This window comes from Lactuca saligna, chromosome 4 (assembly GCF_052625555.1).
Source record: "Lactuca saligna cultivar CGN05327 chromosome 4, ASM5262555v1, whole genome shotgun sequence".
Taxonomy (NCBI): Eukaryota; Viridiplantae; Streptophyta; class Magnoliopsida; order Asterales; family Asteraceae; genus Lactuca; species Lactuca saligna.
Window position 1 is genome coordinate 29,242,856 of NC_136420.1, and position 72,089 is coordinate 29,314,944.

The 72,089-nt window shown below is 35.6% G+C and overlaps 2 protein-coding genes across 4 annotated transcripts; one reads left to right on the forward strand and one right to left on the reverse strand.

Moving 5' to 3' along the window:
- The first annotated feature begins 30,564 nt into the window (after nucleotides 1-30,564).
- Nucleotides 30,565-30,996, forward strand: LOC145039417 (uncharacterized). Its single transcript, XM_078987478.1, has one exon. It carries the CDS (start codon nucleotides 30,565-30,567, stop codon nucleotides 30,994-30,996), a length of 432 nt encoding a protein of 143 aa, XP_078843604.1.
- Nucleotides 30,997-39,500: 8,504 nt separating this feature from the next.
- LOC145041457 (microtubule-associated protein 70-2-like) lies at nucleotides 39,501-44,927 on the reverse strand. 3 transcript variants are annotated; one of them, XM_078989533.1, is made up of 11 exons: nucleotides 44,775-44,927; nucleotides 44,308-44,611; nucleotides 44,093-44,178; nucleotides 43,154-43,219; nucleotides 42,886-43,056; nucleotides 42,644-42,814; nucleotides 42,418-42,573; nucleotides 41,915-42,133; nucleotides 41,371-41,847; nucleotides 39,973-40,160; nucleotides 39,501-39,877 (listed from the first exon to the last, which is right to left on the reverse strand). In XM_078989533.1, exons 2-11 carry the CDS (start codon nucleotides 44,600-44,602, stop codon nucleotides 39,829-39,831), a joined length of 1,878 nt encoding a protein of 625 aa, XP_078845659.1. In that variant the 5' UTR covers nucleotides 44,603-44,611; nucleotides 44,775-44,927; the 3' UTR covers nucleotides 39,501-39,828. The 3 variants fall into 3 exon arrangements, with proteins under 3 accessions (XP_078845659.1, XP_078845658.1, XP_078845660.1); XM_078989532.1 differs by having other exon boundaries at nucleotides 44,308-44,657; nucleotides 44,775-44,925; XM_078989534.1 differs by having other exon boundaries at nucleotides 39,501-39,885; nucleotides 44,308-44,920.
- Between the last annotated feature and the right edge of the window lie 27,162 nt (nucleotides 44,928-72,089).

Consider the following 72,089-nt stretch of genomic DNA (forward strand, 5'->3'; position numbering starts at 1 on the left):
TGTTGTTATTTAACCTAATTAGCTATTAGAAGTCTTGGATTCAAAGCATGTTTAATTAGAAAGCCTAGATCCAAGCATTAGGGTTTTGCATGCGCACATAGGAAAGTTCTTATGGCTAAAACCCATCAATGGTATCAGAGCCTAGCTTGGTTTTCTTTAAATTGTTGCTTGATTAACTGAAACAAACCTGCAAAATTCGATTTTGGGTTTATGAGTCATGTACTCGGCGAGTTCCAAAGTGGACTCGGCGAGTAGGCCTGTACTCGGCGAGTCCGGGCGTCTGGATTAGGCAAAACCGGGATTTTTCCATGTTTATCTTATGGAAACTTACCTTAATCATATTAGATCAACCCTAATCCAATTTTTTGATATATATGACTATTATCTTGATCTAATTAAAGATATTTATCATCTAATAAAATATTTAATTTCCTTATGTGATAAATGATTAATTATTTTGATAATTATCTTAAAAGAAATCTTGGATAAATCAAATAAAGATAATTAGGATATTAATTGTTAATTGGAATTATTTGTTATTTGATCCTCCATGTTTTAAATGTTTAAAACCTACCCTAAAGTTTTGAAATTTATATTTGTGATTAAAAGTTTTAATTTAGACAACTTAAATTTCAAACCCTAGATTTTAAAAAGTTTTAAAATACAACCCTATACTAATATGATATTACTAGAATAATATATATATGTATAACTAAATGCTAGTCTTACCGTTAGTACGCCTCATTCACGAAGCCGATCTATAAGGTAGGTATAAGGTTGCGGCCTATAAAATGGCGCTTAATGGGTGTACACTCACACCCACCGCTTGCTTGATTGGTGGAGGGTCGTTAGCCGAACGGGTAGGATAGGGCAACCTCATCCTCTCATTAAAAGTATAATAAGAAATACAAAGTAACTACACGTTTTAAAAATTTCCCAATCTTAGTTACTTTAGGAAAAGTGAATTGATACAATCCCATGAAATTACACTTTGCACCTTGCTAAGAAATTAGTGGAGCGTGTGTGGTTTACCGGCACACTAATTGGTTCTAAGCGAAGGTGGCAAAGGGTGATTCATTGTTTATCATAGTTCGATGGAGCGTGTGTGGTTTACCGACACATCGAATAGGTGATCGTTACAATGAAGGCACCATGTGAATTTGCATGGTAATTCACACCCGCTTTGTGATCCTCGGCATCCCAGTCACAAACGAGAGGGGCATATCGAGATTTAAACATGCCATTGAATAGTTTCAATGAATCTCATCTGAACCTAGGAATTCTCAAAAACACTTAGGACTAATAGTTTAAGTTTTGTAATGGAGAATTAGTGAATCGTCATTCACTTACCTACAATTTATTTGCATGATAGATTACGGCATCCCTTTTCTAGTATGTAAATGTTATTGTTGGATCCTAACCCTAATTTTCTTATTGGGTGATAATTAGGGATTATTATTCTAATCTATCTTTGTCCTTTTTCTAATTGAAGATGTCGAACGCAAACAACGCTGCTGCTAGTTCTTTCACGTTGATGAGTCTTTGCCAAAAGGTCACCTTCGATGGAACGAACTTTAGCGAATGGATAAGATACATTCGCACCATTGCTCGCTATGAGGATAAAGAGTATGTCCTCGATGAGAAGCTCGAGAAAATCAACCCCGAAGTTGCTACTCCCGAAGAAATCACCGCCTTTGAAACTCATGAGCGAGATGCAACGAAGGTACATTGCATCATGATCGCCACCATGAACTCCGAATTCCAAAAGTCCTACGAGGACATGTATCCATACAAGATGCATCAAGACTTGTTGGAGAGATACCACCAAAACGCGAGACAAGAGCGTTACGAGATTTTCACTAACATGATCTCCGATAAGATGGGTCATGGAGAATCTCTTACCGTGCACCTGCAAAAGATGCAAAGGTATGTCGACCGCCTTCGCAAGTTAAATGTTGACTTCGGTGAAGACTTGGCGATCGACATGGTGCTTCACTCTTTGCCTCCAATGTACAACCAATTTAGGATGACCTACCACATGAACAAAGAAGAGGTCACCCTAAGCAAACTCCAAGGTCTCTTGAGGGTCGCTGAGAGCAACTTCAAGGACAAGTCTGTTGCACCAATTCCCAATCCATCCGCTGCTCCTGTCTTGGCTATTGGTCAAGGGAAGGGAAAGAAGAGGAAAGCTTCATCGAATAAATATCGCAAGGTGAAAGCCCGAGATGGTGCCTCTTCTAGTGGGACCAAAGTTGATCCCTCTAAGCCCTACTCCAACCCAAAGGAGGCAGAGTGCCACCACTACCACAAGATAGGACATTGGAAGAGAAGCTGCCCGGATTACCTGCAAGCGATCAAAGAAGGAAAGATCAAGCCATCTTTCACAGGTATATACACAATCAAATCTAACGATTCTAATCATGCTATTTCTTGGGTTCTTGATACCGGTTGTGGTTATCACATTTGTTCTAATGTGCAGGGACTAAGAAGAAGTAGGGATGTAGAGCAAGGAAGGATCAATCTAATCATGGGGAACAGAAGATCGTTGCCTGTGACCAAGATTGGAGTGTATTCTTTAGTGCTTAGGAATAGTTTGGTTTTAGATTTGAACAATTGTTGCTATTCGCCAGAAATGGCTAGAAACATCATTTCATTTCATGGTTTATATAGACAAGGATTTAGATTTTCTTTTAATAATGAGAATGGTTCTATTTTGGCTTATCTAAATGGTGTCTTTTACCTTGAAGCTATACCATGTAATGGAATACATGAAACTGTTATGATTGTTGATAACTTAGGAAATGATGTTTTGAATATTGATTCTTCCACTAGTATGGATAAAGCATCCTTGTGGCATTGTCGTCTTGGACATGTCAACAAGAAACGCATAGCACAACTCCAAAAGGATGGAGTGTTGGAGTCATTCGACCTTAGGGAAGATGACACATGCGAGTCTTGTTTACTTGGAAAGATGACTAAGTCACCCTTCACGAGTACTTGTGAAAGGGGTGAGGGGCTATTGGACCTAATACATACCGATGTATGTGGACCCTTTATATCAACCACGAAGGATGGGAACCGCTTCTATGTGACTTTTACCGATGACTATAGTAGATATGGGTATATCTACTTAATCAAGCAAAAGTCAGACACCTTTGAAAAGTTCAAAGAGTTCAAGAATGAAGTGGAGAATCAATTGGGCAGGAAAATCAAGATGCTTCGATCCGATCGAAGAGGAGAGTACCTAAGTCTTGAATTCCACGATTATCTCAAGGAGTGTGGAATAGTTTCGCAATTGACGCCTCCTAGGACACCGTAGTTGAATGGTGTGGCAGAAAGGCGTAATCGAACCTTATTGGATATGGTTCGCTCTATGATGAGTCGTGCTTCACTACCTATCTTCTTTTGGGGGTATGCCTTAGAGACTGCCGCCCATATCCTTAACCGACTCCCTACTAAGAAGGTTGCCAAAACACCTCACGAGATGTGGACAGGGAAAGCTCCCTCGTTGGCACATATCAAGGTTTGGGGTTGCGAGGCTTTCGTAAGACGAGATACTCACGACAAGCTTGAACCTCGAAGTGAGCGATGTATTTTCATCGGCTACCCGCAAACATCCTTTGGATATCTCTTCTATAGACCGAAAGACAATGTTGTCTTTGTTGCGAGGAGAGGAGTTTTCCGAGAGCGAGAACTCATAGGCCAAGGAGACAGTGGGAGGCAAATCGAACTTGAAGAGATTCAAGAGTCGATAGATGAAGGAACCTCTACCGCTGGCATTCAACCCGAGGAGGAAACTCCGGTTGAACCAATTGATGAATCCTTACCTCTCAGACGTTCCGATAGAGTTAGAGTTCAACCCCAGTTTTATGGTTTTCATATTACTACCGAAGGGGACACGTATATTAGTGATGGTACACTAGTAAATCTTGATGAACCTAATAGCTATAAGGAAGCCATGGCAGGCCCGGAGTCTGTGAAATGGAAAGAGGCAATGGATAGCAAGATCCAATCCATGTACGATAACCAAGTTTGGAATTTGGTTGATTATGTGCCCGAACGTAAGACTGTTGGGTGCAAATGGATCTTCAAAAAGAAGACCGACGTGGATGGGAACGTACACACATATAAGGCGCGATTGGTCGCGAAAGGCTTTACTCAAACTCCCGGAGTTGACTATGATGAGACCTTCTCACCAGTTGCGAAGATTAAATCTATTAGAGTGATGCTAGCAATTGCCGCATTTCATGATTATGAGATTTGGCAAATGGATGTCAAGACAGCTTTCCTTAACGGAAAGTTGGCTGAGGATGTTTACATGGCTCAGCCAGAGGGATTTGTAGATCCGAAGCATCCGAATAGAGTGTGTAAGCTTGAGAAGTCCATTTATGGACTTAAGCAAGCGTCTCGTAGATGGAATCTTTGCTTCGATGAGAAAGTCAAAGAGTTTGGATTTGTACGAAGCGAAGACGAATCTTGTGTATATGTCAAAGCTAGTGGGAGTATAGTAAGCTTTCTCGTTCTATATGTCGATGACATATTACTCATAGGGAACGACATCCCGACTCTGCAGGAGGTTAAGTCCTGGCTCGGGAAGTGTTTCGCTATGAAGGACCTCGGAGAGGCTTCTTACATTTTGGGAATAAGGATAGTAAGAGAAAGAAGTAAGAGACTAATTGGACTTAGTCAGAATACTTACTTAGAGAAGGTACTAAAACGTTTTAGTATGGAAAACTCAAAGAAGGTAGAATTACCGATACAAGGAAATGCCAAGTTGAGTAAGACTCAAAGTCCGAGTACCGAAGCTGAGATAGCATAAATGAGCCGAGTACCATACACTTCCGCAGTTGGCTCAATCATGTACGCTATGACTTGTACTCGCCCTGATGTAGCCTTCGCTTTGAGCATGGTTAGCAGATATCAAGGGAACCCTGGCAAAGCACATTGGATTGCGGTGAAGAACATCCTTAAGTACCTTCGGAGGACGAAGGAATGGTTCTTAGTCCTCGGAGGGAGTGATGACTTGAAGGTGCAAGGGTATAGTGACGCCAACTTTCAGACCGACAGGGACAACTACCGTTCGCAGTCGGGCTGGGTCTTTACCCTAAATGGAGGAGCAGTGACATGGAAGAGTTCCAAGCAGGAAACCGTAGCTGATTCAACGTGCGAATCAGAGTACATTGCAGCAAGCGAAGCGTCGAAGGAGGAAATATGGCTAAAGAACTTCATAGGTGATCTTGGGGTTGTGCCGGCCATAAAGGAGCCCATGGAGATTTTCTGTGATAATGAAGGTGCAGTTGCCTTGACCAAGGAACCGAGGGATCATGGTAGATCTCGACATATCGACAGAAAATATCACTTCATTAGACATCGTGTAGAAGAAGGACAACTCGTAGTGAAGAGGATATCATCAGAAGATAACCCAGCAGATCCGCTTACGAAGGGACTGAGTAGGGTTAAGAACTTGCAGCATGCTAGGAGTATTGGGCTGAAGGATGATATTAGTATAGATTAGATAGTATTAGAAACGTATAATAGATAAATGTAATTAACATTTGATGATTAAATAAAGGAGTTTTATTTATGAGTAAAGTTACTGTCACGTGTTAATTGTTTAACTATTGTTTCACTTTGCATGTTTTGACTTCCAGAATAATTGAGTTTATTAGGAATAATCGAATTATTCAAATGGTCCACAATCGTTCATATGTTGGGAGTAGATATGAATGAAGATTGTCATGAATTGGTGTGTAGAATGTCTAAATGGTGTTAGACATAGCAAGGGTTGCTGCAACGTTCATGAGTGCTTATGAACTGGTTTTGAGCATTGGAATAAACCCGCACTTGCTGGAATCACCTTATGGAATACGATATAAAAGGTGATCGCAAGACGATAATATCATATAGTCTTAAAACCTAGATATATTGTTTATTATTTGTTAATTGATTGTACATTGATAATGCGAAAACGCATCAGTAACTCGGTGTTATAAAACGCATTGTTGTGTATAGTTGGTTAATGGATAAGTAAATGCATATAAGTCAAAGTTTATCTGTAACTTTTATCTAAGAAGGTAAAAGCGATATCTCGGCCACTCGATGATTTGATTTGACTTATGTGCCGGGCCCGGTCAGAACTGAATTGATGTGTTTGATTAGGTTCTATGTCAAATAAATCGGAGATCGAGAAATCAAATGCTTGACTAACCATTCCATCGGATTGTCGGCATGATATCTAACAGAGGACTGTACGATCCCTTATCTAAAGGACAAGATTGATTAGATCAGAGTTGACAGCGTCTTTGAGAGCTACGATTGCAAACCGAATTGTACTTGTATAGTTACTAGACTTATCCAAGTGGGAGACTGTTGGAATAGTGTCTAAGGCTGCAACTATATTAGGCAAGTATTTGATCCGGTTGTGCATGGTCCTTTTGGGTTGCCTTCACCATAGCAACTTGATGGATGATTTGTTAAGAGAGAGTAAATATTATAAGGAATAATATATGGTTATTTGATTAATATAAGTCATAAATTAATTGGAATTAATTTGGTGACTTAAAGAGATTAATTAAATAAAGAGGTATAAACTGTCAATTGTTTGATAGTTAAACTTTAGACTATAAATCCATTGGGATATGCTTTGGACGAATTCTATGAGATATATGATAGCTAAAATCGTCCAAAGGCTTATCTATGGAATGGATTTGGATAGCCTTAAGAGAAGATTATCCAATTAGGGTTTAGGTTGTAACCCTTAAGGAGTCTACAAGTATAAATAGACCCTAGGGTGAGGGAATTCGACACACCATCTAAAGTAGAGATACTCTGGCCGAATTCCTCCCCTCTCCTCTCTCCTAAATCATCTTGCTTGCTATTGGTGTTTGTAAGCCATTAGAGGAGTGACATTTGTGACTCTAGAAGCTCCAAGACAACAAGATCAACAAGGAATCCAAAGGTATGATTCTAGATCTATTTCAATGTTGTTATTTAACCTAATTAGCTATTAGAAGTCTTGGATTCAAAGCATGTTTAATTAGAAAGCCTAGATCCAAGCATTAGGGTTTTTCATGCTCACATAGGAAAGTTCTTATGGCTAAAACCCGTCACTATCATAGAACATTCAACCCACATATCGCAACTCACGCTATCCACATCCATCCATCCTCACTGTCGGCTACCTTATGCATGCAAATTATACACATAACAGGATCTAATAGACTGTCGAATAATCACTATACCCTAGGACCACAACCAGACAAGGAACAGGAAATAAGGCCAAATAAATTATTCTAAGGCTATAAGATCGTAACTGTATACAATTTTAAAAGCATACAATTAGTAGTTACTAATATCAAAAATCATTCTCATTCTAGCATGGCATACAATATCTCCAAGGCTACAAGCATCACACATCAAGCCAAACTAGTGATGGCTACTCCGCACTAGCATGCAAGTCTACCAGCTCATACTACATATAAAGGCATCTCTCCTAGCCCTAACTTGCATGCGATTCTCAGATTCATAAATCAAATCATAACAGATGGCATATATGGGCTTTCTGGGAAAACTAACTTGAGCTCATTTGATTGCATGCACCACACCCTATCTTGTCTTTCAAAACTCTTTTCTCAAAAACATTTTTTGAGTTCTGACACACACGAAAGTATGTCCAAATCCCTCAAACCAAGGCTCTGATACCAACATGTAACGACCCAAAAATCAAGGGTAAAAATTTCATTTTTAATATAGTCAAAACATAGATATCATTATTTTTAAACATCCAAAGCATTATTAATTAAAACATTTATCAAAGTCCATCCCAAAATCATTCGATGCGGAAAACTAGGGTGTGTGCACTGCAATAAATCCGGGTCCTTCTTTTCCAAACCGATGATACCTGAAACAATAAACAAAACTATAAGCACGAAGTTTTGTGAGTTCCCTAGAGCATACCCCACATAATCCACATAACTACACAATCCATATCAGGTATAATAGTTACATAAACAAGATCAATCACCTATCCATATCAATCGCATAGCCTTGAATATAAACATATATGGATGTCGTGGGCTTGTCCAAAGGGTATTACTCCAGGATGCCATGGGATCCCCACATGGTCTTACATCTAAGTGCTATGGGATCTCCCATGGTCTTTAATAGGAAAGCCATGGGCTCTCCACATGGTCTTACATCCAGGTGCCATGAGCTCTCTCATGATCTTCCATCCAAATATCACAAAGACAGTTAGCATACCACATGATCACTAGCACAGTAGTTTCGGACACGGGGCAGCATGCGAGGATCCGGGTGATGTGGCTGAAGTCTCACCATGAAAAATTTCTCGGATTTGGGATTTTTCTCGAATTTTGTGCCCCGAATTTCAAAAATCCATAACTTTTGCATACAAGCTCCATTTTTGACGTTCTTTATATGCACGTGTAGGTGAAATTATGATCTACAACTTTCATTTAGACTTTGTCGGCTAATTTTGACTTTATTTTTAATATTATTATTTTTAACAGACTGGGATAGGAAAATCCGTTAAAAATTCATAACTTCTTCATCTGACGTCCGTTTTCATCTGTCATTTTACCATTGTACTACTACTGACGAATCCTTCGATTCTCGTTTAGGTTATATCGGATAAAAATCACTAGATCCAAAATTCGAGTTTTTAGTTGTCTACTGCTAAACTGAAACTTAAAAAAATCACAACTTCCTCATACGAAGTCAGATTTGGGCATTCTTTTTATGCACGCTCTCAGTTTAACGAATACTACGACTTTCATTTAGATCGATAAGGCTAAAAATCAATTTATCGTAAATTCACTTTTTACGTCACACCACATCATGTTGGTTTTGTCGCAAAACTTCGACAGTTCATAACTTCTTCGTTATAACTCGGATTTTGGTATTCTTTATATCTCCGAAATCCTTGTTTCGACCACTACAACTTTATCCTTAGATATCGGCTTTATTTAATATTTATTTTCGACGCTTATTTTTATCATTAATTCTTGAATCATAATAATTAAGCAAATAAGCACATAATTCCTCTTTATTACTTCAAAATGAGTTACAAAGGTTGACCTAGACTATTACACCATTATTAATGCTTTAGTCTAGAAACACGGGCATTACAATTTATGTTTTATCTTTTTCAGAAAAATCAAAAATCACAAAAATATTTTCTGTTTTATCTCTTTCAAAAACTCAAAATCACATTAATATTTTCATTATTTATGTTTTATCTTTTACCAAAATCAAAAATTACAAAAACATTTTTCTCTTTTTGTGTGTTATTTTCATAATACATTTTTTCTTCGGGTACAAATTATTGTTACCTCAATTCAGAACAATGGGGCAGGTATTTAATTCTTAATCTTTGTAGTAGCTAAGTGTTCCTAGAAGCATGTTGTTGCATACTGACCCAAGCCTCTGAGACTCTATGTTTGAAGCCTTAATGAAACTTTCACTCTGATCCTTTCTTCCCAATCAAACTGATATTCACATAAGTCATTGAACTAACTTACTCTTCTCATATTGAGTTACTAGTTGATTGCTTGGTCATTCTTTTATAGCAGAGGTATACTTTTCTCTTCGGAACCAATCTCATAGTTCTCCATCAACCTCACTTTCATAACATGTAACCCTTGAGACTCTCAGCATTTACCACTGAGGTTTATGGTTACACAACATCTATGTTCATGATCTTTAAATCGTTATCACCACAATTTAAGTGAAACCCATAATTTGAATCCTATTTATGAATTGACATTGAACAATTAATATGTTCTAAATTTTTCACTAAGGAGTTGACACATATAACCTTTTTGGTTGGTACCTGCAAAGTTTAAAATATCATATTTTTATTTTTGAGTGATCTTTATGAAAATCTCTCAACCCAAGACTTTTCTTCCCAAAAGATCCAATTTTATTTTTTTGAGATTCTAAGAAATATCATGTCACTTCAAATAAATCCAAAGCTTACTTGTTATTATGGCTACACTGGTCAAACAAGTACTTTTCTTCCACCCTTGAAGCCTACTCAAAAAGAAGCCTTTTACTATTTCTAAATAAATAGATGAACACAATTCAACGGGAAGCCACACAAGCACTTCCAAATCTCTCTTGATTCAGAAGGAAGAGATCTTTGCCCGGGATCCATCTGAATTTCATGTCACTTTTAGTTGACATCCCTAAATCCTAGAAATCCACTTTGCTTTATTTTCTTTTTCTTTGGCACACTTTTGCACAATAATATTTATGATTTTTCCAAGTCTTGTACTAATTCATGTGGATTACTGTTATTCCGAGAACAGAATATGGTGTATTGGCTTTCACTCCAAATGATAGAAACTAAAACGACGGTTTTCTTGGGTGATAAGGATTCAAACTAAGGTCCATCCTTTTTCCATGCCTAACATCACGCGTGTTAATTTTACTGCCACCTAACACATACAGTTGTCGTATATTTCTAGGCTACTTTACAAGGACATGGGAACATCAAACGGCAAATTTTTCTCTCTCCACTTATCACAGACATATAAAAAGGGCTTTGACGGTTTGGTTTCTCTCACCGCTCATGAAGTATTTGAACTCTCACAGCAAATAACCCTTTTCCTCTCTACTGTTCATCGTCTTCTTCAACGATTCCATGGAAGGATCATCTGACACTACTTCTTTTGTTGATCAATCAACCTCTGTTCTCTTGTTGAACGTGAAGTCGGGTCAAAATTTGATTCTCGATCTCACTGCCTCACGCTACAATGAAGCCTTAAAACCTATGATTGAATGTATGCGTTTCTCGCCACTGGCTCAAGCTTTGACCATGGTAGAATCTATTCCTCTCCTCCATCTTTCGAAGGCGTATACCTTTGTATCTTATCTTTTAGCAAATGGTGTGATTAACTTTGAATTTGATTCTCGAAAGACCTCTATCTCTAAGTCTCAATTCAGCAGAATTCTAGGGTTTGATTCGACTGAAGGGCTTGTTGATCCTGACTTGATTTCTTCCACAGATCTCATTCACATGTTCTATCATATGGGTTACCTTGAGGATATCACATTGTTATCTAAGTTTAGGAAGCCAAATCTTCCTACTATGTGGAATGGTTAATTTATGTTGTTGTTCAAGAGCCTTTCGAAACATGTTGCCAGCTCTGATAGTACAAGTAAGCTCTTTTATACCATCATCTTTGGTCTTTTTCACGGTGTCAAGTTGGATTATGGATCGATTCTCTAGACTCAACTCATTTAGAGCACATCGTCATCGACTCATAACACTGGAATTTCTTGCACTCATTTTTTGGTCGTTAATCGTCCATAGAGCCTTAATACACTTCAAGATTCCTTTTCAGGATGATGTTGTGGTTGCTGTGATTCATATTCTACAGACATCATCATTCATGATGTCGGATCCAACCAAGTTTACTTTTGTTGGATCAATTCTAGAGGTGATGCTTGCAAAGGTGCATCTGTAACATCCCGACTCTAAGGTATAAATTTAAATTGTTTTATATTCATATTGGTAGGGCAACTCGACGAGTTGGATGCTCCAATTCGTCGAGTAGAGACTGAGATTGGCCGTTTGACTTTAGAACAACTTGACGAGTTGGTGGACTCAAATCGACGAGTTGGTCGACTCAAATCAACGAGTTGGAGTTGAGTGTGAAAACCCTAAATTTTTAGGTGTGCACCCTATTTAAAGGACCTTAAGTCCTTTACGATGCCTCCCTGAACACCTTATCACCCAGAGATAAACCCTAATCGAGTCACCTTCCATTTTGAGAGTGTGTGTAACACTAATCAAAATAGGTCAACAGCAATCACATGTGATTATACCAATCATGTAATGTGATTTTGTTAAACTAGTAATGTAGTGAACTCACTATGTATTTCATGATAATTCTAATATAAATATTAAATTTCATGCATACTTTATGGTATAAATAAAAGTATACGTCCATACGATTCCAAAAATATAGAGAACATCTAAATCTGACTTTGCATGAAGAAGTTATGATAAACCGAACACTATAAAATCTCTATAACATAAGGAATTTAAAATAGGCTAAGTACTAGCTATTTGAGTCTAAAAGAGAGTTTTAGTGCCCGAAAATACCTACGCGTCGATATAAAGAACGTCAAAAACAGAGTTCATATGCAAAAGTTACGACTTTCCGAAGTTATAGTTGTCTGAGTGTACTACACATGTCAGAAACCCTAATCTGACTGGACTCACGACGTGAGCCTAAAAACTCATGACGTGAGGAGTCAGCTAGAAGTCCACGAAACGATAACCCAAAAGCTCACGATGTGATCTAGGTTTTCTCACAACGTGAGGACGCCGTAGGACACTATTCGAGGCTAGAAAACATGCATTAAAGCTACGGGATGACTCTTGCCATAACTCACGACGTGAACCTATCATTTTGTAGGGTTTTGAGCATTCTAACACTCCTAAGTGTACATGCAACCCTAAATACCTTGGATCTATGTTTTCTCTATTATAGATGCAAATATGAACTTTCCAAGGTATTCATCCTAACTAGCAAAATAACATTGATTCATATGGATATCTCAAGTTAGAATTACATACCTTTTTAATGTTGAATGTCTTCATGAAGCTTGAGTGCCTAATGCCCCAATTGTGACACCTAAAATTGTTCACACAACACCAAATGCACATGGAATGACTTGAGAGAAATGGAACACTCCTTGAAATTGTCTAGCCCTTATATTCACACACTAGTGCACGGTTTCTTGAGCCATGGGATTCTTTTATGTGGTGGCAATTAGGGTTAAACCATGTAACTCATAACTTTACCCATTCCTTATGCTCCATGGATTTTAACCTCCATGGAGTATCCATGGGTCACCCAATGGACTTAGTCCAACATAAGGAATCTTTGATCACAAGCCCACATATATAAGAATGAATGATTTACACAATCAACCCATATATTTAATTAGTCTCCTTTTGATCACTTAATTAATTCCAAATTAATTCTTGATCAATACTAATTAAATAACCTTATTAATATATTATAACTTTCAATATATTAACCATCCTTAAGTGTTATTTCACTTATTATAGTCTATCCAAATGCATGATGTCATGCAACCCAAATGGACCATGCCGGGTCGGGTCAAGTCTTACCAATTATAGTTATGGACTTAGACATTAATCCAACAGTCTCCCACTTGGATAAGTCTAAAACTATTATTGCGTATGACTTCAAGAACCGACTGGAAATCGTAGCTCTCAAAAGCTTCTATCGAACTCTGACCTTGTCGATGAACTCTGACCTTTGTTAATGACTTGTCCATTAGATAAGGGATCATATATTCCTCCATTCTAGATATCATATGGACTGAGACATGGATTACAAATCATTCTCTCTGTCCATTTGTTGTTTCCTGATTTTCGATTCATGATGACTGACTGATTGAACAAATCAAATCAGTCCTGGCTTGGCCAAGCACTCACATGTATGATCATTAAATCATCAAGGGGCCCACAGATATCACTTTTATCCCAAAGGTAAAAGGAATGGATAAACTTCGACTCATATGGCTTGTTCTACTACTTGTTGAATCATACACAAAGGCACGTTTTATAACATCAAGTTACCCAATGCGTTTTCGTGCAATCAATGTACAACCAACTCATAGTAACAACTCATATCTCTAGGTTTGAAGAATATAAGATATTATCGTTTCATGATCACTCGTGATAAAATCCATGAAGTGATTCCAATGAGCGCGAGTTGAATCCAATACTCATAACTTATGAGCACTCATGAGTGTTGTAGCACAACTTTGTCCACCAACTTGGACCTCTACAAGCCAACCCATGACGGTCTTGATTCATATCTACTTCCAACATATGACCGACTGTGGATGGTTTGAATAATTTTATCATTCTGGAAGAATAACCTAGTTTATTCTGGAAGTCAAAACATGCAAAATGAAACACAAGAATAATTGGATCTAATATGGTATCAAAACCTAAGAACATAAATAAAACACCTTTTATTTATCACTATATGATTACACGTTATTCATTGCATACTGTTTCAGTTATCAACTTTATTCTTGAATTAAAACAATAGTTGTCCCATGCTCCGAGCATGTACACCATGTTTTTCTAAATAATAGCTTTGCCATACACCAAGTATGCATTCTATGTTTGTCTAAGATCCTTACTTTGTGAAATAAACCAATTGACCAAACTTTCAATGATTCTAATTTCACACTCCCGAATTCTTATGGCAATGCAGGAATTCCAAATTCATGCCATTTTACCGAAATCTGTTAGATTCTAAACTTATATGCAATGATTATGTTGTAATGATTATGCACAAAGTCACAAAGACTTGACAACAAACATTACAGAGCATTCCAAAGGAGATCAACTCCTTGGAAACATCCTTCTTGCATTAAGTTTCCTAATCTTACACATATTTATTGAACAACTTCCACCAATGGGATCATTTCCACATTCCCCTTTTGACTATCACTTCTGAACAAGAGTTTCCTTTTTTCAAAATATGTCAATATGGTCCTTCCAACAATTATCATTATACTTCCAACTATCCCTGAGCAACCAATCTTTAGTAACCCTTAGATTATCCTCGACAATTGTTTAATCGTTTTAGTCACATCTAGTTCTAGACCTTTTCCATTCTTAATGCACCAGGCATTTGGAAAATTTTAGAAAGGATGAATATAGCACATGTAATCGATCCTATATCTGAAGCATATGGGACACGATTCATGATGTGTCACATAAAGACTAAACCAGTCTTTTGCTATAATATTTCCATATCTATTTGCCAAGTTCTCATAATTCAGATTATGAAAAGAGATTTTGTAATCATAATCAAATTTTAGAATGCAAATAATGAACCAATATATAGAATTTCCTTATGAAATTCATATATATTCCTGACTAAATTTGATTAAAATCTCAATCTAAGTTTTTAGAATTGAAATGAAGTAAAATTTCCTCTTCCTTAATTATAGCAAAACAACGCTTTACCAATTGAAACCTTTTGTTTTCTATAATTAACATTGCTAACTTGCAATACTTATCATAATTATCATGCTCCCATTAACATGATGATTATTAGCATAACACTTATGCTCCTACTAGCTTTGACATGTACTCAGAAATCAGCTGGACTTCTAGAAAAACAATACTTTATTGACTTTCTTACCAAAGTTCAGATTTTTGATACTAGATTGCTTTGATAAAACTTTATCAGTATCATACACCTTATCTTAGATAGCTCATAAGTGTGTCTAAACAATTTAAGAACTATGAAAAGGGATGTCATAATCACAATCTCAATTTTTTAGACCGTTGCCACTTCTCACAAGTCCATGTTAGTGTGCCGGTAAACCACACACGCTCCACTAACGACTTTGAGAATGCAAATATCTCAATTGCTATCTAGCTAAAATCTACTTAGTGAAAGTGTTTCCTCACCATCATTTTCCTGAATCGGAGAGAAACCTTGTGAAACTTAGAGTTAATGGTGTATTTGTTCTTATCCATGTAAATTGTCAAAACCATAGTCACAATACAAGGATGATGACAAATCAAAACTCATATGGACTGAACTCAATCTTAATTACTTGCCATCTGGCAGCTCAAGGACCTACCAATGCTTCCAAGTTATTGTGCAACCAATTGAGAGCTCTAAGAACTCATATGCAAAGCCAACTTTAAATGGAATGGGCACATAACATGTCAACACAATAGGTTATAAACCTCAAGTCGTGTGCTAGTGAAGAACTTTAGGTTTTATTCTTAATTAGTTCTTGAGACCTTTAAGACTCCCACTGACCTCATGACATATAAGAATCCCTTGTCAACCATCTAAGAGATAGTGCGGATTCTAATCAAGACAAACACTTCACGCAATTGGCATTAGTTGGTCTTTGTTTTGTCCAAAACATCACAACTTACCAATTTCAAATGTACAAGAGTAAAAAAAAACGTTTACTCTTACATTTGACAAGTGTTTTAAACCTTTCTTTAAGATATTTCACTCAAGTTACAATCTTAGAGTATAACTCAAAGAATTGTTTTTGGAACGAAGTATGAATCATCTTCTTGATTTAACCACTTCAACAATTCATAGCTTCTCTTCTTAGCTATCAGAATGCTTTTAGAGGATGAATTGTGATAAGGTCTCTTAATCATTAAGATGATCATATAACATGATACTAAAGTACTCTCCCATCTTTTTAGATTTGAGAAACTTTTATCCTTCTGCCTAATTTGATTCTTCTCATTCATTCTGCCATACACTAAAATATTTTCAATGCTTCAGAATTATACTTAGGCATGTAAGTATAACCATACTTACTAGACTTAGTAAATCATGACGAATAGTCTTATCCATCTTTTTTGGTGGACTTTGGCCAGTGCACAAGAATGTGTACTTGATCCCTTAGTCCTTCACTTGATGCACATATACATGTGAATAAGGAACTAGTCTTAATTTTCCAAAGATGAAAATTTCTCATTCATCATGCTATACAACTTGCATGATTCCAAGTTTCGGTCCAATTGAAACTTGGGTGATGAGGATCTTTTCTTATTTGGTAAATTTAGACATTACCACAAATGAAAGAATCAATTTCATATTTCCATTATTGCTAGAAGAATACAAACATCAAGTTTCCATAAATGTCAATGCAAGGATATTTTAAAATAAATAAAATCAAAATGTTTTTTTTTTCTTTTATTTTAAAAACTTTGCGGGAAAACTATCCTTACGGTGCAAAAGCACATGAAAACTTTGTTGTTATCTATTCCTAAGAAATAAATCATAACTCCTAAGAAGTAGCTCAAGAATCCAATCTTCAAACTATGCAATAGAAATCCATCTACGCGATCAGATTTAGCATACTCTTTCTGTAAGTTTCTTCACTTTTCTTTGATTCTTACAACATCAACATGTGACCCAGTCACATCATGTTACAAGAATTTCAGAATAGAAACTTAACAGAGTTAGATAGTGGACTTTACCTGAAGTAGAGTCAAAGTTATTGACTTTACAACCTTATGATCATTTAGGTAAATTTGGCAACTTCGCAACCAACGCCCCTAACCATGTACCATTTTCAATGTCCATGGAAGTTTGGGAAGTTGATCTTCTAATCAAATTTGCTTTACCAAAGCTTCAAATCATTGTTGATTCAGCAGTACCAAGCAAATAGATAAGATCATTAAGGGTCATGTCATAGTCTATTTCATAGTAGTCCCAAAGGTAACTCACTATGTGACTTAGAAAGTGAATGAACATCCAACTTTCTTAAGACTTTGACAACCAACTCTCCCGGCTTGTCAATATGTGACTTCATCTCCAAGATGTGAGCACACATAGACCTTTTCTGCCATAAGGGCTTGAGTGACCTTGAACTTGTGTGTTAGGGAGAATAATTGGAGGAGGTGGAGGAAGTGAAGTTCCAAGAGATTTGGGAAGATCATAGATGTCTGAACTAGACATCTTTTGGGAGATATTCAAGATAGTTGATTTAAAGTCCTTAATATAACACCCAATATGAAATATTAAAGCTAGGAGCCAACAAACGATTTTATAACTTGGAAGAGGGATGTCGTAATCCAAGCTATAGAATATTTGAAGGTAGGTGAATGACGATTCACCAATTTCCACCATGAAAAAACGAAATAAATTTATTAGGTTTTTTAATTGGATTTGAAACTCTTAGATCTTTTGAGATTCATTGAACTGTTCAATGGCATGTTTCAATCTCAAGTGTGCCCTTCAGGTTTTGTGACTGGGATGTCGAGGATCACAAAACAAGGTGTGAAGTAACCATGCAAATATACTTGGTACCCTTAATATTTACCCCTTAATCGATGTTCCGCTTAACCACACACGCTCCACCGACACTATGATACATATTAAGTTACCATTTTCCTACCTTGTTAAGTCCAGGTTAGTGTGCCGGTTAACCACACAAGCTCCACTAACGGCTTAAACAAAGTGCAAAGTGTAATTTCATGGCTTAGCACCTTATTCACATTTTTCCTAAGTAACTAAGATTAGGAATCTATAAATGCTTAGTTACTTAGTATTTATCATTAATACTTTTAATGAAAGGAGAATTCTAGTCCTTGTCCTACCCATTCGGCAAATGACCCTCCACCGATCAAGGAAGCGGTGGGTGAGAGTGGACACCCATTAAACTGCCATTTTATAGGCAGTAACCTTATACCCCCTTATAGACCGGCTTCGTGAATGAGGCCTACTAACGGTAAGAGTGACTTTACTCTTATACATATATATAAATATTATTAACTTATAATATTATAAAGTATAAGGGTTGAATTTTAACTTTTAAAATTCTAAGGGCTTAACTTGGAATTAAAGTATTCATAAGTGAAAACTTTTCAAATTCCAAAACTTGAGGGCAAGTTTTGAAACTATTCAAAACTATTCAATTCCATAACTTATGTGTTTAAAGTAGTTTTAATCCAAAAACACTTCAAGTTCCATAACTTGAGGACAAGTTATGGAAGACTTTAAACCATTAAAGAATGTGACTCTTCCTTATTCATAACTTATGGATTTAATTAAGGTTACACATTTTTATTATTATTTAATGAAGAGACTCTTGAACCTCCATAACTTGACGACAAGTTATGAAGTCATAAAACCATTTAATGAGAACAAGACTCCTAATTTTGTAACCTATGACAACTTTTATGAGTTCTAAGAAACTTAAAGGTGACTTTTAATGTAACTTGAGGACAAGTTACAAAAACACATTTTAGAATCAACTCATAGATTAAAATGGATTGAAAACATATTATCACATAATTTTCTATTAATCTAAATCAACTCATAAGATCAAGATAATTAAAAAAAAAAAAAAAAAAAAAAAAAAAAAAAAAAAAAAACTTTTGGATGCCATAACTTATGGAGTTTAATGTACATGCAACCCTAAATACCTTGGATCTATGTTTTCTCTATTATACATGCAAATATGAACTTTCCAAGGTATTCATCCTAACTAGCAAAATAACCTTGATTCATATGGATATCTCAAGTTAGAATTACATACCTCTTCAATGTAGAATGTCTTCATGAAGCTTGAGTGCCTAATGCCCCAAGTGTGACACCTCAAATGGTTCACACAACACCAAATGCACATGGAATTACTTGATAGAAATGGAACACTCCTTGAAATCATCTAGCCCTCATATTCACACACTAGTGCACGATTTCTTGAGCCATGGGATTCTTTTATATGGTGGCGATTAGGGTTAAAGCATGTAACTCATAACTTTACCCATTCCTTATGCTCCATGGATTTTAACCTCCATGGAGTATCCATGGGTCACCCCATGGACTTAGTCCAACATAAGGAATCTTTGATCACAAGCCCACATATATAAGAATGAATGATTTACACAATCAACCCATATATTTTATTAGTCTCCTTTTGATCACTTAATTAATTCCAAATTAAATCTTGATCAATACTAATTAAATAACCTTATTAATATATTAGAACTTATAATATATTAACCATCCTTAAGTGTTATTTCTCGCATTATAGTCTAGCCAAATGCATGATTCCATGCAACCCAAATGGACCATGTCGGGTCAGGTCAAGTCTTACCAATTATAGTTATGGACTTAGACATTAATCCAACACATTTCTCATGTCATGAGGGCCAAAAACCTTCCTATAAATAGCAAGTTCGACCTCAGCCATTCTTGCACCTGGTCTCCTTCCTCCTATCTCCTTTGCTGAAGTCGTTTCGCTTCCCGAGCCTCGACGACTTCCTACCGCTGACTGTTTCAGCTTAGATTACATAAAATCATGCCGCGAAGGTGAGCTTTATGGCCCCACTTTCTAATATTTTGGGGGAAAACGCATGCTAAATATTATATATATGTTATTATTATGTCTATATGATAGTATATATCAGTATCAACGTAGATAGTTATAATGACCAGGATATAGTTATTTCGTATTTGAAAGTATACAATTATCGTAAATTTGTTAGCATGTTATTGTTATAGTAGTATACTAATGTATATCCTGAGTTATACTTAGGATTCTATATATATGTTATGTGCGATATAGTTCTAGAGTTATACTCGGAAGTTAGATATGTTAATTGATAAGTATGTTGTTATTGTTGGTTTTATGTCAAGAAAAAACCAGGTATGTTATATGTTGTTGTTATTGGTTTTATGTCAAGATAAAACCTGGTTTTAATTCTAATTATAGCTGTTGTACTACCTAAGTATTATAAATATTAGGAGTAATGTTAAAAGCATAGTCTAATAACTTAGGGTTTTAGACATGAATATGATTTTACTACTAGAACTAACGGAACTCGAAAAGTCTACATGAGCTATTGTATTCATCAACTAAGATTGGAAATCTTAGGGAAAATACTCTGACCTGTAATCGTTAATTATGTGTGAGCGAGGAAGCCGTGTATGAATAAGATACGGGTTGACAACCCCACTCGTGGTTGCTAGCTACAACAAAACCGTGTGCGAGTGATGAAATGTCCTTTTTTTTGTTTATTGTTTCGACGTTGATGAAGCGTGTGGAACTTATCTCAAGATGCAAAACTTGTAGCATCAAGCAGAGGTTTGAAACTATTCATACAGCCGCGGTTACGGAATCATGGTAGCAAATTGTTACAAGCATTATAGTTTCTCGTTATACAAGTATTAATGTTAAGTATAAGTGTCCCATACACTTATACTGTAGGTACAAGAAACTGGTGTTGGATTAGTGTCTAAGTCCATAACTATTTTGGTATGTACTTGACCCGATGGTGCATGGTCCTTTTGGGTTGCCTTCACCAAAGCAACTTGATAGGATGAATTATGGAGAGAAAGTATTAAATATGATTTATTAATATATTATGAGAATAATATATTAAAGGAGAAATCATATTGTTTAATTAATATTAGTCAATAATTAATTGGTAATTAGTTTTGTGACTAAAAGAGATTAATTAAACTTAGGGGACTGGAACTGTAATTATGAGATAATTGCAATTTGGGCTATGGATTGCCTTATATTAAGGAGTAGACGAATTCTATGGGAAAGCCCATGAGGAAATCGTTCAAGGCCTTAAGGAAAGGAATCTATTGGTTGCTTAGGGCTTAAGCATCCAATTTAGGGTTTCCTTGTTAGATAACCCTAATAGCCTCCTATATATATATATATATATATATATATATATATATATATATATATATATATATATATATATATATATATATATATATATATATATATATATATATATATAGATCCCTTATGACCTAAAAACGTGGCTAAGCATCCTTCTAGGGTTTCACACGTTTTAGGGAAACCTCCATCCACTCTCCTCTTCATCCTCTTACTCTTGGTGTTTGTGAACCATTAGAGGAGTGACATTTGTGACTCTAAGCTTTCTAAAGTTAATACAAGGAGGAATTGGATTGTTATTTCTGCATAACAATCAAGGTAATGTCTTAAACCCATTCTAATGTTAATATGATTACTTGTATGCTATAATTAGGGTTTTTAGTCTTGGATAACTTGCATGTACAATAGAGAAACCTAGATCCAAGCATTAGGGTTTGTATGAGCACATAGGATGATCTTATGAACAAAAACCATCAGTGGTATCAGAGCCATGATTGGTTTCTATTGTATTGATGCTTTGTTTGTTTGTTCAAGCTTTAAAAAAATCGAAATTTTGGGATTCTGAGGGCTGAACTTGCCGAGTCCATGCTGACTCGATGAGTCCATGCCTGACTCGACAAGTCAGTTGGTTAGAAAGAGGGAAAAACGGGATTTCTTGTTGTTTTTACTTGAGGATACTTGCCTTATCATATTAGATCAATATAAATCCGTTTTTTGGATATATTTGAGTATATTATTGATCTAATTGAAGATATTTATCAATTAATAAAATATTTGTTTCCTTATGTGATAATTGATTAATTATTTTGATTAAATTGGTAAATTGTTTTGCAAGAAATCATTAAATAAATCAAATATGGATAATTATGTGATTAAATGTTAATTTAGATTATTTGTTATTTGACCCTTGTTGTTATGAAAAGTTTCATATTTTCCCCTTTAGGTTTTATAGTTTAAATTTGAACCCAAAAGTTTTGTTGTTTTGAAATTTAAATAGTTGAAACCCTAATGTTTTGAAAAATGTTTCAAAACTTGCCCTCAAGTTTTGGAATTTAAAACTTGATTAAAAGTTTAATTAGGAATGTTAAATTCTAAGACCCTAGTATTGTTTTGAAAAAGTTCAAATCACACCCTTATGGTTTTATTAATTAATTAAGGAGTATAATTAAAAGAGGTTTAATAAATCCATAATAGTTTTGGTTTACAATTTAATTGACCACCTAGTGTTTTCAAAGTGTAAAATACACCCTATACTATATATAACATTAAAAGTCTAACATTATATATATATATATATATATATATATATATATGTATGAGTAAAAGTCAGTCTTACCATTAGTAGGCCTCATTCACGAAGCTGGTCTATAAGGGGTGTTTAAGAAAATTGCCTATAAAATGGCGATTGAATGGGTATCCACTCTTACCCACCGCACTCTTGACTAGTGGAGGGTCGTTAGCCGAACGGGTATTATAGGACGAAACCTTCCATTATAAGTATAATGAAATACAAAAGTAACTAAATGTTTTACAAATCCCCAATCTTAGTGACTTAGGTAAAGTGAATTGATGCAATTCCATGAAATTACACTTTGTGCCCTTGCGAAGACATTAGTGGAGCGTGTGTGGTTTACCGACACACTAAATGGTTCTAAGCAAAGGTAGCAAAGGGTGACTCAATGTTTGTCATAGTTCGGTGGAGCGTGTGTGGTTTACCGGCACATCGAATAGGTGACTGTAACATGTGAGGGCACCATGTAAATTTGCATGGTTATTCACAACCGCTTTGTGATCCTTGGCATCCCAGTCACAAACTAAAGGGGCATATCAATATTTAAACGTGCCATTGAAAGTTCAATGAATCTCAAAGGATCTAGGATTTTTCATAGATTTAAAACTTAAATTTCTTTTTCGTTTTTCATGATGGAAATTAGTGAATCGTCATTCACTTACCTTCATATGTTCTGCAATTTGGGTTACGGCATCCCTCTCCCGAGTTGTAGAATATTGTGTTGGGTCCTAGCCTTAGCATCTCATTTGGGTGATTTACTAAGGTATCAATCAACCAACTAACTTGAATTTGTTTCTCCCGGTTTGTAGATGTCTAAGTTCGACAACTATGGTCTTCCCAAATCCCGTGGAACAAGCATTCCACATGAAGATGGTATTCCACGATTCGATCGAGGAACAAGAAATCATGCTTCACTTCCTCCACCTCCTCCAATTCTTCTCCCTAACCCACAAGATCGAATAATTGAAAGGTTCAATATCACTAAAGCCCTATTGGAAATGAAACATGAAGATGGTAAACCTATGTGTGCCCACGTTCCAGGAATGAAATCACACATTGAGAGGTTGATAATGGTGGGTGTGTCATTCCCAGATGAGTTGGCTGTGAATTGGGTTTTGCAGTCACTTCCAGAATCATATAATGAGTTCAAAAGAAAGTATTATATGATGGATCATGATGACAACCTCATTGACCTAACTTACATGCTCATTGTTGCTGAATCAGAAATGATTTGGCGAAGCAATGGAGCGTATTTGTTGGGAAAGTCAACCGACCATGCTTTCGAGGACGTTCTAGGAGAACCAACCTGCGTTTGCTGCCAAAAGAAAGGGCGTTGGATACAAGTCTTCCCAAAGAACCTGAAGAGTCCAGAAGATGGGAGAGTCATAGAGTATGGCTGCACTTTAGGTAAAATCCACTATCTAACTCCGTTAAGTTCCGATTCATTGATTCTTAATACATGATGTGATAAGATTGCATTTGAATGTTTTGCAGGATCGGTGAAAAGAAAGGAAGCTTGGTGAAAGAGCAATATGAATCTAATCACAAGGAATGGATCTTGATCGCATGGACTTGAAGATTAGATTTTGAGCTTAGATAGTTATGATAGAGTTGTTAGAAATTTTCCTTTTGAAATACATAGTTTTCAATAGATTTTGCATTGTAAGGACAAATGTTTTCCGCTGCTTTTATAAATAAAATAAATTTTCGTTTGACTTATTTATTTATTTGTTTATTTCCTTGCAATGAAATCGTTATGAAAATTGGTGTTTGCATATTTCTACAACAAATGGATATGATTCTTATTTATGGTGTTTATGGAAAAGTCGAGAATTTACCAAATAGGGAGAGTTTCTCATCGCCCAAGTTTCAATTGGATAGAAATTTGGAATCATGCAACTTCGTTGCACGAACAATGAGAAATTTTATATTTGAAAATTAGACTAATTCATTGACAAAGTGTCAAGTGAAGGACTAGGAGATCGAGTACACAAAGTCGTGTGTTGGTCAAAGTCCACCATAAGAGTAACAAGATATTCGTCATGGTCTACTAAGAGTTTAGTAAATATGATTATACTTATAAGATTAAGTGTAATTCTGAATTGATTGAAAAAGTTTAAATCAATAGCAAAACGAATAAGAAGAATCAAGTAGGCACAAAGATAAAAGTTTCTTAGAAGAAGGGATAGTACCTTTTATGCTTTATGATAGGTCTTAATGATTAAGAACCGTATCTCAATTGATCCTTTAAGTGAGTCTTAGTACAATTGTATGTCTAAGAAGAGGAATCAAGAATTGAAGAAATGGTTAAATCAAAAAGTCAATCATACTTCGTTCCAATAACAAGTCTTAAAGTTAAGATTGTGGCAATAAGTGACAAGTATTAAGAAGGTTTTTAACATTCATCAAATGTGGAAAGTTGTCATGTCTTGGATAAGACAAAGACCAACTAGGACCATTTTATGAAGTGTTATGTTTTGATAAAAACTACACTAACTCTTGAATATTTGTTTTGTCAAGAAATGGTTATTGACAAGAGAATCTTATATGTCAAGGAGTCAGTGGGAGTCTTAATGGTCTTGAAAGGTTTCAAGAACAAATCAAATAAACCTTATCGATCATCACTACCACACGAGTTGAGGTTTACAACCTATCGTGTTGACACTATTTTGTTTTCTATGCCATTCCAATTGAGTTAATTGTGCATATGAGTTCTCATTTTGAACGCATAAAAGGCAAGGCACCTTGATCAATGAAAGGTATATTGATATTTGATAGGAAAGGTGAGCTGCTTAACTACTTGGAAGACGTGGTGGGCAGCTGTGCTACCATAAGGCAAGAAATCAAGATTAAGAAAGTTCGGTCCATATGAGTTTGAATTTGTCAACTTTGGTTTTAACAAATTCACATGGATAGGAACACATACACTGTTTAAATCTAAGTGTCATAAGTTTTCCTCCTTCATGAAAATGATTGTGAGGAAATGCTTTCACTAAGAAAGATTTTAAAAAAGATAGTGATTGTAAAATTGCATTCTCAAATTTGATTATGGTTACGGTATCCCTTTCCATGATTTGAGTTGTGAGGTTTGGCAATTAGTCTTAATTGTTTAGACACACATATGAACTATCTAAGGCAAAGGTGTATAAGTTCAAGAAGCTTTGATAAAAGATTATCAAAGCACTAAGTATTAGAAACATGGACTTAAGAAATTCAATAGGTATTTTTTTCTGAAAGTTAAGATGTTTATGAATACATGTCGAAGCTAGTGGGAGCATAAGTGTTATGTTTTATAATAATCACCATGATAGTGGGAGCATAAATGTTATGATTGTATGATTATTAAGGAAAGTATTGCAAATTGGCAATATTAATTATAGAAAACAAGAGTCATTCTTTGCAAAGTTGTAAGGATGGAATAGTTGTTTTGCTATAATTAAGGGATAGAATATTATGCTTCATTTCAAATCTAAAGGCTTAGGTTGTGGAATGTTAATAAATTTAGTCAAAAGAACATAGTGTGTTCTTAAAATTTCGATTATGATTACGGCATTCCTCTTCACAATTCGAATTTTGAGAACATAGCAAATAAAACATTATGGCAAAAGATTGATAAAGTATCAAATCTTTATGTAAGACATTTTGCATCGTGTCCCATACGCTTCGGGTACAAGATCGATTGCAAATGCTATAATATTTGACCATTCTAAAATTTTCCAAATGTTTAGTGCATTTAGAGGGAAAAAGGACTAGAATCGGTTTTTGACCAAAATAATTAAACAACTATCAAAGGACAATCCAAAGTTCGCCGAGGATTGATCGCTTGTGAGTAGTTGGAAGTATAGTATTGGAAAATATGGAAATGTTTCCATATTGGATGGACCATATCGACATTATTATGAATAGATAAGATTCTATTAAGAATGAGTTGTCATATGGAAAATATGTAAACGTGTCCATATTGGGAATTGAATATTGAAAATCTATGTCTAGATTAGAAACTTTAATGCAAAAGGATGTTCAAAGGAATGTACTTTGAGTGAGAAACATCACATCTATGGAATTGTCTTGTAACAATCTCCGATAGAGGACTTTGTAATTTCATTGGCAATAGTCTTTGTGACTTTGGTGAAGTGATATTACAAAAGGGATCGTTGAATAAAATGTTAGAATCCAGCATATTCTATAAGTGGCAAGAATTGATATTCTTACATTTATAAAATGGATTAGGGGTTGTGAAATGAGAATGATTGGAAATGTGTTCAATTTGATCTATTTCACAAAGTAAGAACCATAGGTAAACATTGTGTGCATGCTAAGAGCATGGGACAAGTGTAATAATTCAAGTAAGAAGTTGATTACCCGAAATGACAAATAATGAGTAATCGATATGGTGATAAATAAAAGGTGTTTTATTTATGCTCAAAGGGTTGAGGCCATATGGGATTGTTATTATTCTTATGTTTCACTTCGCATGTTTTGACTTCTTGAATAATTTAATTGGTTAAGAACAGTCAAATTATTCGAACGGGCCACAGTCATTCATATGTTGGAAGTAGGTATGAATGAAGAATGTCGTAAATTGGTGTGTGGATTGTCTAAAAGAGTATTAGACATAAGAAAATGTTTGCTGCAACATTCATGAGTGCTTATGAATATGAATTTGAGCATTGGATCGAACCCATGCTCACTTGGATCACTCCATGAATTGTATCACGAGTGATTGGCGAGACGATAATATCATATATTCTTGAAACCGAGATGTGTGAGTTGTATCTTGCAAATCGGTTGCACATTCATAATATGTAAACGCACCAGTAACTTGGTGTTATAAAACATATTGTTTTGTGTGATTCGGTGAGTGAGTGCAAGCGAGCATTGAATCAAAGTTTATCCAAATGCATGATGCCATGCAACCCAAATGGACCATGTCGGGTCGGGTCAAGTCTTACCAATTATAGTTATGGACTTAGACATTAATCCAACACATTTCTCATGTTATGAGGGCCAAAAACCTTCCTATAAATAGCAAGTTCGACATCATCCATTCTTGCGCCTGGTCTCCTTCCTCCTATCTCCTTTTCTGAAGTTGTTTCGCTTCCCGAGCCTAGGCGACCTCGTACTGCTGACCGTTTCTGCTTAGATTACATAAAATCATGCCGCTAAGGTGAGTTTTACGGCCCCACTTTCTAATATTTTCGGGGAAAACGCATGCTAAATATTATATATATGTTATTATTATGTCTATATGATAGTATATATCAATATCAACGTAGATCGTTATAATAACTAGGATATAGTTATTTCGTATTTGAAAGTATACAATCATCGTAAAGTTGTTAGCATGTTATTTTTATAGTAGTATACTAATGTATATCCTGAGTTATACTTAGGATTCTATATATATGTTATGTGTGATATAGTTCTAGAGTTATACTCGGAAGTTTGATATGTTAATTGATAAGTATGTTGTTATTGTTGGTTTTATGTCAAGATAAAACCAGGTATGTTATATGTTGTTGTTATTGGTTTTATGTCAAGATAAAACCTGGTTTTAATTCTAATTATAGCTGTTGTACTACCTAAGTATTATAAATATTAGGAGTAATGTTAAAAGCATAGTCTAATAACTTAGGGTTTTAGACATGAATATGATTTTACTACTAGAACTAACGGATCTCGACAAGTCTACATGAGCTATTGTATTCATCAACTAAGATTGGAAATCTTATGGAAAATACTCTGACCTGTAACCGTTAATTCCGTGTGAGCGAGGAAGCCGTGTATGAATAAGATACGGGTTGACAACCCCACTCGTGGTTGCTAGCTACAACAAAACCATGTGCGAGTGATGAAATGTCCTTTTGTTTGTTTATTGTTCCGACGTTGATGAAGCGTGTGGAACTTATCTCAAGATGCGAAACTTGTAGCATCAAGCAGAGGTTTGAAACTATTCATATAGCCGCGGTTACGAAATCATGGTAGCAAATTGTTAGAAGCATTATAATTTGTCGCTATACAAGTATTAATGTTAAGTATAAGTTTCTCATACACTTATACTGTAGGTACACAAAACTGGTGTTGGATTAGTGTCTAAGTCCATAACTATTTTGGTATGTACTTGACCCGATGGTGCATGGTCCTTTTGGGTTGCTTTCACCAAAGCAACTTGATAGGATGAATTATGGAGAGAAAGGATTAAATATGATTTATTAATATATTATGAGAATAATATATTAAAGGAGAAATCATATTGTTTAATTAATATTAGTCAATAATTAATTGGTAATTAGTTTTGTGACTAAAAGAGATTAATTAAACTTAAGGGACTGGAATTATAATTTTGAGATAATTGCAATTTAGGCTATGAATTGCCTTATATTAAGGAGTAGACGAATTCTATGGGAAAGCCCATGAGGAAATCGTTCAAGGCCTTAAGGAAAGGAATCTATTGGTTGCTTAGGGCTTAAGCATCCAATTTAGGGTTTCCTTGTTAGATAACCCTAATAGCCTCCAATATATATAGATCCCTTATGACCCAAAAACGTGGGTAAGCATCCTTCTAGGGTTTCACATGTTTTAGGGCAGCCTCCATCCTATCTCCTCTTCATCCTCTTGCTCTTGGTGTTTGTAAACCATTAGAGGAGTGACATTTGTGACTCTAAGCTTTCTAAAGTTAATACAAGGAGGAATTGGATTGTTATTGCTGCATAACAATCAAGGTAATGTCTTAAACCCATTCTTATGTTAATATGATTACTTGTATGCTATAATTAGGGTTTTTAGTCTTGGATAACTTGCATGTACAATAGAGAAACCTAGATCCAAGCATTAGGGTTTGTATGAGCACATAGGATGTTCTTATGAACAAAAACCATCAACTGGTAGGTATACTACTTGTATATTAAGTAGATAATTATACCTAACACACATACTCGTATAGAATTAAAATAGATTTATATGTAGCGGTTTTACTCGTATAGAATTGAAATAAGATTTATACATAGCAACTTTCGTTTGTATGGAATTACAAACACTTATATTCATAGTATATGAGACTTATAGGTAAACTACTTATTTGGTAAGTAAACCATTATACCTAGGATATATATACTAAATGTTGGAAACTCAAAATAATACATTCAAAACTATACTTTTAAACTTGGAAAATGTATTATTTTTATATGGAGTCAAAACCTGTGGACTCACCAACTTTATGTTGACATATTTTAAATTGCATGTGTTTTTAGGAAGATGATAACCATGATACGAGAAATGAAGTTACACTGCCTGGTGTTTCCGCCGACGATCGGGGTGTGATAGATTGGTATCAGAGCTATTAACTATAGTGAATTAGTACTTTCTTAGGAAAGCACGACTATAGTTTAGGGCTTACTCTTTTAGCTTTAGGTATATCTCTTAGCATAGAATAAAAAGTATTATTAATTATTCTACTGAAGGACTACTTACGGGAGCGGTGATAGGATAGACATGTCGATTTGGGTTGTTGAATTCCTGAACGGCTATATGCTAAAATGATCCTACCCACCGACTGTCCTGACTGGCCGGTTCCTTATCATCTAGACATGAAGTAACAAACAAATATAGAGTCATATATGAAGACTCATACCCGCGATGAGAATACACCTAAATACCTGGAATGTTTTTTATCTCAAGGATTTAGATCAGATATTCCAACTAAAGTTCATATGTGTATAGATCTTATCACAACTAGGTGTAGGTGTACAACTGTATTTTATTATGATCAGATCATATGAGCTATTTAAATTGGGAGTAATATTTGATAGACTAAACACTTGGTGATCTAAAATGTATAGGAACTAAACAAAATGCCTAGAAGAAGTAGCGCTCGTCTAAACCTAAACCAACGACCAGAACCGCAAAAACAACAACCGCAACCGCCACCACCAAAAACAAACCCTCCAATAAGTTGAACAGAACTTGAAGAAATCATAGCTCAGAGAATCGATGCAACTCTTGCTAATGTCACAAGAGGATGAGTTAGAAACTAATGCAATGTAAGGACCGCCAGAATGTGTACCTACAAGGATTTTATGAATTGCAAACCTAAGAGCTTCCATGGAACGGAAGGGGTCGTTAGCTTGACCCAATGGATTGAAAAGACAGAATCAGTTTTTCAAATAAGCTTCTATCCTGAAGAATGTAAGGTACGATTTGCTGCGTGTACCTTCGCTGATGCAGCACTTACATGGTGGAACGGCCATGTGAATACAATGGGTATTGATGCCGCCAATTCCATGCAATGGGAAGAGCTGAAGAGGATGCTAGAAGAGGAGTATTGTCCTAGGGAGGAAATACATAAGTTGGAACAAGAACTGTGGACCCTAACCATGAAGGGTTCAGAGATAAATGCTTATACCGCTAGATTCAATGATCTTGCAGTGATGTGTCCAGCACTAGTAACCCAAAATACAAGAAGATCGAGTGATATATCTGGGGTCTAGCATCGCAAATCAAAGGAATGGTGATCGCATTGAAGCCTACAACATACGACAGTGCAAATTGTATAGTTCATCAGCTAACCAACACACAAATCCAAGTGGGATTTATAGCTGAGTCTCCCGAATCTGGAACGAACAAGCGCAAATTTAATGGGAAGAATCCCATACAATCATCTGATGAAAGACAAGATGTGGCAACTAATTATGTAGCTACAATAGCAATACCCACACAACCACGATGGTATGAAGGAAAACTTCCAAAATTCACTCGGTGTAGTCGTCACCATCTAGGTAACTGCTTTATATGCACTCACTGCAAGAAAATGGGACACACCGCCAATTTCTACAGGAGCAAAACACTTACAACAAAAAATCAAGGAACAAACATTGGAACAGGCTATGATGGAGGAAGAGTGTGTTTTGAGTGTGGTGAAATTGGACATATCAAGAAGGAATGTCTAAAGTTAAGGAGTCAAGGAAGTTAGGTCGTGGCAGGGCATTCGTAACAGGAAGCAGAGAAGATATCCAGGACCCTATAGTGGAACCTGGTACAAAATAAATTTCAAGATGAAATTTACTTCAACGGGGGGAGAATGTAACACTAGTCAAAATAGGTCAATAACAATCACATGTGATTATGCCAATCATGTGATGTGATTTTGTTAAACTAGTAATGAAGTAAACTCACTATGTATTTCATGATAATTCTAATATAAATATGAACTTTCACACATACTTTATGGTATAAATAAAAGTATACGTCTATACGATTCCAAAAATATAGAGAACATCTAAATCTGACTTTGCATGAAGAAGTTATGATAAACCGAACACTATAAAATCTCTATAACATAAGGAATTTAAAATAGGCTTAGAATTAGCTACTTGAGTCTAAATGAGAGTTGTAGTGCATGTAAATACCTACGCGTGGATATAAAGAATGTCAAAAACAGAGTTCGTATGCAAAAGTTACGACCTTCCGAACTTACAACTTCCTGAGTGCACGACACGTGTCAGAAACCCTAATCTGACTGGACTCACAACGTGAGCCTAAAAACTCACGATGTGAGGAGTATAACCACCTCATTTTGCAACTAGAAGTCTACGAAACGATAACCCAAAAGCTCACGATGTGAGCTAGGTTTTCTCACGACATGAGGACGCTGCAGGACACTATTCGAGGCTAGAAAACACGTGTTAAAGCTACGGGATGACTATTGCCATAACTCACGACGTGAGCCTATCATTTCTCACATCATGAGGGCCAAAAATCTTCCTATAAATAGCAAGTTCGACCTCATACATTCTTGCACCTAATCTCCTTCCTCCTATCTCCTTTGCTGAAGCTGTTTCGCTTCCCGAGCCCCGACGACCTCGTACCGCTGACCGTTTCTGCTTAGATTACATAAAATCATGCTGCTAAGGTGAGTTTTACGGCCCCACTTTCTAATATTTCGGGATAAAACGCATGCTAAATATTATATATATGTTATTATTATGTCTATATGATAGTATATATCAGTATCAACGTAGATTGTTATAATAACTAGGATAAAATTATTTCGTATTTGAAAGTATACAAGTATCATAAAGTTGTTAGCATGTTATTGTTATAGTAGTATACTAATGTAGATCTTGAGTTATACTTAGGATTCTATATATATGTTATGTGTGATACAGTTCTAGAGTTATACTCGAAATTTCTATATGTTAATTGATAAGTATGTTGTTATTGTTGGTTTTATGTCAAGATAAAACCAGGTATGTTATATGTTGTTGTTATTGGTTTTATGTCAAGATAAAACCTGGTTTTAATTCTAATTATAGTTTTTGTACTACCTAAGTATTATAAATATTAGGAGTAATGTTAAAAGCATAGTCTAATAACTTAGGGTTTTAGACATGAATATGATTTTACTACTAGAACTAACAGAAGTCGACAAGTCTACATGAGCTATTGTATTCATCAACTAAGATTGGAAATCTTAGGGAAAATACTTTGACCTGTAACCGTTAATTCCGTGTGAGCGAGGAAGTCGTGTATGAATAAGATACGGGTTGACAACTCCACTCATGGTTGCTAGCTACAACAAAACCGTGTGCGAGTGATGAAATGTCCTTTTGTTTGTTTATTGTTCCGACGGTGATGAAGCGTGTGGAACTTATCTCAAGATGCGAAACTTGTAGCATCAAGCAGAGGTTTGAAACTAGTCATATAGCCGCGGTTACGGTATCATGGTAGCAAATTGTTAGAAGCATTATACTTTGTCATTATACAAGTATTAATGTTAAGTATAAGTTTCCCAAACACTTATACTGTAGGTACAAGAAACTGGTACGTATACTACTTGTATATTAAGTAGATAATTATTCCTAACACACATACTCGTATAGAATTGAAATAGATTTATACGTAGCGGTTTTACTCGTATAGAATTGAAATAAGATTAATACGTAGCAACTTTCGTTTGTATGGAATTACAAACACTTATATTCATAGTATATGAGACTTATAGGTAAACTACTTATTTGGTAAGTAAACCATTATACCTAGGATATATATATACTAAATGTTGGAAACTCAAAATAATACTTTCAAAACTATACTTTTGAACTTGGAAAATGTATTATTTTTATATGGAGTCAAAACCTGTGGACTCACCAACTTTATGTTGATGTATTTTAAATTGCATGTGTTTTCAGGAAGTTGATAACTATGATACGAGAAATGACGTTACACTGTCCGGTGTTTCCGCCGACGGCTAGGGTGTGACAGTTTGAAAGGCTAAGAGTGTGTGTTTTGGTGCATTCCTTGAAAGTGAAGAGCTTGGAAGAAGAAGGAGACAACTCGGCAAGTTGGTGAGATAACTCGACAAGTTTACTCGAATTTTCCTAGTATTCTAAGAACAGAAGGAACTCGACGAGTCGTATAGATGTACTCGACGAGTTGAGTCAACAGGGACTGTTGACTTGAGTGTTGACTTCCATTTACTTTTTAGGGTTTGGTAAAGTTATGGACTTTAGAGACCATGGAGGGGTAAAATGGTCTTTCACCCTTTCTGAGATTTAGTAAAGGAGTTAGCTTAACATCCTTGGAGTTGTTATTATAAATTTTTAATTAGATATGATTATGATATATGTAGGCGGAGTCTAGACCGACAGTTTGAGTGCGAGACATACTTGCTTTACTTACGCAGTGAGTCTTCTCACTATACTTACCTGAGTGGTAATTAATGTGCAACAAGAGGGTCATATTTGTGTTACTGACCGGAGGGTCTTATGTGTTTATACTGAGATGTGATATTTTGCATTCTGTCTTTGTGATTTATGTTATATATTATTCTGTGAATTTATTGGGATAGGATCAGAGGGTCCAACTGAGTCATGAGCCCGGAGGGTTTTTACTAAGATACAGGACTAGAGGGTCCAACCCGAGCCGTGAGACCGGATGGTCTTCACTGAGACACATGACCGGAGGTCCTTATCAAGATATAGTCATGGGAAGCTAATTACTTGTGTGTGGTACTTTGGGGAACTCACTAAGTTTTGTGCTTATAGTGTTGTGTGAAATGTGTTTCAGGTACATCTTAGGATCGCGGGAAGGCGCTGGCATGATTGTACACACCAGCTTGTTGATTTACGTATTCATATTATAATAAACTAGGTTACAACTCGTGGAAACCACGGGGTAAAAAAGAAAATTAATATTGATGATTAAAAATAATACTGAAAAATCAAATATTTATAAAAATTTATTAAAATGGTTTATTAAAAATATAATACGTAAAAAGTTATTTCATAAATAATAATGTATAAATGTATATTAAACTTATAGCAAATAATTAATTAAAACGTTTATATATTGTATATTTAATTTTTAAATATGAATGCAACACTTTCATACGTATCAATTAAAATATATAATTTAATAGAATATGTTGCATAAAGGAAATATTAACATAAGGTATAATACTTCTATAGATGATTTGGAAAACCATTAGTGTTATCACAATACATTGTTGCGAAAATTTTACATTAATTGTAAATTTTTATCTAAATTTTTGTGAAAATTTGTTTCATAGTGACCATTTATCACAATTAAGATATTAAAACACGAACTATATATGTAAATTATATAAATTATTTTATCAATAAAAATGGTTTGTTTTTCAATGATTGAATGTTATATTCGTTTTTAAGGTTACAATAGAAAAAGTATCTATACAACGAAAAAACCTAACAAAATGCTCCATTACTGCAAGATGAAATTCACACCAAATTATTGTATATTTTCTTTTGATTTCAGCATTGGTCTAAGTACTGGGTTTTTCCAATATAGTTTTATCTAAAAAAAATGTTTCCTATTATTAATCCGACACATCATGCTTTTGATTGAAAACACCACCATTTCCTTTCATGTAACATTTCTTGAAATGCAATGGAGTTTCACTTTGTTCCAAACTCCACCATCATAATTTTATTATGAAATTTTAGGAACCTGATGACTATAGCTACTTGGAAAGTATGTTGTAATGCTCTTTTTTAACATACTTTAGGAAGTTAGTTTTACTCCTAGAAGCTAAATGAGCTTACATCAATTAATCAATAGAGGTGTAGATAGAACAAAAAGAATTAACAGCAAAAAATAACAAAAAAAAGTTAAAAACATTTATTTATGAACCCATTTTGCATTGTTAAGCATCAAGACTTACTAAGGCATAACAGAGCCCATGAAAAGTTGCAAAGGAATACATAGCTAACTTACATCAAATCATTAGCTAGTAAAAAGTACAACTTGTTTTGCATCATCATCATAAGAAAAGAATCAACAAATCAAATGATTGCTTCTTTCTTGGCATTCCTTCCACTAATTCTTCCTACAAGAAGAAAATTTAGATTATCTTCTACTATCGGGAAAAAAATGTCAAATAACATTAACTAACGCCATAATATTAAGTTATTAACCAATACTTTTAGAGCGGATAAAAAATAAACTGCTATAAACCAAGTAATTAAAATCTAAGTGTCTGTTGGGGGTATTTTGGATAGTTTCAAGCAAAAAGGAAACAAAATCATTAAAAAAAAAAAAAAAACAACAACAACAACAACAACAATAAATTTAAATCATTATTTAGTTCCATTTTTTATCAACCAATTCTCCATTATCACCATGTCATGTAAGAACATCCTAAAATAAAAAAGAAACAATCTATATGGAATTGTGATAAAAAAAATTACCCATTTGAAGATAATGAAAAATAAATATACCGTGAAATAAATCTTCCCACCTCAACTTCCTAAACCAAGCAACTTTCATAAGAAAAAAAAAACTTTTTTCATCTATTCTTTTCCCTCTAAGGTAAAGTTTCATATTGCCAATGAACATCTCATTGTTATTGAGAAAAGAGCTTGTATTTTTATATGATTCTTATAAAATCCGTGAAAAATGAGCCCAAATTTGTGTAAGAATAAAAATATAGTTGTACAAAAATACTAGAAGTTAATACATACTTACCATCCTTTGGGAATCACTGACCACATCTACATTTGGCAAAGTTGGAAATGTAGCAAAACCATTTGATAAATACCAATTCGGTATAAGTCTTATTCTTGTGTTGGCAATATGGTGTTCTACAAGAAAGAAGGAACATTTTAAATAAAAAGTTTAGATACAATGAAAAATTAAATACTATAACTTTATATAAAAATTTAGATACAATGAAAAGCAATGAATTTATGATAAAAAAAAATAAAAAAAAATAAAAAAAAAAAATTTGCAAACTGATGTAGATATTTTGGTTCAAGCGTTTTGTCAAACAGTTAGTATGTATTTCCCTTTGTCACGCTACCTTATTTTATGAGGCCAACGACTCTGTTTTGCACAACTCTCTAAACACCATTGCTATCATCTTTCAATCACAAACAAATTACAATAAGAAAATAGTGATAGATGAGGTAACGATAATATAAGAGATGATTCACTGACCATATAAAACTCGTTCAGACCTGCCCTCATTGAGGAGGAAGAAGGAATTACTAGTTGAACAAAATCAACATTGAAAAAAATCCACAGGGTTTAATATCAAGAATTTGTCCGAACATGAGACCCTCTTGAGTTGCCATTTCTATTAAATCGTACTCAAAATCAGCAAAATTTCATATTTCTAACACCTAATTGCTTTATAATACTCACTGGTAGCTTCCTACAAGGCTCTAATACTTTGTCGAGATGTTCCATTGTTTTGTATTAGCCCTACAAAAAAATAAAGCCCCGTCATAATCAAAACAGAATAAAAACAGTTGAAATTAATCGAAAAATCAAACAAAGTTATTGTGGTAAAGTTTTTAGAGTCTTATAGATAGAGGAAGAGAGAAAGAAGATTAGATTCATACCTAATAAGGTCGATTTTAATGGAGGGTGAGAGCGTAGATAGAGGAAGGGTGGTGACGGTGGGTATGACGAATCCTAGCAGAACAGTGTGTAACGGAGATACAACTATCATTAGGTCCGACGACAATAACCAAAAACCCTTGAAGCATGAGAATTTTGAGGGTTTGAAGGAGGAAAGCGACAATGTGTGTTAAGAAGGAAGGTGGAGTGAAAGAATGGGAAAGAAGAAGCAGTCATACCTTAAATTAAGGGCTGCAAATCTTGATATATGAATCGATAAAAGGGAATGGACCGATATTTAGGGGATGCGGGTGAAATTGGGGCAAAACAATCAGGTGTATTTTGAATTCCCGATCTTTAGGAAGGAACTGAGAAAAAATCATGGGAAGAAGTTGAAAGAAAAGGACAATACCGTGAAATAAAATAGGGGGAAAATTGGTATTTTACTTTGTATGAAATGAGTGGTTTTGAGTGGACACGTGTGGAGAATGGTTTTGTTTATTAGATAGGGAGATGTTGAAAAGATAGTAATTTATTATATAGTGTTTTCCTTTAATAGATAGTTTGGATAAAATTTTAGTTTAGGGTTAACCTTTTCCTCTTACAAAAAAAAGCGTGTGGTTCGTGATCTGTGTATTGTTTCTTCATTCTTGGCTGATTGGCTCTCACGAATCTATTTGGAAACCCTCACCAAGTGTTCAGCCATATCAGGTAAATCATCTTTGCTAGATCTGGTAACATGACATTGAATACATTCCATCGGTTAGTTGATTTTCTACTTGTGTTGTGTACGTGATTGGAAACCAAAAGGTAGCTAGAATGACATAATGTGTGTGTGTAATTGCAATTTGCAAAACCAATTCTAGTAGGTGCATGTTTCCATTATTTTTGGAGGACAACTTGTTTTGCTTCTACCTTGATACGTTTTGATTATCTTGTCGCTACTGTTATTGTTGTTGTATGTTTTAGGTATTTCAGATCAATATGTCACCCTCAAGTACCCTACCCCTTACGAATCACAACCATATCAAATACATCGGTTGGCATGCGAAGCTGATCGAAACCCTCGTGCCTCTTGCCCACGAGGGGTTCCGAATCGCTTCTTGGACAAGGCATGCCATTTGTCAAAACTTTATCCCCATTGAAATGTTTGTGAAAAAAGTGAAGAATCTCACACGCAAATCAAACCAAAACCCACGTGTATTCAAGAAGCTCATTCAGAAAGGGAAGACAGAAAACTATTGGGAAACAGAAACTACTTGCACCCTGATTCAGATGTTCAACTATTGTACTTGGTTGCAGACGTGTAACGGAAAGGCATTCATCAAAGAGACTCGTCATGTTTGCAAGCGAAAAAGGATGAATGATTTGGTTGATGAACAGTTCAATGAATTGGAATTGGGTTATGGGGAGAAGGCGATGGTGTTACTCAACGAGGATATTCAATTTCAGAAGATGGAAATTGAGACATCGGTTGATTTTCGTTTGGTGTGTGCTTTGAATCATCAGTTGAAGGAATTGGCTTCTAAGAAGAAAGCTATCAAAGACTAAGTGGAGATTCAAGGGGCTGAGTTTTGTAAGTGAACTCATGGCTCTCGAGGCTTCCATGAAACCTGCTGCTGATCATGTTACAGCTAACATTTGCACGGTGGGTAAGGAGTGCATGAGGTTGTATAGTATAGAATGCGAGGAGGAGATGCCTATAAAGATAACTAATGACCTTTTGCGTTATGCCAAAGCTAGATACGAGAAGCATGCAATTTCTTTGCATAAGACAGAGTTCATGAAGGATGAGTGTAGGAGGGAGGCTATTATGGTATGGATTAAAAAGAAGGTAGTTGAGTTGAGGAAAAGCAGGAATCATCGCCTCTTGTCCACATTCTCTTCCTATTTAGCAACAATAAATGGAGGAAAATTTTCTGTTCAAGTTAAAGAGGAGAGCGATGTGGAGCCTGTATTGAAGCGACAGTGTGTGCAAGAGAGCAATTCGTTAACAATTAAATGTGAGCCAGAATCATAAGATTTTGTTAGAGCTAGCGACTGATTTTGAATAATCATACTTTTTAATAGTCTAGTTTGACAGTTTATTGATGCTAGAGATTTATTTATAGAGCAATTCACGAAACATATATGTTGTCATTAAATAATTCGCGATGCAAAAGGTCCGCAAAATTACTTTATGTCAGATTCAGAAAAAAACAATCACACTAACAAAGAAAAACAATACTAAAAAACCAGAGACCTCTTTGTTTTTTTCATCACAATCACACTAACCACAATACAAAGCACCACCTACTACCCTATACACACCCTCAAATAAATTGTCAAAAAAAAAAAAGGTTAGCTCACTTTCAACCCCCCACCCCCACCACACTTATCTCATCTTAACAACCAAACCAAGGCTTCAGTATATGCTTACTTACATGCCACAATCTCAACTAAATTCATTCATCGTTTTTTATTATTGGGAGCTCCGGTTTAACCCCCCTCGTCCTATATTCCTACATGAAAGATCAAACACACTTATTTTATAAAAAATTTAAAAAATAATAATAATAATGCGAAAAATATATGTAAATCAATCATACCTGGATGGAAGTAGCTGAGAGGTGTTGACTGGAGCTTTGGTGTTTCCCATCCGTTTTGCCCTGATATCCTGTTCCTTATCAAGTCGCATAGCCGCCACTTCCTTCTCCATTGCCGCCACCTCCCGCCTCATCTTTTTAGCTTCCACCTCCATAGCCTTTGTTAGTGTATCCACTTTTTTCGCCAACATCTACAAAACATATTATTAAGCAAATGAACATTTTGGTATCAAAATCGCATGATAACTCCAACTTTAATGTTTTTTTTTTTTTTTTTTTTTTGTAGTTTCCACTAGGGATGAAAGTGGGTCCAAACCCGGACCGGATGGACCCGGACCCGGAAAACCCGGAACCAGTTAATGAGATTTTGTAGAACCGGAAACCGGACCGGTATATAGGAACCGGTTCCGGGTACGGTTCCGGGTAAAGTGGGTCTAGAACCGGAAAACCCGGAAACAATAAAGTGGGTAGGATGGAACCAGATAAAGTGGGTTTAGAACCGGAAAAACCGGAAAACCCGAAAAAACCAGAATTTTTTGGTAATTGCTTACTACTTAGCGGATTAAACGTTGAAAATTTTCATATTGATATCCCGACTTTGGGAGACTGTAACTCATTGAATAAGAAACTAAAATTAACAAAATTATAGTCTAAAATCATGTACAAACTCTAAAATACACTCTGGAAAAAACCGCATGTCAATCCGACTTTAAACGAATCAGATATGCATGTGTTAACATTTTCACATAATACAAAGTACAAAAACAAATTGCTGAAAAGTTGAAAATTTTCAGTTTTGATATCCCGAATTTGGAGGACTGTAAATCATTGAATGTTAAACCAAAAATGACAAAATTAAAGTCTAAACTCATGTACAAACTGTAAACTACAAGTTGCAAAAAACCACATATCAATCCGACTTCAAACGAATTAGATATGCATGTTTTAAAACTTTCACCGAATACAAAAAAACAAAAAAACTAAAAACTTCCAGCTTTGATATCTCGACTTTGGGGGACTGTAAGTCAATGAATATTAAACTAAAAATGGCAAATTTATAGTCTAAAAACATGTACAAACTCTAATCTACATGTTGGAAAAAACCGCATGTGAATCGGAGTTGAAACGAATGAGATATGCATCTTTTAAACGTTTCACAAAAACCGGTTCCGGCCCTAAAAGTGGTTCCGGTTCCAAACACCGGTTCCGGTTTTTTGGACCCGTTTTACCCGGACCCGATGGACCCAAACCCGGATTACCCGGAACCCGGATAAAGCCAATTTTTAAACCCGGAACCGGAACCGGTTTTATATATTCCGGTTCTAACGGTTCCGGTTCGGTTTCCGGTTCTAAATCTCATCCCTAGTTTCCACTCAAAAAAAGAATAGAGAAAATACAAACCTCAATTGCATCATCTTTGTCTTTGAGACTCTGATCCTTTTCATAAACAGCCTTCCTCAAACCAATAACTTCCTTTTGCAACAAATCATACAGCAACCCGGGGACACTATCTTCCGTAAAATCACACGGTTTTTCATCAGGGGTATCCCCGTCTTTTGCCTCATCACACGATTGTACAATGTTATTATTAAAAGTAGGACTATTTCCGCCACTATTGACAAGTTTACCCCTGTCAAGCGATCGCGTCCCACCGTCAAATGACTTCGACGTCCCTTTCGCATGTCGCAACACCGAACTCGAACCGGAAGGAAGCGTTGACCTTATTTGGAAAGACGGCGACCTTTTCGGTAAAAAACCATTCGAGGTCAATTTCGTAAAATTGTCAGCTCCACCTAGCGATTGGCGACGTGAAGAACATATAGCATTTGGTGATCTTAATGTATCTTCTAGAACCCTGAGTCGCAGTTGATATTTTTCCTATATAGTTTTTTTATCGAAAGAGTTAATAATTTTATTAAAAAAAAATAATGAAGAAAAATATTACTTTTAATTGTGCTTCGGATTTTGCAGCACGATCGGTTATCGCTAGCTTATCGCGCAATTGTTGCATCTCGCTTTGTAAGAATCTTCTTTCTTCAAGCCATTGTTTGACTGGCATGACTTTGTCATTAGCATCTTTCCATTCGTTGGCGACAACTGTCGCCACTCTATTCGCTGTAACTTTTGCACGAGCCAACTCTCTGTCTAGAGTTTTTCGTTCCTCCTATTAAAAAAAACCACAAAATATATCCTCAGATACAATACAAAACAGGACAAGACAGAACAAGTTGTACAGTATTTGTTATGTCCCACCTTTTTTAGGTAGGACAGAAAGTCGTTACTTTTGTCAGATTGACATTAGTGTCCACAGAGACTGGGACTGATGTCAATGTGACAAAAAGCCTGTCCCACCTTTTTGGGCAGGACAAAAGAAAGTACACAGTGCAACCTGTTGTGTCATGTATAAACTTTAATTAATTAGATAATGGAATTGTGTTATGATTTTACATTCATTTCTTGAACTTTGCGTTGATAGTCTCTGACAGCGTTTGCAGCTGCACCGCCAGCAAGGACAGCCTCTTCGAGCTCGCGGACAGTTTGCGTAAGTTTTTCCACCTCAGCAACTTTTTGGCGATGCATCTTATCCAAAATTTTGTTTTCTTCCTGTTGAATAAATAAATTAGGATTTGTTTGGTATGGAATGGAATAACAAAGAATTGTATGATTGTGATACCTGGCAAATTTCTATTTGTTTCATCAACTCCTGATTCTTATTCTGAAGATCATCAACCATGGATGCTTTTGCCAATGCAATCTGCACTGTTCTCTCAGCTTCAAGTAAAGCAGCCTCTTTTGATTTAGTCAACCGATCTAATGCTTTGTTGTCATCTTGTAGCTTTGCAATCTGAAATCCAAAAGGGCAACAATGTAATTTCAAATCTTTCCTACCCATCTCAAAAGATAGAAATTTTCTACCTCTTGTCTAGCCAACTTGAGCTCAGCTTCCAAAGGTGCAAGAATGGCTTCAATTGGAGGCATATCATCATCTTTTTGGGCTGCATGAACCCTTCGTAAAGTGGCTTCTGCTGCAAATTGAGCTGCCATTGATGCTTTCTTCTCATCGTTGATTTTCTTGATTTCAAGATTCTACAGAACCAAAAAGGGTATTTTAGGTATTTAATGTTGTAATGAAAAGATTACAGATGGGTGATGGTGGAAGTAGTTTAAGACTTTAAGTCGTTACCTTGCTTTCCAGAAGAGATTCAGTCAGCTTTAGCTTCTCATCCACTTTTGACAACTCTTCAGTTAGCTACATTATACAGGTTCAAAAGCAAAAAATTATACATTAGTGATTAGACTAATCTACTAAAAAAGTACATTTCAAATGGGAGGAAACTGATACGTTAGACAAAAGTCAATGACATGACAATAAGAAATTTGTCCCACAAAATTTTTCACAATCAAAACACAATATGGAAACAGAGAAAATAGGAAATAAGAAAATTCACCTCTCATTGTCATGAGCCCAGACAAAGGAAATGACACATAGATTTGGTATGTTTGATGATATATGGATTTATATCTAAATAGAAGAACCACAAAAATAGGGACATGAAAACAGCAAGACCATGTTCTATTTCTAACTCATGAAATAGACTAAGTACCAAATAGTGAGTACCTCAGAAAATGACATTGCATACTTTTTTCTCCATGGACAATATCAGCATATATATATATATATATATATATATATATATATATATATATATATATATATATATATATATATATATATATATATATATATACACCTCACATAAAGAATAAGTTTGAAAAAAAAAAATGAGAAGTATCCGATAATTTTGCAAATTAATAAAAGGAAAATATACTGAAAAAATAAAAGCAAATCAAGCTTGTAACTAGTAATAAATACATCTTTCAATGGAAACAAAGAAACAAATAAAGAAATAAACAAAATACCCATTAACATCATCCTGATTCCTAGTCAATGAAATTGCAGATTGAAGGTACAAAAGTTTAAAAACTATGACATCAACACCGGATATGCATTCAAATTGAAACTGTTGAGGTTAAAAAAGTAAATCAGAACTACATATCTAGTTAATTATACCTAGAAAAGTACGAAATCATTGATGAACACACACAATTCAAAAAATAATACCTCTTCAACAGCTTTTTCTCTCAGGCGTTCGGAGAGCCTGAGCGCTTTGATCTCGGCTTGTGATTCGCTCAATTCACGATCCTTATCTGTAAAAGAAGAAAAGGAAAATCAAGTAAAACCTTATCTAGTTAAACAGTGAAAAAGAAGAGAAAATATCAACATTCAAACAACCAAAAGGATTCAATTAATCAATCAGATCATTTTGCATTAATCACCTCTGACTTCATTTTCCAACCGATTGAGCTCGACCTTCACCGGATCCGAACCGTGGAGCAGATTTATAAACTCATCAGCGTCTAAGCTCGGCCTCACTGTACCTCTCCTACGACTAGAACTACCCGAACCTCTCCCTCCTCCTCCTCCCCAATCCTTAAAAGATCCCGACACCGTCAACGGCGTCGTATCACTAGTCGGAGGCCGTACATTGCCACCGTTGTATTCTCCACGATACAAAACTTCCGGCGAGTCCGTCATTCCAATCACATCACCTTCCACGGATACCTCCTCCATCACTCGGATCTGAACTCAATCAAGCATCAATCGGCTCCAAATCAAATCCGTTATCCTATAGGGTTTCTCAAATCTCAGATACAAACACACCGCAGTAGATGTGTGTAAATATATATATATTTTCACGAATCTAGATGGGTGTAGCGAAGAGAGAGAAGAAAAAGAGCATAACCTGGAGGAAAATGGTTTGAAGTTTTGTCACTCTAGACTACTTGTCTCCATTTAAATCTGCATCGTCTCACTGTCTTAAGATTTTTCTAAAAGTGTTTTCTCTCTCTAAAATTGTGCGTGTGTTTAGCTGTTCGTGTTCCTTGTGATTTGGCGTGAAAAAAACAATTAGAAAATAAATCACATTTTTTCTCTCTAAAGTTTTAAACTAAACATACTTTCAAAATTAATTTTATTATTAATAATATATTATATATATTTATATAATGACAAACTAGTTTTTAACTTCTTCTTTTCATTAAAATAAGATACTTAATTCGCACTTCAATCCAATTTTGATACATTCAATAAATAACATTTCATTTATCACTTGATTTTTACCCGAATAATAATGAAAAATAGAAGTTCGGTGGCAAAAAATGAAAGAGAAAAAAAAAACCCAAGTTTATATATATATATATATATATATATATATATATATATATATATATATATATATATATATATATATATATATATATATATATATATATATAATAAAATTATTAGTTAAATGGTTTTATGTACCTTTGATATCTCTATTTTTATGTTTATAATTATCAAAAAGCTTCTTGTCTCAACAATATCAGGTGATGTTTTTTCTTTTTGAGACCGATAATTCAAGTCTCGTCACGGACATAAATAGAATTGAAGTGTTAGTTTAGGAGTAAATTATATATTTATATTTGCCGTTAAAAAAAATAATCTGACTATTTTTTAATGTGGATTTGGAAGAAAAAAATAACTTAATTTTTTATAAAAAGAACCATTTTATCCAGAATGAGGTATTCTGAACTAAGAAAAAACATTTTTTTTACTAACTTCGGAATGACATTCTGGATTTCGGACTAAAATTTTAGATTTCGGAAAGAAAAGAAAAACTCCGGAATTTCACACAATATGACTATTGGAGAGAAAGGCTGATTTTATTATTTAGAATAATAAATTGGAGCATAAATATGATTTATTAATATATTATAAGAATAATATATTAATTAGAAATCATATTATTAATAAATTTTTAATGAGAAATTATTTTAGAATTATTTTTGGGATTAAATGAACGGACTGAAAGTGCAGGGGTTGTTTTGTCAATATTTGATATGTGGGGTTTTGGGCCATTGGATCACCCTTTTTAGGGAGGGATGAAAATCCCTAGAAGGATCTAGAGATTTTCTTCCAAGCCCTAAGGAAGGGATCCATGGACTTGTTTAGGCCCTAAGCTAAGGAATTAGGGTTTCCACCTTAAAACCCTAGCTAGCTTTAAGTATAAATAGAGCCCTTGGCTCTTGAATTCGGCTACCCCCTCGGGAAACCCAGAAGAGCCGATTTTTGGAGCTATTCACTCTTTCTCCTCTCTCTCGTAATCATCCTCTTGTCCTAGTGTGTTTTTTTGAAAGAGTGCCCTAGTGTGTTTGTGAGCCATTAGATTAGATGTACTACACTTGTGGTACTTGTTCTCAATAGCAAAGGACCTTCAAGAATTGGTTGTTATTACTATATAACAACAAAGGTATGTGATCTAATCTTTTTTGATTTCGATTATTAGATGCATATTAGGGTTTTCTATTTGTTTGTATAAAACCCGTCACTAGCTTTGTGCGGAAATCCAAAATGCGGGTGGACCAAATTTATTGGTGGGATGTCAAGTCCACCAAGAAAATTATGCCCTTTTGCTTGCAAATAAAACATAATATAGTAGTAAAAAGGGGGATCAATCTATGGGGAAATGGTTGTATTTAATCACCAATGCAATCCATTAAAACTAACTAACTACAATTAAACTAAAAGGAGATTTTGGTTTCGTGGTTGTGGTTGTTGGTAATTTGGTTGATTTTGCTAGTAGGGGTAGGTTAGGTTCTCATAATTCCAAGGGGTGGCATGTCTATGAGAGGTAATTGGTGTTGAGGTTGTCTTTGTTGGGGTAGGGTATTGGCATCTTGATTGTGTGGGTTGGGATTATGAGGTGGAGTTTGATTCATGGCTATGTAGTTTTCAAATGGAATGTCTTCAAATAAATGACCAATAATTGGACGACTCAGTTCGGTGTCTGTATCACTTGAAGTATGAACTTGTTCTTCTATGCTCACTTGTTGAGAAGAAAAAGCTTGAATGAGTTTTTGTTTTTTCGCTTGCTTGTCTATCTTTTTTAAGTTGTTTGCTTCTTTTTTAATCTCGGGATTGTAGAGTAGTTCACCCATTCTTGTAGACCTAGTCATAAACAATCAAATAACAATAAACCAATATCCTCGACAACAGCGCCAAAACTTGGTGCAATGTCAAGTCCACCAAGCAAATTACACATTTTTGCTTGCAAATAAAACATAATATAGTTGTAAAAAGGGGGATCGATCCAAGAGGAAATGGTTGTATTCAACCACCCAAATAAAAGACCCAAAAATTTCATTTTAATTTAGTAAAATAATTATTCCAAAAACATCAACAATACAATCCCAATAAAACAAGTGTATTAATCGATCTATAAAATCAGAGTAAATCACAAAATGTGGAACGAGGTGGTGTGTGCCCTGCAATCATCCCGAGCTCCTAATTTTGAAACCAGAAACACTTCAAACATAAACTAAAAAGCATCAGCACAAGGTTTGGTAGGTTCCCCAAGATACCACATACAATACATACATAAATCCATACTAGGCCCCCGCCTTCCATCGGGCATCACCCGGTATCGAGTTCCATTCTGCCTCGGGCCCCATCTGATATTGTGACCCGCCCGATACAAACCTAATAATATAAACTTATAATCTTACTAGCACATGTAATAATCACAAATACCATAGCGTAACATACAGTCATCAAGCGTCGCCCGACATTGGGCCTCGCCCGGTAAGCATAAAGGCACATACTGATAACTAGCATACAATATAGTCATCAGGTCCTACCTGGCATCGGACATTGCTTGGTAAGCATATCATACATAGCACGTGCAAGTGTCACATAGACATCTAGCATACTAACATATCAACCATGGGCCAACATTGGTGCCTTCGACCTGCTAAAACACAGTGAGAAACTCACCTTGCAATGTCGAATCTCACAGAAAGAATCTCTAGCTGCTAGCTAGCAAGAATCCCGTGCTACTAATCACAACTTAATAATCCATCAATAATCCCATACTAAGTGTCCAAACTAGGGTAAAAGATCTTTTTACCCTTTTCATAACTTAGCCCAAATCCAAGACCCAATTCAACAATCCAAAAGCCTAAAATTACAATTAAACACCCAAGGCCCAAATATGGCCCAATTTATTAGGCCCAAATCCCATAGTGTGCTTCCACAAATAAATCTTAGTCCAAAACCCAATGGGCCAATAGGGACCAAAACAAATAAGCCCAAAAGATGGCCTAAACCGAAGCCCAAACACTGAAATCCATCACTGCTGAGTACACGGAGCGTACTCAGCTTGTACACTAAGTGTACTGACTTTTGGGCTTGTACACTGAGCGTACGGGCTTGTATGCCCAACGTACTCCTCCAGTCAGCCCAAACTCATTTTTCTTCCTTAATCCATTAAGACATTGATTCAAAACATAAACCTGTCTTCCTTGAGCTGGATAATCCAATAAAGTTGCTAACTTTACGTTCATGCATGACTAAATGAATCTCTTAAAGCTCTAAAGGACTTATTGGGTGACTTAACACATGCATGTGACCTTAAACCTTATAAAGCTTGCACCTTTATGCATAAGAACCTCATAACAACTCAGATCCAAAAGAATAAGTCCTTCAAACAACTTAACTCTTCAATCAACCCAAAAGGGACCCCAAAAGCATGAAAATCATGACAATAATAGATCTAAGCCTTAACAAGTCAATATTTGAACTTGATACCTCTAAGGGTCTTGCAAGGTGATGATTGATTCTGGATCTCTAAATTCCCCACCAAGCTATGAACCTTCATCCTTCTTCAATCTCTTTAAAATGGGCAAAACAACACCAAATTCACCTCAAGAGGTCAAATGCACATTCATGGAGGCTAAGGGTGGATTTAGTGTTTTAGAAGGCTTGGGGGCTCGTAAAGAGGCTAACCCTAAAGACTTAAGATGCTTAAATAGGGTACACACACTTAAAATTAGGGTTTCCACTATTCCTCGTACGCCCCGTGTAATCCTTGTACGCCCAGCATACGAGGCCTCACACTCCCGATTCATCCTTTGCAGTACGCTAAGTGTACACCAAAGTACGCGTCGTATACTACACTTCGCACCAGTACACCCCGCATACTACTTATTTACGACCCTTGTACTAGGGTTTCCTCTTAAACCCTAAAACACTCTGAAGGGCATAACTTCTTCATTATAAATATGATTCTGATGATCCTTATATCCACGCAAAGGTAACGAGAAGAGCTATGCTTCTATCAACCCATACCTGCCATAGAATTTCCAGAACGAGAACCTAATTCCATAAAACCTGGACTAAAACTTTATTGAAATACCCCTTGGCTCAAAACCACAAACCGAACACCCGAATCATCCAAATTACATCATCTGCCTCCAAATGAGAAACAATTTGGACCAGGGCGTTACAACTCCCCCCCCCCCCCCCCCCAGTTAAATTAGATTTCTTACCATCCCCGATATGCCTTGACAACCTGAGCAACACAACCACAACCCTGAACATACCCCAGCCTTCCCAAAGCAACTGAAACCAACCCTAGCAGGGATCCCCAACTTAAAGATGAACGAGTCCTTTCTCAGCCCAAAACAATCCCTTACAAAATAACCATGCAGAATAATCACATCTACACATCCTGAAATCTAAAATCTCAAATTGGTCTGACTCCCTGACAGACCGCCCATACTAAACCATTAATAGGCTAAATTGTAACAACCTAATTTTCACGATAAAAAATTTCATTATTATAAATTACTTTAATTAGAACATTCGCAGGAAAACATTGTCAAATCATAACATCTCATAAAACTATGTATAATGTCTGAAAATCCAAATCATAAAATAGTGATAATATCAGAGTACAATCCCAAGGAAACTCATAATGCGGAATTTGGGGTGTGGGAGAGATACAAAGGCTTGTTGATGAACTGCCTTCAAAATGACCTAAACGTTCACCAAGAAGTATCCATCTTTTATGATGGAATGAATGTTACAACTAGGCAGTTACTTAACTCCCAAGGAACACTCACATACAAGGCACCCATGGTGATAAAAGAGTTGACTGAAGAGTTCTCTAAACACTCAAGAGAATATTATGACCCGATACACGACTCAACTTGAGGAATAGTGAACTTAGTTTCGGATGATATGGCAGTAATGATGGCCAAGTTGGAGTGTATGGATCATAGGATGAGAAAGATGGACCAAAATATCCACGCCATCTATGTGGGGTGTGAAAATTGTGGCAAGCCTCACCTTACTAAAGATTGTGACTTTGACGAGAACGGGAACCAGAAAGTTCAAGTTTGATATTCAACCGGGGATATGTATGATGAAGATTGGCGGAAACCTAAAAGGGAATGGCTACCAGATGATAAGTATAAGAAGGCTAAGGAGGAAAAATATAGGCCAAAGACATGAGGGTTTTATCAAAGAGAAGAGTCGGTTCAAGAAAGGAAGACGGATTTTAAAGAGATTGTTACACGATTTGCATCAGCATTTGAGAAGAGACATAATGAAACCGATGCGGCAATACGAGAGAAACAAGCAATGATGAAAGAGCAACAAACATTGATGAGAAATCAGCAAGCCTCGATCCTCAACATCGAGAAGCAACTAGGACAACTTGTAAGGAAAATCAATGAGCGGTCACCAGGCGGACTTCCAAGCAACACCAAGCAAAACCTGAGAGTGGCGCATATAAATGCAAATAACAACACAGTTTGGAAATTTTTCACTCCTATGACACCAATTCAGAACGAAGAGCCAAAAATGGTGCAGGAAGTAGAGAAAGAAAATCGTGAATCGCAAACAGACGACTAAGCTCGGTGAGTTGAGGAAAAGAACTTGACCTGTTTTCACCTGAAGAGAAAAATAAACCTCCAATCAAACCGTACAAGCCTCATTTTCCATTCCCAGGTTGAGCTATCCAAGATAGACAAAATGAAGAATACAAGAAGTTTCTAGAGCATATCAAGGCTCTACAAATCAACATTCCATTCATTGAATCCATAACTCAAAAGCCAAAGTATATAAGATTCCTTAAATAACTGGTCACCAATAGAAGGAAGATGGAGGTATCGGAAGTCGTTTTAAACGAAAATTATTCAGCTGCTATGATGAACAAACTACCAAAGAAGATGGAGGACCCAAGGAGCTTAACTTTTCCATGTCAATTCGGGAATTTGGCTGCAAGTTATTCATTAGCTGACTCAGGAGCTAGTGTGAATATTATGCCATATTCATTATTCAAAAAGTTAAACCTTCCAGAACCAAGTCCCATTCATATGTAAATCCATCTAGCTAACAAGACGCTGACATATCCAAGGGGAATGTGCAAGGATCTTCTAGTCAAAGTTGATAAATTAGTGTTCCCTGCTGATTTTATAATACTAGATATAGAAGAGGACCATCAAGTCTCGATTATTCTTGGGAGACCGTTTCTAAACACCGCCTGTGCTATTGTATACGTGCAAGAGTCCAAACTTACCCTCCAGGTGGGAGATGATTGAGTTACCTTTGGAGTCAATCAAGCGGTAAAGCATTCAAGTTTGAGTGATGATGCGATCTCTTCGGTAGACATGATTGATGGAGTGTTAGAAAAGGCACTAGCAAATTGGCAAGAAAATAAATCAAAGGAATTCATGTTCTATTCAAAAGAGGACTTTGATGCTCAAAGAGGCTTACAATAGTTGGAGAAACTAATTGAGGGAAGTGTAGGTAAAGAATATACAAGAAGCTCAGAAGCAGAAACATGTCATGGTGATGATAAAAACACGGCGTGTTCAGAAACATTGTTAAATCTCAAACCTTTAAAGGAAACAAATATTTTAGACGAAAATAAGCAAAAACTAGTAAAGGTTGATTTTGATCTTATCCCAAACATGAAGGAGAGTTTGAAGAAACGAAGAATACCATGGCTTGGAATGACACAAACAATAAGGACACTAACTCTTCCTTTGGTTTGCACACGATTGACCAGGAAATGGAAGAAATTGAGTCAACGAGTCTGGATGAAGAATGGAGAATTTGGAAGAAGTATCGAGAAAGGAAGGTAAAGCGAACCAAGCTTCGCGACTTAGTTTCTACCACTTTTGAAGTTTTCACTTTTTAACCACCCGATTCTCAAGTATATGAAGAAAGTGAGGAAGAAACTTTAATTTCAAGTGACAATGAGGGGTGAATAAAAAGACGATCGAGATAGACAAGATGGAAATGAAAACAGTGGGACAACATAAAGAAAAAGAGAAGACAAAGCTTATTAAAAGACGTAAAGGAAAAAGCATAAATATGAAGAAAATGCCACTAAAAAGAAAAAGGAAGACTCGAAAAAGGCATACAAAAGGAAAGTACAAGCTTACAAAAGAAGATGGAAAGAGCAATGGGTGAAGAGGGAAGTTCCGTTCGAAGCCACCACAACGTAGACCGAGAAGGAGTCTAGCTAAATACTCCTAAAAAAGAAGTGCTTGAGTGAGGCAACCCGTCATTTAAGTTTGCTTTCTTTTTCTTTTTCTTTCTTTTCATTTTCGTCTTTTATTTTCTTACTTTATTTGTGTTTTGTTAAGGATTTTTAGTCTTATTCTTCAATTAATTGAAATGTTGCTTGAGGGCAAGCAAGGGTTAAGTGTGGGGTGTGGTAAATTTTTTTGTGAGAAAACATAAATTTTTTGTTCGGAACTCCCAACTCGACGAGTATGTGCTATGCACTCGTCGTGTTTGATCGATATTTCATGATTTTTGCTCAAACCCCATTTCAACACGGTGTGTTTGGGACTCCCAACTCGGTGTGTTTCCCTTTATTTCCGACAATATAAAGATTTTTAAACTTAGTCAAATAAGGGTTTTAACCCTAAAAGGGCAAAAATTCATCAGTTTTCACCCACCATACCCAAGGCTCGTCGAGTTTCCTCTTAAGTGCAACAATCTTCTACTCCTTACGGTTCTACTCAAATTTCACCAACAAAGGTAAGGTTTTTCACACGTTAACCCATTCAAGTTAAGATTTTTATGAGTTTGGTGCTTGATTTAGTTGAAAAAACTGATTTTTGAACTTGGCATAAACTCTAGGGTTTTGATTTTGGTTAAATTAGGTTGTTTAAACATGTTTTTCTTGTGATTAAATGCATGATTTAGTATCCTAAACAAACCCCTTAAGTGATTTTAAGTTGGTTTGGTCGTATGGATTCAATTAAGAACAGATTTCTTGAAGTGTTCATTGAACACGCCGAGTTGTTCATACGACTCGGCGAGTTCATTGTTCAGAATGCCTAGTTTTACTTAAAATTCTATTTTTGACATCCTGTTGGTATTTGTTTGTGTCCAATGTTATTTGTTGTGTAGAAAAAAAGACGAGGAGAGGTGGAAGTGGTCAGCAAATTCCTAGAGACCAAATGATCTCCCTTGGTACAATTTTCCACAAGTTGTTTCACAAAGAACTTTGGCTGAATGGAGAAGCAATTTAGAAAAGTTGAAAAGGAGAGAGTTCTATATTACAAATGAAGTGAACCGGACATGGCTTGAGGAAGTTGGGTTAGTTAAATCAATGAACCCATACCTAACAAAAATGTTTATGAATTATGGGGTGAGGGTTACGTATACTGCTTGGAGAAGATTGTTTCAAATACAAGAACTGGTTTATAACAAGCTGTGTCTGGAGTTTAATGCCACAATTCAATTTAGGGGTGATGATGATTCTTTTTATACCTTGATCTATTTTTCTTGTGGAGCATTATCACACCCAACACCTTTTGCAACATACCTTACTGCTTGGCAATGTATTTGGCGGAAGGAGGAGTCAAGGATAGGAAGGCATCACGGATTTTTGGGCGCATGTTCGTGACAAAGTTGACAAGGTCATACGGGATTTTTGAAAATGGGGCCGAGAATTTTCTCACAATGATGCATACAAGACCATTTTACATTCTTCTCTACAAGAGGGCTAGAATTATGGAAGATAATGGCAGGGGTAGTTTTCTATCCTCGATGATGATGAAGCTTTGGTTCCGAAGCAACCAGGAAGAAGACTTCGGCCTAGACCCGCAACCATGCATGAGGAGCCACCGGTGCTTCCCGTTGAAGATGAAATGCTAATGGACCCATACAACTTATTCATGAGGTAATTTTAAAACAATTTGGCCCATGGGGTGAATCACACCAATATGACCTTGGAATTTATGATGAGCCAAATGAACATGCAATGCCCCGATTCTCATCCTCCATATACGTATATTCTATGTTGGGAGGACTTGTGGAGAGAAAGACAAGGAGTAAGAGGAAGTAGATCTGGAGGAGAAGAAGATGATGATTGATTATCCTTTTCAATTTATTTGTGTTGGAGTGTTTGAGACAAATTTTTATTTGATTTGTGTGCTTTTATTTGCTATGGTTTGGTTATTTTAAAACTTATAGTAATTAAGATAAATTAGGAACTTTAGATTTAATAGTTGTTTTTACTTTTTATTATGAAGTTTTGTGTTTTTGATCTTATAGAAGTTAGGGTGAGAATTGAACGAATAGCTAAAGCGTGAGGGAATTAAAGTGCGGGGTCAAATCGTTAACGAGGAGATTAGAAGACTTTGAGCGATATTTTGAGTCTGGTGTTTACAATTATTAAAAAGAATCTCGTTACTGAAGATATGAGGAGGTGCATTACATTAATACCCTCTTTGATCAAGAAATCAGAAGTTAAGCAGAAAAAAGAAAATTTCACAATCAGAGCCTTCAACTCATCAAGGTCATAACACAACTCGGTGAGTTCTAGAGGAAATATGTGATTTCTGCCTGAGTTACGATCCAACACGACATGTTTTCCAACTACAAATCGGCGTGTTTCTGCTCAGTTAATTTTTTTCGAGTATCGATTTGATTCGATTTTGAGGCGGGCATTATACACAATTATGAAGTCCATCTCTAGGTGATTCCAAGAACCTTTTTCCTGTATATTTAGAGCTGTACCAAACGAGACGTATTGCAAACAAGGAATGAATGAGTTGTTCCCATGCCTAAATTAGCTGAAGATGGAGATCAAAAGAAGAAATATCAACCTCACCACTTCTATCCTAGGGGAGTATGTTCCAATTCTCTCTTTTTTACTTTTATGTTCTTTAATTGTTTTAACATGCAATGAGGACATTTAATAAATTAAGTATGGGGTAGGGGGTTGATTACATTAGTTACATTAGAATTCTAGGCATAAAATTAATTATTTATTTATTTATTATTATTTTTTTATTTTACATAAAAATTTCTAAGTTAATTAAGAAAATTTTGGTAACGCAATTAAGATTCCATGCTAGTATTGTGTTTGATGATTCTTTAAGGACCTAAATGTTTAGTTGAGCCTATATACATTATAGTGCATTTGTGGTCCCATTTATTCTAGTGAAATCGTGGAACAAAAACACAACCTTGCTTAGTTTGAGGGGCGCAACATGTTTAGCATCGTGTACTTGAAATGTATCCAGGGAAGCTTAAGTAGTCATTACACATGAGACTAATGACTTTAATCAATAAAGGATGAAGTTAAAACACATTGTGTAAGCATATGTTTTTCTAGGTTTTTAGTTTGATTAAAATAAGTCTGGTAAAAGAATAGCGTGCTGAAATGTTTGAAAGAATCTACAAGTATGAAGACATGAAGAAGAGCTACAAAGTATCAACGATTCAAAGAAAAACTTGTATTTTTATTTTTATTGTAATTTTCTTTTCTAGGTTATTTTTCTGTATGTGTGTTTGGCGGTTTAACCAAATATTCCTTGAGGTTAAGAAATTTTTATGCGGATGGATTCGGAGGGAGGCATAAAATGAGTGTTGTTCAGAAAAAATGGGCAAGTGTTTATGAAGATTGTGAGCATTTAGGGTTAGGGGGTATCCCTAGGAAAAAATTAGACATAAATGCATGTGTTGCAGTTTTGGCATAACGACTGGGTTCGGTTGGGATTGTCTTATGTGGTATTAGTGTGTTAAAATTCAGTTTTGATTACGGGGAAGAAAAAGTCAAGTGTGGGGTATTTTGATATGGGCATATTAAGTTATAAAATTCATGCATTATCTTAATAATTTTTGTTGTTTTTGTCTCAAATAATGAACAAAAGGTGCTTAATTAATTTAAAATTTCATTTTTAGCAATAAAGACATGCTCAGAAGGAAAAGGAAGCAAATTTAGAGTTTGGAAGCTTGGAATTTGGATTTTGAAGGAAGAAGGAAAAATTGAAGAAGAAGTCGATGAGTTTATCCTAAAACGCAACGGGTTGAGATGAAGAATATGGACAATATAGTGTCTTGTCGTATGTCACACCCCCAAACCAGAACAGCGGAAACATTCGGGGGCGGAGGACATCATGTACAGTATTACAACAATTGTATAATAGGAATCAAAGCAATAGAACCATTAAATTGATAAGGTAAAGTATTTACATTTGTTTAATACATAGTATGTATGACATCAAAATATATAGCAAAATCATAAAATACGCAACTCTAAAGGCTCCGTCTTCGCAAAAACCTGCGGGTGTACCTGTCTTATCGGTTCCCTGAGAATACAAGTGATTTTGAAAGTGTATCAACATTTAAGGTGGTGAGTTCATAAGCATGTATGTAATTGAAAACTATCAATTTGTTCCTTGAAAATGTAAGTATGTTTTCTCAGAAAATCCTATATTTTCTGTTGTAATTTGTTAAACTTAAAACGTGTAAATGTTATAGTACACTATAATAGTAAAAAGATAGTTTTAATTCACATAAAACTATGAATATATGTTTTCTCTATGCTGGAAAAGTCTTTTGTATTTTTACTTATGTTAAAACCCTTTGGATTCACAAGTGGTACTTGTAAAATGATGTTTTATAGCCTTATTATTTAAATAAAACTATGTGAAGTGGTTACTTATTCATACACTAAACATGTTGTTCGATACCAAATTGTGAGTTCTCATAACCATAATAATACGACGGGTGGCCTGACATGACGTTCTTCAGGCGTCGAAATCGTTCATGACAGTGTCACCACAGGCCTGTCGGCTTAGCTATTGCAAGAAGCTCAGGTGCGGGATTATCAGTCCCGTATAGATCTATACATAAACTCACCCTCTCCCTCCAGGAGACTCTGATTATTAAGTTCAAAACTTTTGTTGACACTTTAATAAGTACTTGAAGACGTTACCTCACAAAGCTATATCGACGATTAGGTGTAGAATAATTGAAAATCCTTTGAAATGAATACATGTTTATGTGTTCCATAAACTATACCGAGTATAGTTTATATGTTCGTTACTGTGGTAAAACTTGTGCTTAGTAAGATAATACCGATGTTCCATAAATTATACCAATTATAGTTTATATGTTCGTTTGCTTTGTATCATTGTATTTTGTAAATAAGTTATCAGGTTCCATAAACTATACTCATTATAGTTTATAAATATGTTCCATTTGAAATGTGATTATTCTGAAGAATTTTCCTTTGCTTAGCATGTTACAAAGGATTTAAAGAATTGTACTCGTATATATATATATATATATATATATATATATATATATATATATATATATATATATATATATGTTACTATAAGAACAATGGTTGCAGCAGATTGGAACAGTGTAAAGTCATTTGAAATTGTTTATAGCTGTTTGAAATCATTTGACTGTTTAAACAAATTTAATTGTGTTGTACTTGTATTACCCCCCCCCCCCCCCTTCTAAAAATATGGAAATATATTGAAAATGTAGGGTATGAACTCACCTTGAATGTGCGTTATCTTGAATTAGCGAGTTATAGAGACGATCCCCAGGTAAGCGTTCGCGCAAAATAACGTTATCCTAAAATATTTGTATTAGATGTCATATTTAAATTAATAATATATTAATTTAAATAATAGGCTAAATAATAATTTAATTATATAAAGAAGACTTACAAATTATTTGGAAATTATTTGGAATGGTTGCAAGGTGTTTACGGTTGGCAAAAATGGGTTTATGGTTGGAATAATGTGTTCACGGTTGGATCTTGAAAATTTATGAAGATTTGAATATCACATGAAGATTTGAAGGTGGGTTTGAATGTTCTTGATGGAAATATGAAGATTTGATGGAATCTGGACGTAAAATCTTGAATATTTAGAGAAAATGGAGTTGTTCACGGATGGAAATTGAGAGGATTTTGGGGTTGTTTACGGATGAAAATGAGTGAAATGAAAGTGTTCTCGCCCAAAATACACACATATATTGGGGGTGTTTACGGTTCAAGTGGCACTGGGCCTTGGTGTTTACGGTCCACTAATGGACTTAGAATGGGGTTTTCGGCCCATTAAGGGGTGTTCACGGTCATGCTTGGTCGTGAACCCCTTGTCTTCACTTTACTTTGGCAAACTCCATTTGGAGTTACTTTCTTTGTCGTGAACCCCTTTGGGGTTGATTTCATTGATTTAAGCTTTAAACTAACCACCTATAATAATTTATAGTATCATAATTCACTTAAGGCTTAAGTCATATTTAGTTAGTAGCTTATTTTGCCCTTGGGATAATAGAGGATGTATTTACACATAAGGATCGAAATGGAATTTTTGACTCTTAGGGAATTGAGAATGACAGGTTGTTACATTATCCCCACATTAGAGGGAATTTCGTCCCGAAATTCTTGATATAGTGAATACATCAAGGACTTGGGAAAAGATGCGGATACTTTTGTTGTATCTGGTCTTCTCGCTTCCAAGTGAATTCAGGTCCCCGCTTAGCATTCCAACGAACCTTCATTATAGGTATGCGACTTTGTTTCATTTGTTTGACCTCCCTATCCGTGATTTCTACTGATTCATTCATGTAGTTAAGACTCTCATTTATCTCGATTTCATCGAGTGGAATCACAATAGTCTCGTCAGATAGACACTTCTTTACATTTGACACATGGAAGACAGTGTGTACCTTGTTAAATTCTTGTGGTAAGCGGAGTTTGTAAGCTACGGGGCCGATTCTAGCTAGAATCTCGAATGGCCCAATGTAACATGGATTTAGCTTCCCACACATTCTGAAGCGTATCATGCCTTCTAGGGTGAGACCTTCAACAGAATGCGGTCACCAAGCTGGAATTCCAAGGGTTTTCGTCTCCTGCGTGCACAACTATTTTGTCTATCTCCTGAGGCTTTCAACCATTCTCATATTTGTACGATCTTTTCTGTGGTTTCTCAAATGATTTCTGGGCCAGTGAGAATGCTATCAGGAACTTGTCCTTTAGCTAGCTATGTGTCACCCACCTCATCCCAGTACAAAGGGGATCTGCACTGAAGACCATAGATGGCTTCAAATGGAGCATCCTTAACGCTAGTGTGATATCTGTTGTTATATGAAAACTTGACAAGTGGAAAATGGGTGTCCCATGCTTTACCAAAGTTGACCACACAGGCTCTCAACATGTCTTATAGCGTTTGAATGGTTCTCTCACTCTTCCCGTCAGTTTGAGGATGGTAAGATGTGCTCATGTCCAACTTAGTTCCAAGAGCCTTCTGAAGTGACTACCAAAATCGCAAGGTGAATTTACTATCTCTATCTGAGATAATACATATTAGCACACAGTGCAGTCGTGCTATCTCTCAAATGTAAGTTCTAGTTAGCTTCTCCATTTTTTTTGTTTCTTTGAATGACAGGAAGTGGGTGAACTTGGTTAATCTGTCGACGATCACCCAGATAGTATCATGACCACCCGAAGTCTTAGGCAACTTGGTAATGAAATCCATTGTGATCCACTCTTTCTTCCACTCATGTATTTCTGGTGATTGAAGTAAGCCTGAGGGATTTTGATATTCTACCTTTACATTGGCACAATTTAGGCACTTTCCCATGTAGGTAGCAATCTCTGCTTTCATGTTTGGCCACCAATAGAGTTTCGTGAGATGTAGATACATCTTATCTAAACCTGGGTGGACGGAGTATCGAGTCTTATGTGATTCATTCATGACGACTTCCCTGTAACCATCAAACTTTGGGGTCTAGGTTCGGTCCATGAAATAACGAATTCCATCTCCCTTGATTTCAAAGTTATTCTCCATTCACCTTAAGGCTTCTTCCGCCACATTTTCTAGTTCTATGGCTTCCAGTTGAGCCTCTTTGATTGGTGTGGATAGATGAGAATGGATTGTCATGGTTAGTGCCTTCACCCTTCGACCTGAGTACTCCTTTCGACTAAAGGCATCAACTACTATATTGGCTTTACCAGGATCATAGCGAATTTCGCATTCGTAATCATTGAGTAGCTCTACCCATCGCCGCTGTCTCATGTTAAGTACCTTCTTATCAAAGATGTGTTGAAGGCTTTTTTGGACGGTGAAGATAGTGCATTTGGTACCATAAAGGTTATGTCTCTAGAATTTTATGGCAAAGAACACTGCTCCCAACTCAAGATCGCGAGTTGTGTAGTTAACTTCATGTGCTTTAAGCTGTCTCGAGGCATAAGCAATAACTTTTCCCCGCTGCATTATCACACCCCCAAACCAAGGATCGCGGAAACGTCCGGGGGTGGTGGACTTCATGTATAGTATCACAACAACGTGTATAATAGTGCTCAAAGTAAATACAACCATCATAAATATAATTGAAAAAGTTACACCAAAGTATAAGTTTACATGTTTCAAATCAATTACATTATGATGACAAAATGAACTGTTTGACGATTTAACGTCCCATCCTCAAAATGCTGTTGGTTTTCCTGTTTCACTGATTTCCTGAGTATACAAGTAGTTTTGAAAAAGTGTCAACAATTAAGTTGGTGAGTTCATAAGAGTTTTGTTTGAAAATGAAACTGTTTTCTTTCTAAAAATGACAAGTATGTTTCCAGAAAATTCGATATTTTCTTTATCAAGTGTGAACTAAATGCTTCTATGTTATGCGATAATGAACTCTAGAAGGACCCGTATGTTCCTTCTATGATCACTCAATGTATATAAGTTATATAAATTAAGTTAGATGAACCGTTGAAGTCTAACAATTCTAGACGAGATGTAATATTAATAGAATATGTTCCAAAGAAAATCCAATATTTTCCTCATAAAAGTTATGTAGTCCTAAATCCCAGGACAGAAAATGAACGAGTATTTTTCCATACTTAAAGATATAAAAGTGATTTTAAATCGGCATAAACCCTTTTTGATATGAAAGCGTACAACTATTTTCCATACTTAAAGTAATTACTAATAGTTAAATTGACATAACTCGCTAATTTAAAAGTAGAACCCGTAAATCTTATGATTTGGTAATACCACATGTGAGCTATTATAACCATACTTGACATGGACGGCCTCGTAATACGACGTTCTTCTGGCGTCGCCGGTAAATGATACTTGTCACCCCAGAACTGCAGGTCTAGCTGTTGCAAGCAGCTCAGGTGTGGGTTTGTCAAACCCAATATAGATCTATACACAACTATCACGTTCTCCCTACAAGAGACTCTGGTTACAATTTACAGGACTTTTTGACTTTGTTACTTTGGAAGTAACCCGAAGCGAATGACTCACAAATTTATTCATTAACAGATTTACATGAACTAAACTGAAAACCTTTGATAAATAAGTTTGAAAATTAAATGATACATAAACTATACCTATTATAGTTTATCCAAAACGTTTGTAATGTATAAGAACTCTTTTATGAAAACACATTTGCGCTATGAATCCATAAACTATGCTTATTATAGCTTAATATATGTGTTCTAAATGAATGAAGAATCTTATCTTGAATGGCGAAATTTCAGTTTATGATGATAAACTAACAAGGAAACACATTCAGTATTAAAAACTCATTGTTATACACTTTGCTCAACATAATACAAAGTGTTATGAAAGTTATAAGTCGTTAACTAGTTTTTAACCTTTCTGCGCTGTTTTAGAAAAATCATATAAAAATCATACGAAGTCCAAAACTGAATCCATAAATTCTGAGAGTTCCTAAAATGTGTCTAGTTTATTCATAATTTTTATCATGATTTTTGGAAGTCTTTAACTTGTGTTAAAATGCTCATATTCACAGACTGGTCCGGATTTGTTCTTGAAATGATAGGCTGTTTTGAAAAAATCACCATAAATCGTAGAAAACCCGTATGGAGATGTGCAAGTAGTCATTTTAAAGGTATAAACCTGACCTATTTTCATATGATACATTTTTGAAAATAAAATGTTTAAGTTGACCAAAACAGTCCGTGAATGGAGTTGAACTTTTCTGATGAAGGCTGTTAAATGAGTTTTATTGTGTTCTTGATGTTTTAACTTGTATTCCCCCGCTTAAAACTTAAGAAAAACATGAAAAGATAGGGGTATGAACTCACCTTATATGATTTCAGTGGGTGAATGTTGAAGAAATGAAGTGTTCAACTCAAGAACACTTGAAGGATCACTTGAAGATTTGAGAATCTAACACAATAATGATGGAGTTTGTGTAAGGAATCAATGATTTGTGTAAAAGGAAATGTAATGACCATAAGGAGGGCTATGATACTTATCAAATGAAGATGGAAAGCTTGAAAAATGACTTGGAAATCTCAAAATTATATGAGAGAATTTGAGAGAAAAGATGTGTTTGATCTTTGGTGGAAATGAAAGAAATGAGTAAGAATGTGGAGAGAGGGTGAATTTTCAGCCTTTGACTAAGATTATGGTTGGTCAAATGGTGGGGAAAGTACCCTTGAATGACCAGGTATGGTGGGGGACAATAGTTGGTCATGGAGTGGGCATGGGAGGGGTTGATTATTTTACACACTAAGGTAAAGTCAACACTCCACCACAATATCTTATTTAATAGATTTTATTCTTAAATAAAGATTTCCGTAAAAATATGTTGAATTTATGAATATATGGGTCCTTATATGCCAAAATATGAATTTTGGTGAAAATCTCGCATTAAAACGATGAAAAATGGGCTTAAAACAGAATCGTGGTCGAAAACCGGGTGAAGAAGATGAAATTCCGAAATTTTGGGCGAGGCTGCTGAAGGGCTTTGCTGTTGATGCGGATTTGAGGAGAAGAGGCTGCGGTGGAAGGCTCGATGTGGTGCGTGGCTGTGGCTCGCTTGCTGCGGTAGGGACTGCAGCTCGCTTGCTGCTGCTCACCTGCTGCTGATCCGATCCAAGAGGGTTCGGCCTCTAAGAGGCTTCGGCCCTAGGGGGAGGTTACGGATCCTTTGGGGTATTTTACCCGTTCTAACCTCGTTTTAAGCGATTTTTGACTCGGTTAAGGGTCGGAATGACCCGGATGACTTCAAAAAGTTACAGGAACTTTTGAGAGAGATTTGGAAGAGATTTCAAATAGAAAGAGATAGAGTGAAAACGATTGAGAGAGGTTTCGTTTGTGCCTTTTTGAGTGTCCGGCTTCACAATGCAAGGTTCGTAAACCCCGTTAAGCCATGTTTTAAGGTCCTACACACTCCCGATGAGTGTGCAGTAGTGTTTTATCGCTTTGGTTCAATGTTTAGCATTTTCACGGCTATGGAAATTCAAACATATGAATTTTCCAATTGATGTTTTCTCATTAAAATAGCGAGTTGTTTAGTAATTACATAACATAAACCCTAGTATACAAGGGTTAACTGAGTTGACCGGTTTGACTTGTGGACTTTGTTTGACTTTGGCTTGACCAGAATTTGACGGTTGTCACATGCATAAGCACGTAACCTCGCCCTTGATTTGATGCATCGCAATATACAACGAAATCCTCTGTCCCTTCTGGAAGAGACAAGATAGGTGCGCTGCACAGGGCTTACTTCAAGGTTTGGAACGCTATGTGTTGTTTTTCTCCCCAACTAAAGATTACACCTTTCTGAGTTAGGGCAGTAAAAGGTTTAGCAATTCTGGAGAAGTTCTGTATGAATTTGCGATAGTAGCTAGCAATACCCCAAGAATTGATAGATTTATGTGGCCGTTCTCGGAGCTGACCAATTCTCGATTGCCTTTATTTTGGAAGGGTCCACGTGTATGCCTTCTTTATTAACCACATGACCCAAGAAAGTTACATTCCTAATCCAAAACTCGCACATAGAGAATTTCGCATATAGCTTCTCTGCCCGTAACGTTTTTAGAACTTGTATCAAGTGTTGACTATGTTCTTCCTTGCTTCGTGAATAGATAAGTATATCATCTATGAATACTACCATGAATTTGTCTAGGAAGGGGTGACACACCCGATTCATTAAGTCCATGAACATAATTGGTGTGTTGGTTAGATCAAAGGGCATCACTACAAACTCGTAGTGACCATATCGGGCTCAGAAAGTTATCTTAGGAACATCCCTCTCTTGGACTTGTAATTGATGGTACCCTGATCTCATGTCTATAGTTGAGAAGTAGCTCGATCCTTGTAGTTACTCAAAGAGGTCGTCTATTCTGGGTAGCGGGTAGCGATTTTTAATAGTGAGTTTGTTTAGCTCGCGATAGTCTATGCATATTCGGAGAGATCTATCCTTCTTCTTCATGAACAAGACTAGTGCTCCCCAGGGTGAGCAGCTTGGTCTATTGAATCCCTTACCGAGCATTTCGTTTAGTTGGCTGGATAATTCCTTCATTTTTGCTGGTGCTAGACGATAAGGGGATTTGGCTACGGGGTAGCTCTGGGAATCAAGTCGATTTGGAACTCGACTTGGCATTCAGGAGGAACTCCTGGAAGATCTTTGAGGAAGATATTAGGAAAGTTGCAGACTTCGGGGATGCTCTCAAGTCTTTAACTTCTTGTTTTTCGTTAACTACATGAGCTAGGAATGCGTGACACTCCTTTCACATGTAATTTTGGGATTTGATACACGAAATGATGCGAAGGTTCGTGCTGAGTTTGTTACCATAGATAACGAGGGCTTCGCCATTTGGCAAATTAAGGCAAATGGATTTTTCATAGCAAAGGATATCAGCACGATTAGGACTTAGCCAATCTATGCCGATGATGACATCGAAGCTTTTTATGGAGACTGACATAATATCGATAGGAAAGGAATAATCGTTTAGAGTGAGGGTACAGCCTATGAATACGTTGTTAGTGCTCTCTTTCTTCTTGATAGCCATCTCAATGGTGAATGTTTCGTTTAGTGGTTGGGGTTTGTTCTTGAGTAAATGTTTTAATTTATGATTGACAAAACTCCTCTACGCACCACTATCAAAGAGAATGCATGCATAAGAGTTGTCGAGGAGGAACGTACTCGTGACCACAGTAGGATCTGCGACTGCCTCCTCCTGGACCATGGCTAGCACTCTACCTATGTTGCCAACATTTGATGCTTTAGGGCAATACCTCTTGTAGTGCCATGTTTTGCCACATTCATAGCAAGCTTAACTTACCCCTACACTAGTGGCCTGGGTGGTTGGTTGCACGGGCATCCTACAAAAAGGGGTGGTGTTCTGTTTTCTGTTGTAGTTCTTGAATAGCATTTCTCTACAAACTCCTGTGGGGCGGTAGTTACATTTGTTACATAACGGGATGTTTTGCAACATATCGGCTGGGAGGTATTGGAGTAGTGGGAACAACAACAGGAATGGTAGCAACATGGACTGCCACTGTTTGCTATTTCTTTGAGGGCTTCAGCGAAGTATGGCCCTTTCCCTTGATCTATAATTTATTTTTACTACCACTCTCCTTGGGTTGTTCTAGAATAACTGCCACGGTGTCTTGGTGATCCCCGTGATCTATCAGTGTCTGTGCTAGACATTTGGAACTGTCAAAGTCAAAGGGATTGACAACTAGGACATTTCCTTGAGTTGGGGGGTCCCCATATATACCTCTCCACCTTCTTTCTCTCAGGGGGACCATCCCGGGACACAGAAGAGCCAGGTCACTGAACCTAGCAGTGTAAGCAGCGACATCAGAGCCTTTCATCTTTAGACTCCAAAGCTCTTCTAGTTTTTGCATTTCACCCCGCGGGCAGTATTCAGCTAACATAAGTTCTTTCAAATCACCCCAACTCATAGCATTGGCTACTGGGAGAGTTAGGGACATGACTTGCCTGTTCCACCATGTGAGATCTCTTTCTATGACGGTGCATGCTGAAAATTTCACTTGGCTTGTCTCAGGGCACTCATAAATCTCTAATATTGATTCGGTCTTCTCGAACCAATGCGTTAATGCAATGAATCCTCTAGTGACATCGAAGGAACGAGGTTTGGCATTTGTGAAGTCCTTGTATGAACACTCCCTCGGGTGTCCATGACTGTCTCCTTGATTGGAAGGGTGGGCACCACTACCAGCTCCACTAGTGCCACTTGCATTTGTTTGTGTCATAACTGTTTCCACTGCAGCGGTTACTGCTGCTTGGAAGACTACAAGGTCGTACTGAGGAGGTGGTGGCGGTGGTGGATTCGTTGGAGGGTTGTTGTTCTTTCTGATGGACTTCTTCGGAGGCATCTTTCTCTATAATAATTTTAGAGAAAAAGGATAATAATTCCTCTATGGTGTTTATGACTTAGGTAATATTGAACATGGTATATCTTATCCTGACTATTACAGTGTTCTATTATGCGATTTACAGTGGAATTCTACTAGTACAAGTAAACAATCGCCATTAATTAATAGCAACACTTGAAATGAAATTGTATGACGTGATTTGTGCCTGATTCCCCCTATAATCACATAGTTACACAAATTATATATAACTATGACCAAATAGACCTTCGATTAAGTGATGCTACTCTAAATCCACAACCAAACAAGGAACAGGAAGTAAAGTTAAATCACCTATTCTAAGTCTATAGTATATTATTTATATATAACTTATATGTCTACACTTAGCAATTATAGATCTATCAGTAAGACTTCTTTGTTTTCATGTGTTTGGGTCTACTATTATTGTGCTATAAAATACTTCTATAGTATTTTAATTGTATGTTCGGTTCTATCGTTCCCTTTGTATGGAGCTTGGTGAGTTATAAACTTGTTGCACACCACGATCACTCCCAAACACATGTTGGTTGTATCTCAAATAGATATAGTTGATCAGGCTATATTTATATCAGATATGATTACAAAACTGTCCAGGTTTAATCGTAGTGTCTAACATCTAAATACTTTTGTTTTGTTCTTCTTGTGATACTATTTCTGGTACGTACGTATACTTGTATACTTTTATAGAATACTTAGATTTTAGAAGTATACTTTTAGTTCAGAGCGCTTCAGCCCCTTAGTGTTTATAGTTGTATATCATGTAAGGTTTCATATACCTAGTTCACTATAAAAAATGTCATGATACCAATCCGTCACACCCCCAAACCGGAACGACGGAAACGTTCGGGGGCGGAGGACATCATGTACAGTATCACAACAATTGTATAATAGGAATCAAAGCAACAAAACCATTACATTGATAAGGTAAAGTATTTACATATGTTCAATACATAGTATGTATGACATCAAAATGTATAGCAAAATTATAAAAGACGCAACTCTAAAAGCTCCGTCTTCTCAAAAACCTGCGCGTGTACCTGTCTTATCGGTTCCCTAAGAATACAAGTGATTTTGAAAGTGTATCAACATTTAAGTTGGTTATTTCATAAGCATGTTTGTAATTGAAAACCATCAATTTGTTCCTTGAAAATTTTAGTATGTTTTCCCAGAAAATCCTATATTTTCTGTTGTAATTTTTGAACTCAAAACGTGTAAATGTTATAGTACTCTATAATAGTAAAAAGATAGTTTTAATTCACATAAAACTATGAATATATGTTTTCTCTATGCCGGAATAGTCTTCTGTATTTGTACTTATGTTAAAACACTCTGGATTCACAATTGGTACTTGTAAAATGATGGTTTATATCCTTATTATTTAAATAAAACTATGTGAAGTGGTTACTTATTCATACACTAATCGTGTTGTTTGATACCAAATTGTGAGTTCTCATAACCATATTAATATGACGGATGGCCTGACATGAAGTTCTTCAGGCATCAGAATCGTTGGCCTAGCTGTTGCAAGCAGCTAAGGTGCGGGATTTTCAGTCTCTTATAGATCTATACACAAACTCATGCTCTCTCCAGGAGACTCTGGTTATTAAGGTCGGGACTTTTTTTGGCATTTTAATAAGTACTTGAAGACGTTACCTCACAAAGCTACATCGACGATTACGTGTAGAATAATTGAAAATCCTTTGAAATGAATAAATGTTTATGTGTTCCATAAACTATACTGAGTATAGTTTATATGTCTGTTACTATGGTAAAACTTATGCTTAGTAAGATAATGCTTATGTTCCATAAACTACCAATTATAGTTTATATGTTCGTTTGTTTTGTATCTATGTACTTTGTAAATACGTTATCGGGTTCCACAAACTATACCTATTATAATTTATAAATATGTTCCATTTGAAATGTAATTATTCTGAAGAATTTCCTTTGCTCAGCATGTTACAAAGGATTTAAAGAATTGTACTCGTATATATATATATATATATATATATATATATATATATATAATATGTTACTGTAAGAACAATTGTTGCAACTGACTGAAACAGTTTAAAGTAATTTGAAATTGTTTATAATCGTTTGAAATCTTTTGAAATTGTTTGAAATCGTTTGACTGTTTACATAAATTTAATTGTGTTGTACTTGTACCCCCCTTAAAAACATGGAAAAATATTGAAAATGTAGGGGTATGAACTCACATTGAATGTGCGTTATCTTGAATTAGTGAGTTGTAGAGATGATCCCCGGGTAAGCGTACGCGCGAAATAACGTTGTCCTAAAATATTTGTTTTCGACGTCGTATTTAAATTAATAATATATTAATTTAAATAATAGGCTAAATAATAATTTAATTATATAAGGAAGACTTATAAAATTATTGGAAATTATTTGGAATGGTTGCAAGGTGTATAAGGTTGGCAAAAATGGGGTTACGGTTGGAATAATGTGTTCACGGTTGGATCTTGAAAAATTATGAAGATTTGAATATCACATGAAGATTTGAAGGTGGGTTTGAATGTTCTTTATGGAAATATTTAAGATTTGAAGGATCTGGACGTATCTTGAAGATTGAGAGAAAATAGGGTTGTTCACAGATGAAAATTGAGAGGATTTTGAGGGTGTTCACGGATGAAAATGAGTGAAATGAAAGTGTTCTCGCCCAAAACACACATATATAGGGGGTGTTTACGGTTCAAGTGGCATTGGGCCTTGGTGTTTACGGTCCACTGATGGACTTAGAATGGGGTTTTCGACCCATTAAGGGGTGTTCACGGTCATGCTTGGTTGTGAACCCCTTGTCTTCACTTTATTTTGGCCGTAAACTCCATTTAGAGTGAATTCTATGCCGTGAACCCCTTTGGGATTGATTTCATTGATTTAATATTTAAATAATTTATAGTATCATAATTCACTTAAGGCTTAAGTCATATTTAGTTAGTAGCTTATAATTACGTCCTTGGGATAATTGAGGAAGTATTTACACATAAGGGTTGAAATGAAAATTTTGACTCTTATGGAATTGAGAATGAAGGGTTGTTACACAGTACACGTAATTTTAATGAAACAATCGGCGAGTTTGGGTCCTCCAACTCGACGTGTTGCATTTGTTTTCAGACTCGATATAAGGATCATTTTCATTTGAATCCCTAACATTGGTTGGAGGCTTTTGGTGATTTTTGGAGGCCAGAGACATTCTCAAGAAGCTTTGGAACTCAGAATTTGATTAGAGGTCAATTTTGAAGAGATCAAAGGCATTTAATTATTTTTCTCTTAATTCTTTGTGTGAATCATGTTTGCAACATTAAATTTCGTTTTTTTGGTTTTATTTGCTAAAGTTATGGGCTAAAACTCCATACTTTCGTTTAGACTAGATGATCTTATGAATATGGTTTGATTAGTGGTTTTCGATTATATTGATTTGGTTATTTATCTTGTTAAGCTTGTTAAAATATCCTTATGTATTAATGATAATTATTTTATATTTATTACTAAGTATATTGAGTTGTATGAACATCTGTTTGATTACTTGAATCTTATGGTTTTGTGAAAACAAGATTGTATGCATAGTGTTGTGAACATGACCTAGGTTTAACTAGAAAATAAGTAAATTAATGTATGAGCATGTATGATGACCAACCATATACGATTTAATTAAACAATCAATTTGATTAACTGTTATTACAAGTCTTACTTCATTCGAATTGAACACTAGGAAACCTGTTAGTTTAATCAATTGATCACTGTTTGAATTAACTTGTTTGCTAAAGGATTAGTGATAGTGAACATGAACCTAATCATATTATAAATCAGTAACTAATGATATATTAATCCATAACACTTGCCACGAAATCAACCATAGGAATAAGTGAATCAAACCTAAACGGAAGTCTCTTTATTCTTATTGAATCTACTTGTCTTTTGTTTCTCCTTTAGTTGTTAATTGATTTTTGCTAAAGTACTCAAGTTATTGCTTAAGTTTCTAGTCTTGCAAAACATGAGAAAAACCCCTTTTAATAAGTGTTTTATTTAGATAATATTAGTAATATTTTAATTGTTTACCATTCCCTGAGTTAGATACCCTACTTGTTGGATAAGTGTCTAAGTCCATAACTATAATTGGTATGTACTTGACCCGATTGGCATGGTCCATTTGGGTTGCATGGCATCATGCATTTGGATAGACTAAAATGAGAGAAATAACGGGTTGATAGTGTAAATATACGGGTTGATAGTGTAAATCATCCATAATTGTATAGTGGGCTAATACTCCATGGTTTATCAAGTTAGGCTAAAACCCATAGGATACTCCATGGATGCTCCACGGTGTTTTTGGAACCATGGATCCAAGAAATGAAAAGCCATGACAATTAGGGTTTACATGGTATAACCCTAATTATGACACACTATATAAGCATCATATTCTTCCCAAAAATTGACCACTATGTATGTATGGTGAGGGCTTGCCGATTTCATGAGGTGTCTCATTTCTATCAAGTTATTCTAAGTGTATTTGATGTTGTTTGAACCATTTGAGGTGTCACACTTGAGGCACTAGGCTCTTAAGCTCCATGGAATCAAGCTATACCAAAAGGTATGTCTTCTAACTTGTATTATTCCTCATGAATCAATGTTTTGTATGTTGATTAGGATAATATTTTGGAATGTTCATATTTGCAAGTATAATAGAGAAAAAATAGATCCAAGGTATTTAGGGTTGCATGTACACTTAGGAGTGTTAGAATGCTCAAAACCCAAATACTACTTGCCTACACTAAACTTCTAATCGATAGGTACACTGCCTTCCGTGTGTTTGTTTTTGTGTTTAAGTTAGTTAGGATTACAACTAGTACATTCAACACGTATCAAGTTGGTTGTATGCAAGTGTTTGATTATCTTTACCTATCATGTTAAAGCTGTGATTTTGTTGCTTAAACTCAAGTTAAGTGTAGCTTAGTGACCATGAACTTGATTACCTAGTGATTTAATGACCATTAAATTGCTAGATCTACAAAATCTTAGTAAAGTAATAAAAGTAGCAAATTTAGTTGTGCTAGAGAACATAAATTGTGACCATAATTGTGTTTGTTTAGATAAATCTTACATAACCAATCGATAATTAATAACTAATTCTATGTTTTGCTTATGTATGACCATACAAGATAGTTCATGAATTGTTGAAAATATTAGTAAATTTAGACTTAAATTGCTAATTACATAATAATTTGTAACCTACTTTAATAATCCATAATTAGTAACTAAATGTAGAGGAAAAGTGGATTCGAACTAAAAGGAAGTGTTTTTAGAATATTGATTAAAACTAGTAGTTAATTGTTTAATTTTGTCTGAACTTGTAAAATCAGATAGAAAAACCCCTTTTAACTTTTTCTTGTTTTAGGTTAATTTTTAGTAATTATTTTAGATAATTAAATTTGTTCCTTGAGTTCGACTTCAACTCACTTTACTATACTATAATCTGACTAGGTACACTGCCTATAGGTGCAATAGTAGATAACTAGTTAGGATATAATATTAAAACTAAATTTGTATATGTTTACACATATCATTGGTCCTTGGATGATTATTTTGGTAACTGGGCCCTTTGGATTGTAGGTTTCGGCCTTAGTATTGGACCAAAATAGGTAAGGGGTAAAATTGTCTTTTTACTTTAATTTTGGACTAATGGCTATGGATTGGAATCCAATTATTAGTTGGTTGTTATTGTGGTATTGATA

Excerpts from the sequence above, each read along its gene's own strand:
- LOC145041457 (XM_078989533.1), bottom strand. The coding sequence starts at position 44,602 with ATGGAGGAGGTATCCGTGGAAGGTGATGTGATTGGAATGACGGACTCG. Across the intron at positions 43,220-44,092 it reads GAGAAAAAGCTGTTGAAGAG|CTAACTGAAGAGTTGTCAAA; the intron begins GTATTATTTTTT and ends TGTATAATGTAG. Across the intron at positions 42,134-42,417 it reads GCAAAGTTCAAGAAATGAAT|GAGGAACGAAAAACTCTAGA; the intron begins GTAAAATCATAA and ends TTTTTTTAATAG.
- LOC145039417 (XM_078987478.1), top strand. The coding sequence starts at position 30,565 with ATGTGTACCTACAAGGATTTTATGAATTGCAAACCTAAGAGCTTCCAT.